This window comes from Narcine bancroftii, chromosome 4, assembly GCF_036971445.1.
Source record: "Narcine bancroftii isolate sNarBan1 chromosome 4, sNarBan1.hap1, whole genome shotgun sequence".
Classification (NCBI taxonomy): Eukaryota; Metazoa; Chordata; class Chondrichthyes; order Torpediniformes; family Narcinidae; genus Narcine; species Narcine bancroftii.
In genome coordinates this window covers 145,501,884-145,572,533 of record NC_091472.1, presented here as the reverse complement: position 1 = coordinate 145,572,533, position 70,650 = coordinate 145,501,884, and positions in this window count along the sequence as shown.

Below are 70,650 nucleotides of genomic sequence, written 5' to 3'. Positions count from 1 at the left end.
GCACATCCGATTCCCCGCCTCTGATACCCCGCCTCTGATTCCCCATCTCTAATTCATCACATCTGATTCCCCACCTCTGCTTCCCCATCTCTGATTCTCTACCTCTGATTTGCAACCTCTGATTCCGAATATCTGATTCACCGCCTCTGTTTCCCCGCTTCTGATTCCCCGCCTCTGATTCCCCATATCTGATTCCCCACCTCTGATTCCCCATCTCTGATTCCCGGTCTCTGATTCCCCACCTCTGTTTCCCGGCCTCTCATTCCCCATCGCTGATTCACCGCCTCTGATTCCCAGTGTCTGATTCCCTGCCTCTGATTCCCCGCCTCTGAATCCCCTCCTCTGATTCCCTGCCACTGATTCCCCGCCCCTGATTCCCCACCTCTGATACCCCATATCTGATTCCCCGCCTCTGTTTCCCTGCCTCTGATTCCCCACCTCTGATTTCCCATATCTGATTCCACGCCTCTGATTCCCCGCCTCTGATTGGCCGCCTCTGATACCCCGCCTCTGATTCCCCATCTCTAATTCATCACATCTGATTCCCCACCTCTGCTTCCCCATCTCTGATTCTCAACCTCTGATTCGCCACCTCTGATTCCCCATATCTGATTCACCGCCTCTGTTTCCCCGCCTCTGATTCCCCGCCTCTGATTCCCCATATTTGATTCCCCGCCTCTGATTCCCCATCTCTGATTCCCGGACTCTGATTCCCCAACTCTGATTCCCCGCCTCTGATTCCCCAGCTCTGATTTCCCGCCTCTGATTCCCCATCTCTGCTTCCCCATCTCTGATTCTCTACCTCTGATTCGCCACCTCTGATTGCCCATATCTGATTCACCGCCTCTGTTTCCCCGCCTCTGATTCCCCGCCCCTTATTCCCCATATTTGATTCCCCGCCTCTGATTCCCCATCTCTGATTCCCGGACTCTGATTCCCCAACTCTGATTCCCGGACTCTGATTCCCCAACTCTGATTTCCCCGCCTCTGATTCCCCAGCTCTGATTTCCCGCCTCTGATTCCCCACCTCTGATACAACATATCTGATTCCCGGCCTCTGTTTCCCCGCCTCTGATTCCCCACCTCTGATTCACCATATCTGATTCCCCGCCTCTGATTCCCCACCACTGATTCCCCTCCTCTGATTCGCCAGTTATGATTGCCCGCCTCTGATTCCCCGTTTCTGATTCCCTGCCTCTGATTCCCCGCCTCTGATTCCCCATCTCTGACTCACCACCTCTGATTCCCCACCTCTGACAACCCATCTCTGATTCCGCACATCCGATTCCCTGCCTATGATTCCCCACCTCTGATTCCCCGCCTCTGATTCCCCATATCTGATTCCCTGCCTCTGTTTCCCCGCCTCTGATTCGCCACCTCTGTTTCCCCATATCTGATTCCCCGCCTCTGATTCCAGGCCTCTGATTCCCTGCTTCTGATTCTGATTCCCTGCCTCTGATTCCCCTTCTCTGATTCACCACCTCTGAATCCCCACCTCTGATTCCCCATCTCTGATTCCGCACATCCGATTCCCTGCCTCTGATTCCCCGCATCTGTTTCCCCGCCTCTGATTCCCCGCCTCTGAATCCCCGCGTCTGATTCCCTGCCACTGATTCCCTGCCCCTGATTCCCCACCTCTGATTCCCCATCTCTGATTCCCCGCCTCTGTTTCCCCACCTCTGATTCCCCGCCTCTGTTTCCCCATATCTGATTCCCCGCCTCTGATTCCCCAACTCTGATTCCCCTCCTCTAATTCGCCAGCTATGATTCCCCGCCTCTGATTCCCTGCATCTGATTCCCTGCCTCTGATTCCCAGCCTCTGATTCCCCTTCTCTGATTTACCACCTCTGAATCCCCACCTCTGATTCCCCATCTCTGATTCCGCACATCCGATTCCCTGCCTCTGATTCCCCGCCTTTTATTCCCGGCCTCTGATTCCCTGCCACTGATTCCCTGCTTCTGATTCTGATTCCCTGCCTCTGATTCCCCATCTCTGATTCCGCACATCTGATTCCCTGCCTCTGATTCCCCACCTCTGATTCCCCATATCTGATTCCCCGCCTCTGTTTCCCCGCCTCTGATTCCCCGCCTCTGTTTCCCCATATCTGATTCCCCGCCTCTGATTCCCCAACTCTGATTCCCCTCCTCTAATTCGCAAGCTATGATTCCCCGCCTCTGATTCACTGCGTCTGATTCCCTGCCTCTGATTCACAGCCTCTGATTCCCCTTCTCTGATTCACCACCTCTGAATCCCCACCTCTGATTCCCCATCTCTGATTCCGCACATCCGATTCCCTGCCTCTGATTCCCCGCCTCTGATACCCCGTCTCTGATACGCAACCTCTAATTCCCCACCTCTAATTCCCCATATCTGATTCCCCGCCTCTGTTTCCCTGCCTCTGATTCCCGGCCTCTGTTTCCCCATATCTGATTCCCCTCCTCTGATTCCCCAACTCTGATTCCCCGCCTCTGATTCCCCAGCTCTGATTCCCCGCCTTTTATTCCCGGCCTCTGATTCCCTGCCACTGATTCCCCGCCCCTGATTCCCCACCTCTGATTCCCCATATCTGATTCCCCGCCTCTGTTTCCCCAGCTCTGATTCCCCACCTCTGATTCCCCAGCTCTGATTCCCTGCCACTGATTCCCCGCCCCTGATTCCCCACCTCTGATTCCCCATATCTGATTCCCCGCCTCTGTTTCCCCAGCTCTGATTCCCTGCCTCTGATTCCCTGCCCTGATTCCCCATCTCTGTTTCACCGCCTTTGATTCGCCACCTCTGATTCCCCATATCTGATTCCCCGCCTCTGTATCCCCGCCTCTGATTCCCTGCCTCTGATTCCCAACCTCTGATTTCACACCTCTGATTCCCTATATCTGATTCCCCGCCTCTATTTCCCCATATCTGATTCCCCGCCTCTGATTCCCCAACTCTGATTCCCCGCCTCTGATTCCCCAGCTCTGATTCCCCGCCTCTGATTCCCGGCGTCCGATTCCCTGCCTCTGATTCCCCGCCTCTGATTCGCCATCTCTGATTCCCCGCCTCTGATTCCCCGTGTCTGATTCCCTGCCTCTGATTCCCCGCCTCAGATTCCACGCCTCTGATTCCCTGCCACTGATTCCCTGCCCCTGATTCCCCACCTCTGATTCCCCATATCTGATTCCCCGCCTCTGTTTCTCCGCCTCTGATTCCCCATATCTGATTCCCTGCCTCTGATTCCACAACTCTGATTCCCCGCCTCTGATTCCCCAGCTCTGAATCCCTGCCTCTGATTCCCCGCCTCTGATTCCCCAGCTCTGAATCCCTGCCTCTGATTCCCCGCCTCTGATTCCCCAGCTCTGAATCCCTGCCTCTGATTCCCCATATCTGATTCCCCGCCTCTGTTTCCCCGCCTCTGATTCCCCGCCTCTGATTCCCCATATCTGATTCCCCGGCTCTGATTGCCCACCTCTGATTCCCCGCCTCTGATTCGCCAGCTCTGATTCCCCGCCTCTGAATCCCCGCATCTGATTCCCTGCCTCTGATTCCCCGCCTCTGATTCCCCATCTCTGATTCACCGCCTTTGATTCGCCACCTCTGATTCCCCATATCTGATTCCCCACCTCTGTTTCCCCGCCTCTGATTCCCCACCTCTGTTTCCCCGCCTCTGATTCCCCGCCTCTGAATCCCCATCTCTGATTCCCGGACTCTGATTCCCCACCTCTGATTCCCGGCCTCTTATTCCCATCATCTGATTCCCGGCCTCTGATTCCCGGCCTCTGATTCTCCGCTTCTGATTCTGATTCCCTGCCTCTGATTCCCCATCTCTGATTCCGCACATCTGATTCCCTGCCTCTGATTCCCCACCTCTGATTCCCCATATCTGATTCCCCGCCTCTGTTTCCCCGCCTCTGATTCCCCGCCTCTGTTTCCCCATATCTAATTCCCGACCTCTGATGCCCCAACTCTGATTCCCCGCCTCTGATTCCCCAGCTCTGATTCCCCGCCTCTGATTCCCCGCATCCGATTCCCCATGTCTGATTCCCCGCCTCTGTTTCCCCGCCTCTGATTCCCCGCCTCTGTTTCCCCATATCTGATTCCCCGCCTCTGATTCCCCAGCTCTGATTCCCTGCCTCTGATTCCCCGCGTTCTATTCGCTGCCTCTGATTCCCCGCCTGTGATTCCCCATCTCTGATTCACCACCTCTGATTCCCCACCTCTGATTCCCCATATCTAATTCCCCGCCTCTGCTTGCCCGCCTCTCATTCCCCGCCTCTGTTTCCCCATATCTGATTCCCCGCCTCTGAATCCCCAACTCTGATTCCCTGCCTCTGATTCACCAGCTCTGATTCCCCGCCTTTGATTCCCCCCGTCTGATTCCCAGCCTCTGAATCCCCGTCTGATTTCTTGCCTCTGATTCCCCGCCTCTGATTCCCCATCTGATTCACTGCCTCTGATTCCCCACATCTGATTCCCCATCTCTGATTCCGCACAACCGATTCACTGCCTCTGACTCCCCGACTCTGATTCCCCACCTCTGATTCCCCAGCTCTGATTCCCCGCCTCTGATTCCCCGCGTCTGATTCCCTGCCTGTGATTCCCCGCCTCTGATTCCCCATCTCTGATTCCCCACCTCTGATTCCCCGTGTCTGATTCCCTTCGTTTGATTCCCCGCCTCTGATTCCCCGCCTCTGATTCCCTGCCACTGATTCCCCGCCCCTGATTCCCCACATCTGATTCCCCATATCTTATTCCCCGCCTCTGTTTCCCCCCCTCTGATTTCCAGCCTCTGATTCCCCATATCTGATTCCCCGCCTCTGATTCCCCATATCTGATTCCCCGCCTCTATTTCCCCATATCTGCTTCGCCGCCTCTGATTCCCCAACTCTGATTCCCCGCCTCTGATTCCCCAGCTCTTATTTCCCGCCTCTGATTCCCGGCATCCGATTCCCTGCCTCTGATTCCCCGCCTCTGATTCCCCGCCTCTGATTCCCCGCCTCTGATTCCCCGTGTCTGATTCCCTGCCTCTGATTCCCCAGCTCTGAATCCCCGCCTCTGATTCCCCGCGTCTGATTCCCTGCCTCTGATTCCCCGCCTCTGAATCCCCATCTGTGATTCACAACCTCTGATGCCCCACCTCTGATTCCCCATATCTGATTCCCCGCCTCTGTTTCCCTGCCTCTGATTCCCGGCCTCTGTTTCCCCATATCTGATTCCCCTCCTCTGATTCCCCAACTCTGAATCCCCGCCTCTGATTCCCCAGCTCTGATTCCCCGCCTTTTATTCCCGGCCTCTGATTCCCTGCCACTGATTCCCCGCCCCTGATTCCCCACCTCTGATTCCCCATATCTGATTCCCCGCCTCTGTTTCCCCAGCTCTGATTCCCCACCTCTGATTCCCCAGCTCTGATACCCTGCCACTGATTCCCCGCCCCTGATTCCCCACCTCTGATTCCCCATATCTGATTCCCCGCCTCTGTTTCCCCAGCTCTGATTCCCTGCCTCTGATTCCCTGCCCTGATTCCCCATCTCTGTTTCACCGCCTTTGATTCGCCACCTCTGATTCCCCATATCTGATTCCCCGCCTCTGTTTCCCCGCCTCTGATTCCCTGCCTCTGATTCCCAACCTCTGATTCCACACCTCTGATTCCCCATATCTGATTCCCCGCCTCCATTTCCCCATATCTGATTCCCCGCCTCTGATTCCCCAACTCTGATTCCCCGCCTCTGATTCCCCAGCTCTGATTCCGCGCCTCTGATTCCCGGCGTCCGATTCCCTGCCTCTGATTCCCCGCCTCTGATTCGCCATCTCTGATTCCCCGCCTCTGATTCCCCGTATCTGATTCCCTGCCTCTGATTCCCCGCCTCAGATTCCCCGCCTCTGATTCCCTGCCACTGATTCCCTGCCCCTGATTCCCCACCTCTGATTCCACATATCTGATTCCCCACCTCTGTTTCTCCGCCTCTGATTCCCCGCCTCTGATTCCCCATATCTGATTCCCTGCCTCTGATTCCACAACTCTGATTCCCCGCCTCTGATTCCCCAGCTCTGAATCCCCGCCTCTGATTCCCCGCGTCTGATTCCCTCCCTCTGATTCACAACCTCTGATTCCCCACATCTGATTCCCCATATCTGATTCCCCGCCTCTGTTTCCCCGCCTCTGATTCCCCGCCTCTGATTCCCCATATCTGATTCCCCGGCTCTGATTGCCCACCTCTGATTCCCCGCCTCTGATTCGCCAGCTCTGATTCACCGCCTTTGATTCGCCACCTCTGATTCCCCATATCTGATTCCCCACCTCTGTTTCCCCGCCTCTGATTCCCCGCCTCTGATTCTCCATATCTCATTCCCCGCCTCTGAATCCCCATCTCTGATTCCCGGACTCTGATTCCCCACCTCTGATTCCCGGCCTCTTATTCCCAGCATCTGATTCCCGGCCTCTGATTCCCGGCCTCTGATTCCCCGCTTCTGATTCTGATTCCCTGCCTCTGATTCCCCATCTCTGATTCCGCACATCTGATTCCCTGCCTCTGATTCCCCACCTCTGATTCCCCATATCTGATTCCCCGCCTCTGTTTCCCCGCCTCTGATTCCCCGCCTCTGTTTCCCCATATCTAATTCCCCACCTCTGATGCCCCAACTCTGATTCCCCGCCTCTGATTCCCCAGCTCTGATTCCCCGCCTCTGATTCCCCGCATCCGATTCCCCATGTCTGATTCCCCGCCTCTGATTCCCCGCCTCTGATTCCCCAGCTCTGATTCCCTGCCTCTGATTTCCCGCATTCTATTCGCTGCCTCTGATTCCCCGCCTGTGATTCCCCATCTCTGATTCACCACCTCTGATTCCCCACCTCTGATTCCCCATATCTAATTCCCCGCCTCTGCTTGCCCGCCTCTCATTCCCCGCCTCTGTTTCCCCATATCTGATTCCCCGCCTCTGAATCCCCAACTCTGATTCCCTGCCTCTGATTCACCAGCTCTGATTCCCCGCCTTTGATTCCCCCCGTCTGATTCCCAGCCTCTGAATCCCCGTCTGATTTCTTGCCTCTGATTCCCCGCCTCTGATTCCCCATCTCTGATTCACTGCCTCTGATTCCCCACATCTGATTCCCCATCTCTGATTCCGCACAACCGATTCCCTGCCTCTGACTCCCCGACTCTGATTCCCCACCTCTGATTCCCCAGCTCTGATTCCCCGCCTCTGATTCCCCGCGTCTGATTCCCTGCCTGTGATTCCCCGCCTCTGATTCCCCATCTCTGATTCCCCACCTCTGATTCCCCGTGTCTGATTCCCTTCCTTTGATTCCCCGCCTCTGATTCCCCGCCTCTGATTCCCTGCCACTGATTCCCCGCCCCTGATTCCCCACATCTGATTCCCCATATCTTATTCCCCGCCTCTGTTTCCCCCCCTCTGATTCCCAGCCTCTGATTCCCCATATCTGATTCCCCGCCTCTGATTCCCCATATCTGATTCCCCGCCTCTATTTCCCCATATCTGCTTCGCCCCCTCTGATTCCCCAACTCTGATTCCCCGCCTCTGATTCCCCAGCTCTGATTTCCCGCCTCTGATTCCCGGCATCCGATTCCCTGCCTCTGATTCCCCGCCTCTGATTCCCCGCCTCTGATTCCCCGCCTCTGATTCCCCGTGTCTGATTCCCTGCCTCTGATTCCCCAGCTCTGAATCCCCGCCTCTGATTCCCCGCGTCTGATTCCCTGCCTCTGATTCCCCGCCTCTGATTCCCCATCTGTGATTCACAACCTCTGATGCCCCACCTCTGATTCCCCATATCTGATTCCCCGCCTCTGTTTCCCCGCCTCTGATTCCCCGCCTCTGATTCCCCATATCTGATTCCCCGCCTCTGATTGCCCACCTCTGATTCCCCGCGTCTGATTCCCTGCCTCTGATTCCCCGCCTCTGATTCCCCATCTCTGATTCACCACCTCTGATTCCCGGCCTCTGATTCCCCATCTCTGATTCCGCACATCCGATTCCCTGCCTATGATTCCCCACCTCTGATTCCCCGCCTCTGATTCCCCATATCTGATTCCCTGCCTCTGTTTCCCCGCCTCTGATTCCCCACCTCTGTTTCCCCATATCTGATTCCCCGCCTCTGATTCCCCAACTCTAATACCCCGCCTCTGATTCCCCAGCTCTGATTCCCCGCCTCTGATTCCCCGCATGTGATTCCCTGCCTCTGATTCCCCGCCTCTGATTCCAGGCCTCTGATTCCCAGCATCTGATTCCGGCCTCTGATTCCCGGCCTCTGATTCCCTGCTTCTGATTCTGATTCCATGCCTCTGATTCCCCATCTCTGATTCCGCACATCTGATTCCTTGCCTCTGATTCCCCACCTCTGATTCCCCATTTCTGATTCCCCGCCTGGGTTTCCCCGCCTCTGATTCCCCGCCTCTGTTTCCCAATATCTAAGTCCCCGCCTCAGATTCCCCAAATCTGATTCCCCACCTCTGATTCCCCAGCTCTGATTCCCCGCCTCTGATTCCCCGCATCTGATTCCCTGCATCTGATTCCAAGCCTCTGATTCCCTGCCTCTGATTCCCAACCTCTGATTCCCCACCTCTGATTCCCCATATCTGATTCCCCGCCTCTGTTTCCCCGCCTCGGATTCCCCGCCTCTGTATCCCCATATCTGATTCCCGGCCTCTGATTCCCCGCCTCTGTTTCCCCATATCTGATTCCCCGCCTCTGATTCCCCAACTCTGATGCTCCTCCTATGCTCCTCTGATGCTCCTGCTCCTGCTCCTGCTCCTGCTCCTGCTCCTGCTCCTGCTCCTGCTCCTGCTCCTGCTCCTGCTCCTGCTCCTGCTCCTGCTCCTGCTCCTGCTCCTGCTCCTGCACCTCTGATGCTCCTCTGATGCACCTCTGATACTCCTCTGATGCTCCTCTGATGCTCCTCTGATGCTCCTCCTATGCTCCTCTGATGCTCCTGCTCCTGCTCCTGCTCCTGCTCCTGCTCCTGCTACTGCTCCTGCTCCTGTTCCTGCTCCTGCTCCTGCTCCTGCACCTCTGATGCTCCTCTGATGCACCTCTGATACTCCTCTGATGCTCCTCAGATGCTCCTCTGATGCTCCTCTGATGCTCCTCTGATGCACCTCTGATGCTCCTCTGATGCTCCTCTGATACTCCTCTGATGCTCCTCAGATGCTCCTCTGATGCTCCTCTGATGCTCCTCTGATGCTCCTCTGATGCTCCCCTGATGCACCTCAGATGCTCCTCTGATGCTCCTCTGATATTCCTCTGATGCTCCTCAGATGCTCCTCTGATGCTCCTCTGATGCTCCTCTGATGCTCCTCTGATGCTCCTCTGATGCTCCTCTGATGCTCATGCTCCTACTCCTGCTCCTCTGATGCTCCTCTGATGCTCCTCTGATCCTCCTCTGATGCTCCTCTGATGCTCCTCTGATGCTCCTCTGATGCTCCTCTGATGCTCCTCTGATGCTCCTCTGAGGCTCCTCTGAGGCTCCTCTGATGCTCCTCTGATGCTCCTCTGATGCTCCTCTGATGCTCCTCTGATGCTCCTCTGATGCTCCTCTGATGCTCCTCTGATGCTCCTCTGATCCTCCTCTGATGCTCCACTGATGCTCCTCTGATGCTCCACTGATGCTCCTCTGATGCTCCTCTGATGCTCCTCTGATGCTTCTCTGATGCTCCTCTGATGCTCCTCTGACGCTCCACTGATGCTCCTCTGATGCTCCTCTGATGCTCCTGCTCCTGCTCCTGCTCCTCTGATGCTCCTCTGATGACCTCTGATGCTCCTGCTCCTGCTCCTGCTCCTGCTCCTGCTCCTGCTCCTCTGATGCTCCTCTGATGCTCCTCTGATGCTCCTCTGATGCTCCTCTGATGGTCCTCTGATGGTCCTCTGATGCTCCTCTGATCCTCCTCTGATCATCCTCTGATGCTCCTCTGATGCTCCTCTGATGCTCCTCTGATGCTCCTCTGATGCTCCTCTGATCCTCCTCTGGTGCTCCTCTGATGCTCCTCTGATGCTCCTCTGATGCTCCTCTGATGCTCCTCTGAGGCTCCTCTGAGGCTCCTCTGAGGCTCCTCTGATGCTCCTCTGATGCTCCTCTGATGCTCCTGTGATGCTCATCTGATGCTCCTCTGATGCTCCTCTGATGCTCCTGTGATGCTCCTCTGATGCTCCTCTGATGCTCCTCTGATGCTGATCTGATTCTCCTCTGATGCTCCTCTGATGCTCCTCTGATGCTCCTCTGATGCTCCTCTGATGCTCCTCTGATGCTCCTCTGATGCTCCTCTGATGCTCCTCTGATGCTCCTCTGATGCTCCTCTGAGGCTCCTCTGATGCTCCTCTGATGCTCCTCTGATGCTCCTCTGATGCTCGTCTGATACTCCTCTGATGCTCCTCTCATGCTCCTGTGATGCTCCTCTGATGCTCCTCTGCTGCTCCTCTGATGCTCATCTGATGCTCCTCTGATTCTCCTCTGATGCTCCTCTGATGCTCCTCTGATGCTCCTCTGATCCACCTCTGATGCTCCTCTGATGCTCCTCTGATGCTCCTCTGATGCTCCTCTGATGCTCCTGTGATGCTCCTCTGATGCCCCTCTGCTGCTCCTCTGATGCTCATCTGATGCTCCTCTGATTCTCCTCTGATGCTCCTCTGATGCTCCTCTGATGCTCTTCTTATGCTCCTCTGATCCTCCTCTGATGCTCATCTGATGCTCCTCTGATGCTCCTCTGATGCTCCTCTGATGCTCCTCTGATGCTCATCTGATGCTCCTCTGATTCTCCTCTGATGCTCCTCTGATGCTCCTCTGATGCTCCTCTGATCCACCTCTGATGCTCCTCTGATGCTCCTCTGATGCTCCTCTGATGCTCCTCTGATGCTCCTGTGATGCTCCTCTGATGCTCCTCTGCTGCTCCTCTGATGCTCATCTGATGCTCCTCTGATTCTCCTCTGATGCTCCTCTGATGCTCCTCTGATGCTCCTCTTATGCTCCTCTGATCCTCCTCTGATGCTCATCTGATGCTCCTCTGATGCTCCTCTGATGCTCCTCTGATGCTCCTCTGATGCTACTCTGATGCTACTCTGATGCTCCTCTGATGCTCCTCTGATGCTCCTCTGATGCTCCTCTGATGCTCCTCTGATGCTCCTCTGATGCTCCTCTGATGCTCCTCTGATGCTCCTCTGATGCTCCTCTGAGGCTCCTCTGATGCTCCTCTGATGCTCCTCTGATGCTCCTCTGATGCTCCTCTGATGCTCCTGTGATGCTCCTCTGATGCTCCTGTGATCCTCCTCTGATGCTCCTCTGATGCTCCTCTGATGCTCCTCTGATCCTCCTCTGATGCTCCTCTGATGCTCCTCTGATGCTCCTCTGATGCTCCTCTGATGCTCCTCTGATGCTCCTCTGAGGCTCCTCTGAGGCTCCTCTGAGGCTCCTCTGATTCTCTTCTGATGCTCCTCTGATGCTCCTCTGATGCTCCTCTGATTCTCCTGTGATGCTCCTGTGATGCTCCTCTGATGCTCCTGTGATGCTCCTCTGCTGTTCCTCTGCTGTTCCTCTGATGCTCCTCTGATGCTCCTCTGATGCTCCTCTGAGGCTCCTCTGATGCTCCTCTGATGCTCCTCTGATCCTCATCTGATGCTCCTCTGATGCTCCTCTGATGCTCCTCTGATGCTCCTCTGATGCTCCTCTGATGCTCCTGTGATGCTCCTCTGATGCTCCTGTGATCCTCCTCTGATGCTCCTCTGATGCTCCTCTGATGCTCCTCTGATGCTCCTCTGATGCTCCTCTGATGCTCCTCTGATGCTCCTGCTCCTGCTCCTGCTCCTGCTCCTGCTCCTGCTCCTGCTCCTGCTCCTGCTCCTGCTCCTGCTCCTGCTCCTGCTCCTGCTCCTGCTCCTGCTCCTGCTCCTGCTCCTGCTCCTGCTCCTGCTCCTGCTCCTGCTCCTGCTCCTGCTCCTGCTCCTGCTCCTGCAGCTCTGATGCTCCTCTGATGCACCTCTGATGCTCCTCTGATGCTCCTCTGATACTCCTCTGATGCTCCTTAGATGCTCCTCTGATGCTCCTCTGATGCTCCTCTGTTGCTCCTCTGATGCCTCTGTGATGCTCCTCTGATGCTCCTCTGATTCTCCTCTGATGCTCCGCTGATGCTCCTCTGATGCTCCTCTGATGCTCCTCTGATGATCCTCTGATCCTCCTCTGATGCTCCACTGATGCTCCTCTGATGCTCCTGTGATGCTCCTGTGATGCTTCTCTGATTCTCCTCTGATGCTCCTCTGATGCTCCTCTGATGCTCCTCTGATGATCCTCTGATGTTCCTCTGATGCTCCTCTGATGTTCCTCTGATGCTCCTCTGATGCTCCTCTGATGCTCCTGCTCCTGCTCCTGCTCCTGCTCCTGCTCCTGCTCCTGCTCCTGCTCCTGCTCCTACTCCTGCTCCTGCTCCTGCTCCTGCTCCTGCTCCTGCTCCTGCCCCTGCTCCTGCTCCTGCTACTGCTCCTGCTCCTGCTCCTGCTCCTGCTCCTGCTCCTGCTCCGGCTCCTGCTCCTGCACCTCTGATGCTCCTGCTCCTGCTCGATGCTCCTCTGATGCACCTCTGATGCTCCTCTGATGCTCCTGCTCCTGCTCCTGCTCCTGCTCCTGCTCCTGCTCCTGCTCCTGCTCCTGCTCCTGCTCCTGCCCCTGCTCCTGCTCCTGCTACTGCTCCTGCTCCTGCTCCTGCTCCTGCTCCTGCTCCGGCTCCTGCTCCTGCACCTCTGATGCTCCTGCTCCTGCTCGATGCTCCTCTGATGCTCCTCTGATGCTCCTCTGATGCTCCTGCTCCTGCTCCTGCTCCTGCTCCTGCTCCTGCTCCTGCTCCTGCTCCTGCTCCTGCTCCTGCTCCTGCTCCTGCTCTTGCTCCTGCTCCTGCCCCTGCTCCTGCTCCTGCTACTGCTCCTGCTCCTGCTCCTGCTCCTGCTCCTGCTCCTGCTCCGGCTCCTGCTCCTGCACCTCTGATGCTCCTGTTCCTGCACGATGCTCCTCTGATGCTCCACTGATGCTCCTCTGAGGCTCCTCTGAGGCTCCTCTGGGGCTCCTCTGATGCTCCTCTGATGCTCCTCTGATGCTCCTCAGATGCTCCTCTGATGCACCTCTGATGCTCATCTGATGCTCCTCTGATGCTCCTCAGATGCTCCTCAGATGCTCCTCTGATGCACCTCTGATGCTCCTCTGATGCTCCTCTGATGCTCCTCTGATGCTCCTCTGTTGCTCCTCTGATGCTCCTCTGATGCTCCTCTGATGCTCCTCTGATGCTCCAATGATGCTCCAATGATGCTCCTCTGATGCTCCTGTGATGCTCCTCTGATGCTCCTTTGATGCTCCTCTGATGCTCCTCTGATGCTCCTCTGATGCTCCTCTGATGCTCCTCTGATGCTCCTCTGATGCTCCTCTGATCCCCCTCTGATCCTCCTCTGATGCTCCTCTGATGCTCCTCTGATGCTCCTCTGAGGCTCCTCTGATGCTCTTCTGATCCTCCTCTGATGCTCCTCTGATGCTCTTCTGATGCTCCTCTGATGCTCCTCTGTTGCTCCTCTGATGATCCTCTGATGCTCCTCTGATTCTCCTCTGATGCTCCTCTGATGCTCCTCTGATGCTCCTCTGATGCTCCTCTGATGCTCCTCTGATGCTCCTCTGAGGCTCCTCTGATGCTCCTCTGATGCTCCTCTGATGCTCCTCTGATGCTCCACTGATGCTCCTCTGAGGCTCCTCTGAGGCTCCTCTGGGGCTCCTCTGATGCTCCTCTGATGCTCCTCTGATGCTCCTCTGATGCTCCTCTGATGCTCCTCTGATGCTCCTCTGATGCTCCTCTGATGCTCCTGCTCCTGTTCCTGCTCCACTGATGCTCCTCTGATACTCCTCTGATGCTCCTGCTCCTGCTCCTGCTCCTGCTCCTGCTCATCTGATGCTCCTCTGATGCTCCTGCTCCTGCTCCTGCTCCTGCTCCTGCTCCTGCTCCTGCTCCTGCTCCTGCTCCTGCTCCTGCTCCTGCTCCTGCTCCTCTGATGCTCCTCTGATGCTCCTTTGATGCTCCTCTGATGCTCCTCTGATGCTCCTCTGATGCTCCTCTGATGCTCCTCTGATGCTCCTCTGATGCTCCTCTGATGCTCCTCTGATGCTCCTCTGATGCTCCTCTGATGCTCCTCTGATGCTCCTCTGAGGCTCCTCTGATGCTCCTCTGATGCTCCTCTGATGCTCCTCTGATGCTCCTCTGATGCTCCTTTGATGCTCCTCTGATGCTCCTCTGATGCTCCTCTGATGCTCCTCTGATGCTCCTCTGATGCTCCTCTGATGCTCCTCTGATCCCCCTCTGATCCTCCTCTGATGCTCCTCTGATGCTCCTCTGATGCTCCTCTGATGCTCCTCTGATGCTCTTCTGATCCTCCTCTGATGCTCCTCTGATGCTCTTCTGATGCTCCTCTGATGCTCCTCTGTTGCTCCTCTGATGATCCTCTGATGCTCCTCTGATGCTCCTCTGATGCTCCTCTGATGCTCCTCTGATGCTCCTCTGATGCTCCTCTGATGCTCCTCTGATGCTCCTCTGAGGCTCCTCTGATGCTCCTCTGATGCTCCTCTGATGCTCCACTGATGCTCCTCTGAGGCTCCTCTGAGGCTCCTCTGGGGCTCCTCTGATGCTCCTCTGATGCTCCTCTGATGCTCCTCTGATGCTCCTCTGATCCTCCTCTGATGCTCCTCTGATGCTCCTCTGATGCTCCTCTGATGCTCCTCTGATGCTCCTCTGATGCTCCTCTGATGCTCCTGCTCCTGCTCCTGCTCCTGCTCCTGCTCCTGCTCCTGCTCCTGCTCCTGCTCCTGCTCCTGCTCCTGCTCCTGCTCCTGCTCCTGCTCCTGCTCCTGCTCCTGCTCCTGCTCCTGCTCCTGCTCCTGCAGCTCTGATGCTCCTCTGATGCACCTCTGATGCTCCTCTGATGCTCCTCTGATACTCCTCTGATGCTCCTTAGATGCTCCTCTGATGCTCCTCTGATGCTCCTCTGTTGCTCCTCTGATGCCTCTGTGATGCTCCTCTGATGCTCCTCTGATTCTCCTCTGATGCTCCGCTGATGCTCCTCTGATGCTCCTCTGATGCTCCTCTGATGATCCTCTGATCCTCCTCTGATGCTCCACTGATGCTCCTCTGATGCTCCTGTGATGCTCCTGTGATGCTTCTCTGATTCTCCTCTGATGCTCCTCTGATGCTCCTCTGATGCTCCTCTGATGCTCCTCTGATGTTCCTCTGATGCTCCTCTGATGCTCCTCTGATGTTCCTCTGATGCTCCTCTGATGCTCCTCTGATGCTCCTGCTCCTGCTCCTGCTCCTGCTCCTGCTCCTGCTCCTGCTCCTGCTCCTGCTCCTGCTCCTACTCCTGCTCCTGCTCCTGCTCCTGCTCCTGCTCCTGCTCCTGCCCCTGCTCCTGCTCCTGCTACTGCTCCTGCTCCTGCTCCTGCTCCTGCTCCTGCTCCTGCTCCGGCTCCTGCTCCTGCACCTCTGATGCTCCTGCTCCTGCTCGATGCTCCTCTGATGCACCTCTGATGCTCCTCTGATGCTCCTGCTCCTGCTCCTGCTCCTGCTCCTGCTCCTGCTCCTGCTCCTGCTCCTGCTCCTGCTCCTGCCCCTGCTCCTGCTCCTGCTACTGCTCCTGCTCCTGCTCCTGCTCCTGCTCCTGCTCCGGCTCCTGCTCCTGCACCTCTGATGCTCCTGCTCCTGCTCGATGCTCCTCTGATGCTCCTCTGATGCTCCTCTGATGCTCCTGCTCCTGCTCCTGCTCCTGCTCCTGCTCCTGCTCCTGCTCCTGCTCCTGCTCCTGCTCCTGCTCCTGCTCCTGCTCCTGCTCTTGCTCCTGCTCCTGCCCCTGCTCCTGCTCCTGCTACTGCTCCTGCTCCTGCTCCTGCTCCTGCTCCTGCTCCTGCTCCGGCTCCTGCTCCTGCACCTCTGATGCTCCTGCTCCTGCACGATGCTCCTCTGATGCACCTCTGATGCTCCTCTGATGCTCCTCTGATGCTCCTCTGATGCTCCTCAGATGCTCCTCTGATGCACCTCTGATGCTCCTCTGATGCTCCTCTGATGCTCCTCTGATGCTCCTCAGATGCTCCTCTGATGCACCTCTGATGCTCCTCTGATGCTCCTCTGATGCTCCTCTGATGCTCCTCTGATGCTCCTCTGATGCTCCTCTGATGCTCCAATGATGCTCCAATGATGCTCCTCTGATGCTCCTGTGATGCTCCTCTGATGCTCCTTTGATGCTCCTCTGATGCTCCTCTGATGCTCCTCTGATGCTCCTCTGATGCTCCTCTGATGCTCCTCTGATGCTCCTCTGATCCCCCTCTGATCCTCCTCTGATGCTCCTCTGATGCTCCTCTGATGCTCCTCTGATGCTCCTCTGATGCTCTTCTGATCCTCCTCTGATGCTCCTCTGATGCTCTTCTGATGCTCCTCTGATGCTCCTCTGTTGCTCCTCTGATGATCCTCTGATGCTCCTCTGATGCTCCTCTGATGCTCCTCTGATGCTCCTCTGATGCTCCTCTGATGCTCCTCTGATGCTCCTCTGATGCTCCTCTGAGGCTCCTCTGATGCTCCTCTGATGCTCCTCTGATGCTCCTCTGATGCTCCACTGATGCTCCTCTGAGGCTCCTCTGAGGCTCCTCTGGGGCTCCTCTGATGCTCCTCTGATGCTCCTCTGATGCTCCTCTGATGCTCCTCTGATGCTCCTCTGATGCTCCTCTGATGCTCCTCTGATGCTCCTCTGATGCTCCTGCTCCTGTTCCTGCTCCACTGATGCTCCTCTGATACTCCTCTGATGCTCCTGCTCCTGCTCCTGCTCCTGCTCCTGCTCATCTGATGCTCCTCTGATGCTCCTGCTCCTGCTCCTGCTCCTGCTCCTGCTCCTGCTCCTGCTCCTGCTCCTGCTCCTGCTCCTGCTCCTGCTCCTGCTCCTCTGATGCTCCTCTGATGCTCCTCTGATGCTCCTCTGATGTTCCTCTGATGCTCCTCTGATGCTCCACTGATGCTCCTCTGATGCTCCTCTGATGCTCCTCTGATGCTCCTCTGATGCTCCTCTTATGCTCCTCTGATGCTCCTCTGTTGCTCCTCTGATGCTCCCCTGATGCTCCTCTGACGCTCCTCTGATGCTCCACTGATGCTCTTCTGATGCTCCTCTGATGCTTCTCTGATGCTCCTCTGATGCTCCTCTGATGCTCCTCTGAGGCTCCTCTGAGGCTCCTCTGAGGCTCCTCTGATGCTCCTCTGATGCTCCTCTGATGCTCCTCTGATGCTCCTCTGATGCTCCTCTGATGCTCCTCTGAGGCTCCTCTGATGCTCCTCTGATGCTCCTCTGATGCTCCTCTGATGCTCCTCTGATGCTCCTCTGAGGTTCCTCTGATGCTCCTCTGATGCTCCTCTGATGCTCCTCTGATGCTCCTCTGATGCTCCTGTGATGCTCCTCTGATGCTCCTGTGATCCTCCTCTGATGCTCCTCTGATGCTCCTCTGATGCTCCTCTGATCCTCCTCTGATGCTCCTCTGATGCTCCTCTGATGCTCCTCTGATGCTCCTCTGATGCTCCTCTGATGCTCCTCTGATGCTCCTCTGAGGCTCCTCTGAGGCTCCTCTGTTTCTCTTCTGATACTCCTCTGATGCTCCTCTGATGCTCCTCTGATGCTCTTGTGATGCTCCTGTGATGCTCCTCTGATGCTCCTGTGATGCTCCTCTGCTGTTCCTCTGCTGTTCCTCTGATGCTCCTCTGATGCTCCTCTGATGCTCCTCTGAGGCTCCTCTGATGCTCCTCTGATGCTCCTCTGATCCTCATCTGATGCTCCTCTGATGCTCCTCTGATGCTCCTCTGATGCTCCTCTGATGCTCCTCTGATGCTCCTCTGATGCTCCTCTGATGCTCCTCTGATGCTCCTCTGATCCTCCTCTGATGCTCCTCTGATGCTCCTCTGATCCTCCTCTGATGCTCCTCTGATGCTCCTCTGATGCTCCTCTGATGCTCCTGCTCCTGCTCCTGCTCCTGCTCCTGCTCCTGCTCCTGCTCCTGCTCCTGCTCCTGCACCTCTGATGCTCCTCTGATGCACCTCTGATGCTCCTCTGATGCTCCTCTGATACTCCTCTGATGCTCCTTAGATGCTCATCTGATGCTCCTCTGATGCTCCTCTGTTGCTCCTCTGATGCCTCTGTGATGCTCCTCTGATGCTCCTCTGATTCTCCTCTGATGCTCCGCTGATGCTCCTGTGATGCTCCTCTGATGCTCCTCTGATGATCCTCTGATCCTCCTCTGATGCTCCACTGATGCTCCTCTGATGCTCCTGTGATGCTCCTGTGATGCTTCTCTGATTCTCCTCTGATGCTCCTCTGATGCTCCTCTGATGCTCCTCTGATGCTCCTCTGATGCTCCTCTGATGCTCCTCTGATGTTCCTCTGATGCTCCTCTGATGCTCCTCTGATGCTCCTGCTCCTGCTCCTGCTCCTGCTCCTGCTCCTGCTCCTGCTCCTGCTCCTGCTCCTGCTCCTGCTCCTGCTCCTGCTCCTGCTCCTGCTCCTGCTCCTGCTCCTGCTCCTGCTCCTGCCCCTGCTCCTGCTCCTGCTACTGCTCCTGCTCCTGCTCCTGCTCCTGCTCCTGCTCCTGCTCCGGCTCCTGCTCCTGCACCTCTGATGCTCCTGCTCCTGCTCGATGCTCCTCTGATGCACCTCTGATGCTCCTCTGATGCTCCTCTGATGCTCCTCTGATGCTCCTCAGATGCTCCTCTGATGCACCTCTGATGCTCCTCTGATGCTCCTCTGATGCTCCTCTGATGCTCCTCTGATGCTCCTCTGATGCTCCTCTGATGCTCCTTTGATGTCCTCTGATGCTCCTCTGATGCTCCTCTGATGCTCCTCTGATGCTCTTCTGATCCTCCTCTGATGCTCCTCTGATGCTCCTCTGATGCTCCTCTGATGCTCCTCTGTTGCTCCTCTGATGATCCTCTGATGCTCCTCTGATGCTCCTCTGATGCTCCTCTGATGCTCCTCTGATGCTCCTCTGATGCTCCTCTGAGGCTCCTCTGAGGCTCCTCTGGGGCTCCTCTGATGCTCCTCTGATGCTCCTCTGAGGCTCCTCTGAGGCTCCTCTGGGGCTCCTCTGATGCTCCTCTGATGCTCCTCTGATGCTCCTCTGATGCTCCTCTGATGCTCCTCTGATGCTCCTCTGATGCTCCTGCTCCTGCTCCTGCTCCACTGATGCTCCTCTGATACTCCTCTGATGCTCCTGCTCCTGCTCCTGCTCCTGCTCCTGCTCATCTGATGCTCCTCTGATGCTCCTGCACCTGCTCCTGCTCCTGCTCCTGCTCCTGCTCCTGCTCCTGCTCCTGCTCCTGCTCCTGCTCCTGCTCCTCTGATGCTCCTCTGATGCTCCTCTGATGCTCCTCTGATGTTCCTCTGATGCTCCTCTGATGCTCCACTGATGCTCCTCTGATGCTCCTCTGGTGCTCCTCTGATGCACCTCTGATGCTCCTCTGATGCTCCTCTGATGCTCCTCTGTTGCTCCTCTGATGCTCCCCTGATGCTCCTCTGATGCTCCTCTGATGCTCCACTGATGCTCTTCTGATGCTCCTCTGATGCTCCTATGATGCTCCTCTGATGCTCCTCTGATGCTCCTCTGAGGCTCCTCTGAGGCTCCTCTGAGGCTCCTCTGATGCTCCTCTGATGCTCCTCTGATGCTCCTCTGATGCTCCTCTGATGCTCCTCTGTTGCTCCTCTGAGGCTCCTCTGATGCTCCTCTGATGCTCCTCTGATGCTCCTCTGATGCTCCTCTGATGCTCCTCTGATGCTCCTCTGATGCTCCTCTGATGCTCCTCTGATCCTCCTCTGATGCTCCTCTGATGCTCCTCTGATGCTCCTCTGATGCTCCTCTGATGCTCCTCTGATGCTCCTCTGATGCTCCTCTGATGCTCCTGTGATCCTCCTCTGATGCTCCTGTGCTGCTCCTCTGATGCTCCTCTGTTGCTCCTCTGATGCTCCTCTGATGCTCCTCTGAGGCTCCTCTGATGCTCCTCTGATGCTCCTCTGATCCTCCTCTGATGCTCCTCTGATGCTTCTCTGATGCTCCTCTGATGCTCCTCTGATGCTCCTCTGATGCTTCTCTGATGCTCCTCTGATGCTCCTCTGATGCTCCTCTGATGCTCCTCTGATGCTCCTCTGATGCTCCTCTGATGCTCCTCTGATGCTCCTCTGATGCTCCTCTGATGCTCCTCTGATGCTCCTCTGATGCTCCTCTGATGCTCCTCTGATGCTCCTCTGATCCTCCTCTGATGCTCCTCCGATGCTCCTCTGATGCTCCTCTGATGCTCCTCTGATGCTCCTCCTATGCTCCTCTGATGCTCCTGCTCCTGCTCCTGCTCCTGCTCCTGCTCCTGCTCCTGCTCCTGCTCCTGCTCCTGCTCCTGCTCCTGCTCCTGCTCCTGCTCCTGCTCCTTCTCCTGCTCCTGCTCCTGCTCCTGCTCCTGCTCCTGCTCCTGCTCCTGTTCCTGCTCCTGCTCCTGCTCCTGCACCTCTAATGCTCCTCTGATGCACCTCTGATGCTCCTCTGATGCTCCTCTGATACTCCTCTGATGCTCCTCAGATGCTCCTCTGATGCTCCTCTGATGCACCTCTGATGCTCCTCTGATGCTCCTCTGATGCTCCTCTGATGCTCCTCTGATGCTCCTCTGATGCTCCAATGATGCTCCAATGATGCTCCTCTGATGCTCCTGTGATGCTCCTCTGATGCTCCTTTGATGCTCCTCTGATGCTCCTCTGATGCTCCTCTGATGCTCCTCTGATGCTCCTCTGATGCTCCTCTGATGCTCCTCTGATCCCCCTCTGATCCTCCTCTGATGCTCCTCTGATGCTCCTCTGATGCTCCTCTGATGCTCCTCTGATGCTCTTCTGATCCTCCTCTGATGCTCCTCTGATGCTCTTCTGATGCTCCTCTGATGCTCCTCTGTTGCTCCTCTGATGATCCTCTGATGCTCCTCTGATGCTCCTCTGATGCTCCTCTGATGCTCCTCTGATGCTCCTCTGATGCTCCTCTGATGCTCCTCTGATGCTCCTCTGAGGCTCCTCTGATGCTCCTCTGATGCTCCTCTGATGCTCCTCTGATGCTCCACTGATGCTCCTCTGAGGCTCCTCTGAGGCTCCTCTGGGGCTCCTCTGATGCTCCTCTGATGCTCCTCTGATGCTCCTCTGATGCTCCTCTGATGCTCCTCTGATGCTCCTCTGATGCTCCTCTGATGCTCCTGCTCCTGTTCCTGCTCCACTGATGCTCCTCTGATACTCCTCTGATGCTCCTGCTCCTGCTCCTGCTCCTGCTCCTGCTCATCTGATGCTCCTCTGATGCTCCTGCTCCTGCTCCTGCTCCTGCTCCTGCTCCTGCTCCTGCTCCTGCTCCTGCTCCTGCTCCTGCTCCTGCTCCTGCTCCTCTGATGCTCCTCTGATGCTCCTCTGATGCTCCTCTGATGTTTGTCTGATGCTCCTCTGATGCTCCACTGATGCTCCTCTGATGCTCCTCTGATGCTCCTCTGATGCTCCTCTGATGCTCCTCTTATGCTCCTCTGATGCTCCTCTGTTGCTCCTCTGATGCTCCCCTGATGCTCCTCTGATGCTCCTCTGATGCTCCACTGATGCTCTTCTGATGCTCCTCTGATGCTTCTCTGATGCTCCTCTGATGCTCCTCTGATGCTCCTCTGAGGCTCCTCTGAGGCTCCTCTGAGGCTCCTCTGATGCTCCTCTGATGCTCCTCTGATGCTCCTCTGATGCTCCTCTGATGCTCCTCTGATGCTCCTCTGAGGCTCCTCTGATGCTCCTCTGATGCTCCTCTGATGCTCCTCTGATGCTCCTCTGATGCTCCTCTGAGGTTCCTCTGATGCTCCTCTGATGCTCCTCTGATGCTCCTCTGATGCTCCTCTGATGCTCCTGTGATGCTCCTCTGATGCTCCTGTGATCCTCCTCTGATGCTCCTCTGATGCTCCTCTGATGCTCCTCTGATCCTCCTCTGATGCTCCTCTGATGCTCCTCTGATGCTCCTCTGATGCTCCTCTGATGCTCCTCTGATGCTCCTCTGAGGCTCCTCTGAGGCTCCTCTGTTTCTCTTCTGATACTCCTCTGATGCTCCTCTGATGCTCCTCTGATGCTCTTGTGATGCTCCTGTGATGCTCCTCTGATGCTCCTGTGATGCTCCTCTGCTGTTCCTCTGCTGTTCCTCTGATGCTCCTCTGATGCTCCTCTGATGCTCCTCTGATGCTCCTCTGATCCTCCTCTGATGCTCCTCTGATGCTCCACTGATGCTCCTCTGATCCTCATCTGATGCTCCTCTGATGCTCCTCTGATGCTCCTCTGATGCTCCTCTGATGCTCCTCTGATGCTCCTCTGATGCTCCTCTGATGCTCCTCTGATCCTCCTCTGATGCTCCTCTGATGCTCCTCTGATCCTCCTCTGATGCTCCTCTGATGCTCCTCTGATGCTCCTCTGATGCTCCTCTGATGCTCCTGCTCCTGCTCCTGCTCCTGCTCCTGCTCCTGCTCCTGCTCCTGCTCCTGCTCCTGCACCTCTGATGCTCCTCTGATGCACCTCTGATGCTCCTCTGATGCTCCTCTGATACTCCTCTGATGCTCCTTAGATGCTCATCTGATGCTCCTCTGATGCTCCTCTGTTGCTCCTCTGATGCCTCTGTGATGCTCCTCTGATGCTCCTCTGATTCTCCTCTGATGCTCCGCTGATGCTCCTCTGATGCTCCTCTGATGCTCCTCTGATGATCCTCTGATCCTCCTCTGATGCTCCACTGATGCTCCTCTGATGCTCCTGTGATGCTCCTGTGATGCTTCTCTGATTCTCCTCTGATGCTCCTCTGATGCTCCTCTGATGCTCCTCTGATGCTCCTCTGATGCTCCTCTGATGTTCCTCTGATGCTCCTCTGATGCTCCTCTGATGCTCCTGCTCCTGCTCCTGCTCCTGCTCCTGCTCCTGCTCCTGCTCCTGCTCCTGCTCCTGCTCCTGCTCCTGCTCCTGCTCCTGCTCCTGCTCCTGCTCCTGCTCCTGCTCCTGCTCCTGCCCCTGCTCCTGCTCCTGCTACTGCTCCTGCTCCTGCTCCTGCTCCTGCTCCTGCTCCTGCTCCTGCTCCTGCTCCTCTGATGCTCCTCTGATGCTCCTCTGATGCTCCTCTGATACTCCTCTGATGCTCCTCTGATGCTCCTCTGATGCTCCTCTGATCCTCCTCTGATGCTCCACTGATGCTCATCTGATGCTCCACTGATGCTCCTCTGATGCTCCTCTGATGCTCCTCTGATGCTCCTCTGATGCTCCTCTGACGCTCCTCTGATGCTCCTCTGATGCTCCTCTGATGCTCCTCTGATGCTCCTGCTCCTGCTCCTGCTCCTCTGATGCTCCTCTGATGACCTCTGATGCTCCTGCTCATGCTCCTGCTCCTGCTCCTGCTCCTGCTCCTCTGATGCTCCTCTGATGCTCCTCTGATCCTCCTCTGATGCTCCTCTGATGCTCCTCTGATGCTCCTCTGATGCTGCTCTGAGGCTCCTCTGATGCTCCTCTGATGCTCCTCTGATGCTCCTCTGATGCTCCTCTGATGCTCCTCTGATGCTCCTGTGATGCTCCTCTGATGCTCCTCTGATGCTCCTCTGATGCTCATGTGATGCTCCTCTGATGCTCCTCTGCTGCTCCTCTGATGCTGATCTGATTCTCCTCTGATGCTCCTCTGATGCTCCTCTGATGCTCCTCTGATGCTCCTCTGATGCTCCTCTGATCCTCCTCTGATGCTACACTGATGCTCCTCTGATGCTCCTCTGATGCTCCTCTGAGGCTCCTCTGATGCTCCTCTGATGCTCCTCTGATGCTCCTCTGATGCTCCTCTGATGCTCCTCTGATACTCCTCTGATGCTCCTCTGATGCTCCTGTGATGCTCCTCTGATGCTCCTCTGCTGCTCCTCTGATGCTCATCTGATGCTCCTCTGATTCTCCTCTGATGCTCCTCTGATGCTCCTCTGATGCTCCTCTGATGCTCCTCCGATCCACCTCTGATGCTCCTCTGATGCTCCTCTGATGCTCATCTGATGCTCCTGTGATGCTCCTCTGATGCTCCTGTGATGCTCCTCTGCTGTTCCTCTGCTGTTCCTCTGATGCTCCTCTGATGCTCCTCTGATGCTCCTCTGATGCTCCTCAGAGGCTCCTCTGATGCTCCTCTGATGCTCCTCTGATGCTCCTCTGATGCTCCTCTGATGCTCCTCTGATGCTCCTCTGATGCTCCTGTGATCCTCCTCTGATGCTCCTCTAATGCTCCTCTGATGCTCCTCTGATCCTCCTCTGATGCTCCTCTGATGCTCCTCTGATGCTCCTCTGATGCTCCTCTGATCCTCCTCTGATGCTCCTCTGATGCTCCACTGATGCTCCTCTGATCCTCCTCTGATGCTCCTCTGATGCTCCTCTGATGCTCCTCTGATGCTCCTCTGATGCTCCTCTGATGCTCCACTGATGCTCCTCTGATGCTCCTCTGATGCTCCTCTGATGCTCCTCTGATGCTCCTCTGATGCTCCTCTGATGCTCCTCTGATGCACCTCTGATGCTCCTCTGATGTTCCTCTGATGCTCCTCTGATGCTCCTCTGATGCTCCTGCTCCTGCTCCTGCTCCTGCTCCTGCTCCTGCTCCTGCTCCTGCTCCTGCTCCTGCTCCTGCTCCTGCTCCTGCTCCTGCTCCTGCTCCTGCTCCTGCTCCTGCTCCTGCCCCTGCTCCTGCTCCTGCTCCTGCTCCTGCTCCTGCTCCTGCTCCTGCTCCGGCTCCTGCTCCGGCTCCTGCTCCGGCTCCTGCTCCTGCACCTCTGATGCTCCTGCTCCTGCTCGATGCTCCTCTGATGCACCTCTGATGCTCCTCAGATGCTCCTCTGATGCACCTCTGATGCTCCTCTGATGCTCCTATGATGCTCCTCTGATGCTCCTCAGATGCTCCTCTGATGCACCTCTGATGCTCCTCTGATGCTCCTCTGATGCTCCTCTGATGCTCCTCTGTTGCTCCTCTGTTGCTCCTCTGATGCTCCTCTGATGCTCCTCTGATGCTCCAATGATGCTCCAATGATGCTCCACTGATGCTCCTGTGATGCTCCTGTGATGCTCCTCTGATGCTCCTCTGATCCTCCTCTGATCCTCCTCTGATGCTCCTCTGATGCTCCTCTGATGCTCCTCTGATTCTCCTCTGATGCTCCTCTGATCCTCCTCTGATGCTCCTCTGATGCTCCTCTGATGCTCCTCTGATGCTCCTCTGAGGCTCCTCTGAGGCTCCTCTGAGACTCCTCTGATGCTCCTCTGAGGCTCCTCTGATGCTCCTCTGATGCTCCTCTGATGCTCCTCTGATGCTCCTCTGATGCTCCTGTGATGCTCCTCTGATGCTCCTCTGCTGCTCCTCTGATGCTCATCTGATTCTCCTCTGATGCTCCTCTGATGCTCCTCTGATGCTCCTCTGATCCTCCTCTGATCCTCCTCTGATGCTCCTCTGATGCTCCTCTGATGCTCCTCTGATGCTCCTCTGATGCTCCTCTGATGCTCCTCTGATGCTCCTCTGATGCTCCTCTGATGCTCCTCTGATGCTCCTCTGATGCTCCTGTGATGCTCCTCTGATGCTCCTCTGATTCTCCTCTGATGCTCCTCTGATGCTCCTCTGATGCTGTCTGATGCTCCTCTGATCCTCCTCTGATGCTCCTCTGATGCTCCTCTGATGCTCCTCTGATGCTCCTCTGATGCTCCTCTGATGCTCCTCTGATGCTCCTCTGATGCTCCTCTGATGCTCCACTGATGCTCCTCTGCTGCTCCTCTGATGCTCATCTGATGCTCCTCTGATGCTCCTCTGATGCTCCTCTGATGCTCCTCTGATGCTCTTCTTATGCTCCTCTGATCCTCCTCTTATGCTCCTCTGATGCTCCTCTGATGCTCCTCTGATGCTCCTCTGATGCTCCTCTGATGCTACTCTGATGCTACTCTGATGCTCCTCTGATGCTCCTCTGATGCTCCTCTGATGCTCCTCTGATGCTCCTCTGATGCTCCTCTGATGCTCCTCTGATCCTCCTCTGATGCTCCTCTGATGCTCCTTTGATGCTCCTCTGATGCTCCTCTGATGCTCCTCAGAGGCTCCTCTGATGCTCCTCTGATGCTCCTCTGATGCTCCTCTGATGCTCCTCTGATGCTCCTCTGATGCTCCTCTGATGCTCCTCTGATGCTCCTGTGATCCTCCTCTGATGCTCCTCTGATGCTCCTCTGATGCTCCTCTGATGCTCCTCTGATGCTCCTCTGATCCTCCTCTGATGCTCCTCTGATGCTCCACTGATGCTCCTCTGATGCTCCTCTGATGCTCCTCTGATGCTCCTGTGATGCTCCTCTGATGCTCCTCTGCTGCTCCTCTGATGCTGATCTGATTCTCCTCTGATGCTCCTCTGATGCTCCTCTGATGCTCCTCTGATGCTCCTCTGATGCTCCTCTGATCCTCCTCTGATGCTACTCTGATGCTCCTCTGATGCTCCTCTGATGCTCCTCTGAGGCTCTTCTGATGCTCCTCTGATGCTCCTCTGATGCTCCTCTGATGCTCCTCTGATGCTCCTCTGATACTCCTCTGATGCTCCTCTGATGCTCCTGTGATGTTCCTCTGATGCTCCTCTGCTGCTCCTCTGATGCTCATCTGATGCTCCTCTGATTCTCCTCTGATGCTCCTCTGATGCTCCTCTGATGCTCCTCTGATGCTCCTCTGATCCACCTCTGATGCTCCTCTGATGCTCCTCTGATGCTCATCTGATGCTCCTGTGATGCTCCTCTGATGCTCCTGTGATGCTCCTCTGCTGTTCCTCTGCTGTTCCTCTGATGCTCCTCTGATGCTCCTCTGATGCTCCTCTGATGCTCCTCAGAGGCTCCTCTGATGCTCCTCTGATGCTCCTCTGATGCTCCTCTGATGCTCCTCTGATGCTCCTCTGATGCTCCTCTGATGCTCCTGTGATCCTCCTCTGATGCTCCTCTAATGCTCCTCTGATGCTCCTCTGATCCTCCTCTGATGCTCCTCTGATGCTCCTCTGATGCTCCTCTGATGCTCCTCTGATCCTCCTCTGATGCTCCTCTGATGCTCCACTGATGCTTCTCTGATCCTCCTCTGATGCTCCTCTGATGCTCCTCTGATGCTCCTCTGATGCTCCTCTGATGCTCCTCTGATGCTCCACTGATGCTCCTCTGATGCTCCTCTGATGCTCCTCTGATGCTCCTCTGATGCTCCTCTGATGCTCCTCTGATGCTCCTCTGATGCTCCTCTGATGCTCCTCTGATGCTCCTCTGATGTTCCTCTGATGCTCCTCTGATGCTCCTCTGATGCTCCTCTGATGCTCCTCTGATGCTCCTCTGATGCTCCTCTGATGCTCCTCTGATGTTCCTCTGATGCTCCTCTGATGCTCCTCTGATGCTCCTGCTCCTGCTCCTGCTCCTGCTCCTGCTCCTGCTCCTGCTCCTGCTCCTGCTCCTGCTCCTGCTCCTGCTCCTGCTCCTGCTCCTGCTCCTGCTCCTGCCCCTGCTCCTGCTCCTGCTCCTGCTCCTGCTCCTGCTCCTGCTCCTGCTCCGGCTCCTGCTCCGGCTCCTGCTCCGGCTCCTGCTCCTGCACCTCTGATGCTCCTGCTCCTGCTCGATGCTCCTCTGATGCACCTCTGATGCTCCTCTGATGCTCCTCTGATGCTCCACTGATGCTCCTCAGATGCTCCTCTGATGCACCTCTGATGCTCCTCTGATGCTCCTATGATGCTCCTCTGATGCTCCTCAGATGCTCCTCTGATGCACATCTGATGCTCCTCTGATGCTCCTCTGATGCTCCTCTGATGCTCCTCTGATGCTCCTCTGTTGCTCCTCTGATGCTCCTCTGATGCTCCTCTGATGCTCCAATGATGCTCCAATGATGCTCCACTGATGCTCCTGTGATGCTCCTGTGATGCTCCTCTGAGGCTCCTCTGATGCTCCTCTGATGCTCCTCTGATGCTCCTCTGATGCTCCTCTGATGCTCCTCTGATCCTCCTCTGATCCTCCTCTGATGCTCCTCTGATGCTCCTCTGATGCTCCTCTGATGCTCCTCTGATGCTCCTCTGATCCTCCTCTGATGCTCCTCTGATGCTCCTCTGATGCTCCTCTGATGCTCCTCTGAGGCTCCTCTGAGGCTCCTCTGAGACTCCTCTGATGCTCCTCTGAGGCTCCTCTGAGGCTCCTCTGATGCTCCTCTGATGCTCCTCTGATGCTCCTCTGATGCTCCTCTGATGCTCCTCTGATGCTCCTCTGATGCTCCTCTGCTGCTCCTCTGATGCTCATCTGATTCTCCTCTGATGCTCCTCTGATGCTCCTCTGATGCTCCTCTGATCCTCCTCTGATCCTCCTCTGATGCTCCTCTGATGCTCCTCTGATGCTCCTCTGATGCTCCTCTGATGCTCCTCTGATGCTCCTCTGATGCTCCTCTGATGCTCCTCTGATGCTCCTCTGATGCTCCTGTGATGCTCCTCTGATGCTCCTCTGATTCTCCTCTGATGCTCCTCTGATGCTCCTCTGATGCTGTCTGATGCTCCTCTGATCCTCCTCTGATGCTCCTCTGATGCTCCTCTGATGCTCCTCTGATGCTCCTCTGATGCTCCTCTGATGCTCCTCTGATGCTCCTCTGATGCTCCTCTGATGCTCCACTGATGCTCCTCTGCTGCTCCTCTGATGCTCATCTGATGCTCCTCTGATGCTCCTCTGATGCTCCTCTGATGCTCCTCTGATGCTCTTCTTATGCTCCTCTGATCCTCCTCTTATGCTCCTCTGATGCTCCTCTGATGCTCCTCTGATGCTCCTCTGATGCTACTCTGATGCTACTCTGATGCTCCTCTGATGCTCCTCTGATGCTCCTCTGATGCTCCTCTGATGCTCCTCTGATCCTCCTCTGATGCTCCTCTGATGCTCCTTTGATGCTCCTCTGATGCTCCTCTGATGCTCCTCAGAGGCTCCTCTGATGCTCCTCTGATGCTCCTCTGATGCTCCTCTGATGCTCCTCTGATGCTCCTCTGATGCTCCTCTGATGCTCCTCTGATGCTCCTGTGATCCTCCTCTGATGCTCCTCTGATGCTCCTCTGATGCTCCTCTGATGCTCCTCTGATGCTCCTCTGATCCTCCTCTGATGCTCCTCTGATGCTCCACTGATGCTCCTCTGATGCTCCTCTGATGCTCCTCTGATGCTCCTGTGATGCTCCTCTGATGCTCCTCTGCTGCTCCTCTGATGCTGATCTGATTCTCCTCTGATGCTCCTCTGATGCTCCTCTGATGCTCCTCTGATGCTCCTCTGATGCTCCTCTGATCCTCCTCTGATGCTACTCTGATGCTCCTCTGATGCTCCTCTGATGCTCCTCTGAGGCTCCTCTGATGCTCCTCTGATGCTCCTCTGATGCTCCTCTGATGCTCCTCTGATGCTCCTCTGATACTCCTCTGATGCTCCTCTGATGCTCCTGTGATGTTCCTCTGATGCTCCTCTGCTGCTCCTCTGATGCTCATCTGATGCTCCTCTGATTCTCCTCTGATGCTCCTCTGATGCTCCTCTGATGCTCCTCTGATGCTCCTCTGATCCACCTCTGATGCTCCTCTGATGCTCCTCTGATGCTCATCTGATGCTCCTGTGATGCTCCTCTGATGCTCCTGTGATGCTCCTCTGCTGTTCCTCTGCTGTTCCTCTGATGCTCCTCTGATGCTCCTCTGATGCTCCTCTGATGCTCCTCAGAGGCTCCTCTGATGCTCCTCTAATGCTCCTCTGATGCTCCTCTGATGCTCCTCTGATGCTCCTCTGATGCTCCTCTGATGCTCCTGTGATCCTCCTCTGATGCTCCTCTAATGCTCCTCTGATGCTCCTCTGATCCTCCTCTGATGCTCCTCTGATGCTCCTCTGATGGTCCTCTGATGCTCCTCTGATGCTCCTCTGATGCTCCTCTGATGCTCCTCTGATCCTCCTCTGATGCTCCTCTGATGCTCCTCTGATGCTCCTCTGATGCTCCTCTGAGGCTCCTCTGAGGCTCCTCTGAGACTCCTCTGATGCTCCTCTGAGGCTCCTCTGATGCTCCTCTGATGCTCCTCTGATGCTCCTCTGATGCTCCACTGATGCTCCTCTGATGCTCCTCTGATGCTCCTCTGATGCTCCTCTGATGCTCCTCTGATGCTCCTCTGATGCTCCTCTGATGCTCCTCTGATGCTCCTCTGATGCTCCTCTGATGCTCCTCTGATGTTCCTCTGATGCTCCTCTGATGCTCCTCTGATGCTCCTCTGATGCTCCTCTGATGCTCCTCTGATGCTCCTCTGATGCTCCTCTGATGTTCCTCTGATGCTCCTCTGATGCTCCTCTGATGCTCCTGCTCCTGCTCCTGCTCCTGCTCCTGCTCCTGCTCCTGCTCCTGCTCCTGCTCCTGCTCCTGCTCCTGCTCCTGCTCCTGCTCCTGCTCCTGCTCCTGCCCCTGCTCCTGCTCCTGCTCCTGCTCCTGCTCCTGCTCCTGCTCCGGCTCCTGCTCCGGCTCCTGCTCCGGCTCCTGCTCCTGCACCTCTGATGCTCCTGCTCCTGCTCGATGCTCCTCTGATGCACCTCTGATGCTCCTCTGATGCTCCTCTGATGCTCCACTGATGCTCCACTGATGCTCCTCAGATGCTCCTCTGATGCACCTCTGATGCACCTCTGATGCTCCTCTGATGCTCCTCTGATGCTCCTCTGATGCTCCTCTGATGCTCCTCTGTTGCTCCTCTGATGCTCCTCTGATGCTCCTCTGATGCTCCAATGATGCTCCAATGATGCTCCACTGATGCTCCTGTGATGCTCCTGTGATGCTCCTCTAAGGCTCCTCTGATGCTCCTCTGATGCTCCTCTGATGCTCCTCTGATGCTCCTCTGATGCTCCTCTGATCCTCCTCTGATCCTCCTCTGATGCTCCTCTGATGCTCCTCTGATGCTCCTCTGATGCTCCTCTGATGCTCCTCTGATCCTCCTCTGATGCTCCTCTGATGCTCCTCTGATGCTCCTCTGATGCTCCTCTGAGGCTCCTCTGAGGCTCCTCTGAGACTCCTCTGATGCTCCTCTGAGGCTCCTCTGATGCTCCTCTGATGCTCCTCTGATGCTCCTCTGATGCTCCTCTGATGCTCCTCTGATGCTCCTCTGATGCTCCTCTGCTGCTCCTCTGATGCTCATCTGATTCTCCTCTGATGCTCCTCTGATGCTCCTCTGATCCTCCTCTGATCCTCCTCTGATGCTCCTCTGATGCTCCTCTGATGCTCCTCTGATGCTCCTCTGATGCTCCTCTGATGCTCCTCTGATGCTCCTCTGAGGCTCCTCTGATGCTCCTCTGATGCTCCTCTGATGCTCCTCTGATGCTCCTGTGATGCTCCTCTGATGCTCCTCTGATTCTCCTCTGATGCTCCTCTGATGCTCCTCTGATGCTGTCTGATGCTCCTCTGATCCTCCTCTGATGCTCCTCTGATGCTCCTCTGATGCTCCTCTGATCCTCCTCTGATGCTCCTCTGATGCTCCTCTGATGCTCCTCTGATGCTCCTCTGATCCTCCTCTGATGCTCCTCTGATGCTCCTCTGATGCTCCTGTGATGCTCCTCTGATGCTCCTCTGATGCTCCTGTGATGCTCCTCTGATGCTCATCTGATGCTCCTCTGCTGTTCCTCTGATGCTCCACTGATGCTCCAATGATGCTCCTCTGATGCTCCTGTGATGCTCCTCTGATGCTCCTCTGATGCTCCTGTGATGCTCCTCTGATGCTCATCTGACGCTCCTCGCTGTTCCTCTGATGCTCCTCTGATGCTCCTCTGATGCTCCTCTGATGCTCCTCTGAGGCTCCTCTGATGCTCCTCTGATGCTCCTCTGATGCTCCTCTGATGCTCCTCTGATCCTCCTCTGATGCTCCTCTGATGTTCCTCTGATGCTCCTCTGATGCTCCTCTGATCCTCCTCTGATGCTCCTCTGATGCTCCTCTGATGCTCCTGTGATGCTCCTCTGATGCTCCTCTGATGCTCCTGTGATGCTCCTCTGATGCTCATCTGATGCTCCTCTGCTGTTCCTCTGATGCTCCACTGATGCTCCAATGATGCTCCTCTGATGCTCCTGTGATGCTCCTCTGATGCTCCTCTGATGCTCCTGTGATGCTCCTCTGATGCTCATCTGACGCTCCTCGCTGTTCCTCTGATGCTCCTCTGATGCTCCTCTGATGCTCCTCTGATGCTCCTCTGAGGCTCCTCTGATGCTCCTCTGATGCTCCTCTGATGCTCCTCTGATGCTCCTCTGATGCTCCTCTGATGCTCCTCTGATGCTCCTGTGATGCTCCTCTGATGCTCCTGTGATCCTCCTCTGATGCTCCTCTGTTGCTCCTCTGATGCTCCTCTGATGCTCCTCTGATGCTCCAATGATGCTCCAATGATGCTCCACTGATGCTCCTGTGATGCTCCTGTGATGCTCCTCTGAGGCTCCTCTGATGCTCCTCTGATGCTCCTCTGATGCTCCTCTGATGCTCCTCTGATCCTCCTCTGATCCTCCTCTGATGCTCCTCTGATGCTCCTCTGATGCTCCTCTGATGCTCCTCTGATGCTCCTCTGATCCTCCTCTGATGCTCCTCTGATGCTCCTCTGATGCTCCTCTGATGCTCCTCTGAGGCTCCTCTGAGGCTCCTCTGAGACTCCTCTGATGCTCCTCTGAGGCTCCTCTGATGCTCCTCTGATGCTCCTCTGATGCTCCTCTGATGCTCCTCTGATGCTCCTCTGATGCTCCTCTGATGGTCCTCTGATGCTCCTCTGATGCTCCTCTGATGCTCCTCTGATGCTCCTCTGATCCTCCTCTGATGCTCCTCTGATGCTCCTCTGATGCTCCTCTGATGCTCCTCTGAGGCTCCTCTGAGGCTCCTCTGAGACTCCTCTGATGCTCCTCTGAGGCTCCTCTGATGCTCCTCTGATGCTCCTCTGATGCTCCTCTGATGCTCCACTGATGCTCCTCTGATGCTCCTCTGATTCTCCTCTGATGCTCCTCTGATGCTCCTCTGATGCTCCTCTGATGCTCCTCTGATGCTCCTCTGATGCTCCTCTGATGTTCCTCTGATGCTCCTCTGATGCTCCTCTGATGCTCCTCTGATGCTCCTCTGATGCTCCTCTGATGCTCCTCTGATGCTCCTCTGATGTTCCTCTGATGCTCCTCTGATGCTCCTCTGATGCTCCTGCTCCTGCTCCTGCTCCTGCTCCTGCTCCTGCTCCTGCTCCTGCTCCTGCTCCTGCTCCTGCTCCTGCTCCTGCTCCTGCCCCTGCTCCTGCTCCTGCTCCTGCTCCTGCTCCTGCTCCTGCTCCTGCTCCGGCTCCTGCTCCGGCTCCTGCTCCGGCTCCTGCTCCTGCACCTCTGATGCTCCTGCTCCTGCTCGATGCTCCTCTGATGCACCTCTGATGCTCCTCTGATGCTCCTCTGATGCTCCACTGATGCTCCACTGATGCTCCTCAGATGCTCCTCTGATGCACCTCTGATGCACCTCTGATGCTCCTCTGATGCTCCTCTGATGCTCCTCTGATGCTCCTCTGATGCTCCTCTGTTGCTCCTCTGATGCTCCTCTGATGCTCCTCTGATGCTCCAATGATGCTCCAATGATGCTCCACTGATGCTCCTGTGATGCTCCTGTGATGCTCCTCTAAGGCTCCTCTGATGCTCCTCTGATGCTCCTCTGATGCTCCTCTGATGCTCCTCTGATGCTCCTCTGATCCTCCTCTGATCCTCCTCTGATGCTCCTCTGATGCTCCTCTGATGCTCCTCTGATGCTCCTCTGATGCTCCTCTGATCCTCCTCTGATGCTCCTCTGATGCTCCTCTGATGCTCCTCTGATGCTCCTCTGAGGCTCCTCTGAGGCTCCTCTGAGACTCCTCTGATGCTCCTCTGAGGCTCCTCTGATGCTCCTCTGATGCTCCTCTGATGCTCCTCTGATGCTCCTCTGATGCTCCTGTGATGCTCCTCTGATGCTCCTCTGCTGCTCCTCTGATGCTCATCTGATTCTCCTCTGATGCTCCTCTGATGCTCCTCTGATGCTCCTCTGATCCTCCTCTGATCCTCCTCTGATGCTCCTCTGATGCTCCTCTGATGCTCCTCTGATGCTCCTCTGATGCTCCTCTGATGCTCCTCTGATGCTCCTCTGAGGCTCCTCTGATGCTCCTCTGATGCTCCTCTGATGCTCCTCTGATGCTCCTGTGATGCTCCTCTGATGCTCCTCTGATTCTCCTCTGATGCTCCTCTGATGCTCCTCTGATGCTGTCTGATGCTCCTCTGATCCTCCTCTGATGCTCCTCTGATGCTCCTCTGATGCTCCTCTGATCCTCCTCTGATGCTCCTCTGATGCTCCTCTGATGCTCCTCTGATGCTCCTCTGATCCTCCTCTGATGCTCCTCTGATGCTCCTCTGATGCTCCTGTGATGCTCCTCTGATGCTCCTCTGATGCTCCTGTGATGCTCCTCTGATGCTCATCTGATGCTCCTCTGCTGTTCCTCTGATGCTCCACTGATGCTCCAATGATGCTCCTCTGATGCTCCTGTGATGCTCCTCTGATGCTCCTCTGATGCTCCTGTGATGCTCCTCTGATGCTCATCTGACGCTCCTCGCTGTTCCTCTGATGCTCCTCTGATGCTCCTCTGATGCTCCTCTGATGCTCCTCTGAGGCTCCTCTGATGCTCCTCTGATGCTCCTCTGATGCTCCTCTGATGCTCCTCTGATCCTCCTCTGATGCTCCTCTGATGTTCCTCTGATGCTCCTCTGATGCTCCTCTGATCCTCCTCTGATGCTCCTCTGATGCTCCTCTGATGCTCCTGTGATGCTCCTCTGATGCTCCTCTGATGCTCCTGTGATGCTCCTCTGATGCTCATCTGATGCTCCTCTGCTGTTCCTCTGATGCTCCACTGATGCTCCAATGATGCTCCTCTGATGCTCCTGTGATGCTCCTCTGATGCTCCTCTGATGCTCCTGTGATGCTCCTCTGATGCTCATCTGACGCTCCTCGCTGTTCCTCTGATGCTCCTCTGATGCTCCTCTGATGCTCCTCTGATGCTCCTCTGAGGCTCCTCTGATGCTCCTCTGATGCTCCTCTGATGCTCCTCTGATGCTCCTCTGATGCTCCTCTGATGCTCCTCTGATGCTCCTGTGATGCTCCTCTGATGCTCCTGTGATCCTCCTCTGATGCTCCTCTGTTGCTCCTCTGATGCTCCTCTGATGCTCCTCTGATGCTCCAATGATGCTCCAATGATGCTCCACTGATGCTCCTGTGATGCTCCTGTGATGCTCCTCTGAGGCTCCTCTGATGCTCCTCTGATGCTCCTCTGATGCTCCTCTGATCCTCCTCTGATCCTCCTCTGATGCTCCTCTGATGCTCCTCTGATGCTCCTCTGATGCTCCTCTGATGCTCCTCTGATCCTCCTCTGATGCTCCTCTGATGCTCCTCTGATGCTCCTCTGAGGCTCCTCTGAGGCTCCTCTGAGACTCCTCTGATGCTCCTCTGAGGCTCCTCTGATGCTCCTCTGATGCTCCTCTGATGCTCCTCTGATGCTCCTCTGATGCTCCTGTGATGCTCCTCTGATGCTCCTCTGCTGCTCCTCTGATGCTCATCTGATTCTACTCTGATGCTCCTCTGATGCTCCTCTGATCCTCCTCTGATCCTCCTCTGATGCTCCTCTGATGCTCCTCTGATGCTCCTCTGATGCTCCTCTGATGCTCCTCTGATGCTCCTCTGATGCTCCTCTGATGCTCCTCTGATGCTCCTCTGATGCTCCTCTGATGCTCCTCTGATGCTCCTGTGATGCTCCTCTGATGCTCCTCTGATTCTCCTCTGATGCTCCTCTGATGCTCCTCTGATGCTGTCTGATGCTCCTCTGATCCTCCTCTGATGCTCCTCTGATGCTCCTCTGATGCTCCTCTGATGCTCCTCTGATGCTCCTCTGATGCTCCTCTGATGCTCCTCTGATGCTCCTCTGATGCTCCACTGATGCTCCTCTGCTGCTCCTCTGATGCTCATCTGATGCTCCTCTGATGCTCCTCTGATGCTCCTCTGATGCTCCTCTGATGCTCTTCTTATGCTCCTCTGATCCTCCTCTGATGCTCCTCTGATGATCCTCTGATGCTCCTCTGATGCTCCTCTGATGCTCCTCTGATGCTACTCTGATGCTACTCTGATGCTCCTCTGATGCTCCTCTGATGCTCCTCTGATGCTCCTCTGATGCTCCTCTGATGCTCCTCTGATGCTCCTCTGATCCTCCTCTGATGCTCCTCTGATGCTCCTTTGATGCTCCTCTGATGCTCCTCTGATGCTCCTCAGAGGCTCCTCTGATGCTCCTCTGATGCTCCTCTGATGCTCCTCTGATGCTCCTCTGATGCTCCTCTGATGCTCCTCTGATGCTCCTGTGATCCTCCTCTGATGCTCCTCTGATGCTCCTCTGATGCTCCTCTGATGCTCCTCTGAGGCTCCTCTGATGCTCCTCTGATGCTCCTCTGATGCTCCTCTGATCCTCCTCTGATGCTCCTCTGATGCTCCACTGATGCTCCTCTGATGCTCCTCTGATGCTCCTCTGATGCTCCTGTGATGCTCCTCTGATGCTCCTCTGCTGCTCCTCTGATGCTGATCTGATTCTCCTCTGATGCTCCTCTGATGCTCCTCTGATGCTCCTCTGATGCTCCTCTGATGCTCCTCTGATCCTCCTCTGATGCTACTCTGATGCTCCTCTGATGCTCCTCTGATGCTCCTCTGAGGCTCCTCTGATGCTCCTCTGATGCTCCTCTGATGCTCCTCTGATGCTCCTCTGATGCTCCTCTGATACTCCTCTGATGCTCCTCTGATGCTCCTGTGATGCTCCTCTGATGCTCCTCTGCTGCTCCTCTGATGCTCATCTGATGCTCCTCTGATTCTCCTTTGATGCTCCTCTGATGCTCCTCTGATGCTCCTCTGATGCTCCTCTGATCCACCTCTGATGCTCCTCTGATGCTCCTCTGATGCTCATCTGATGCTCCTGTGATGCTCCTCTGATGCTCCTGTGATGCTCCTCTGCTGTTCCTCTGCTGTTCCTCTGATGCTCCTCTGATGCTCCTCTGATGCTCCTCTGATGCTCCTCAGAGGCTCCTCTGATGCTCCTCTGATGCTCCTCTGATGCTCCTCTGATGCTCCTCTGATGCTCCTCTGATGCTCCTCTGATGCTCCTGTGATCCTCCTCTGATGCTCCTCTAATGCTCCTCTGATGCTCCTCTGATCCTCCTCTGATGCTCCTCTGATGCTCCTCTGATGCTCCTCTGATGCTCCTCTGATCCTCCTCTGATGCTCCTCTGATGCTCCACTGATGCTCCTCTGATCCTCCTCTGATGCTCCTCTGATGCTCCTCTGATGCTCCTCTGATGCTCCTCTGATGCTCCTCTGATGCTCCTCTGATGCTCCACTGATGCTCCTCTGATGCTCCTCTGATGCTCCTCTGATGCTCCTCTGATGCTCCTCTGATGCTCCTCTGATGCTCCTCTGATGCTCCTCTGATGCTCCTGTGATCCTCCTCTGATGCTCCTCTAATGCTCCTCTGATCCTCCTCTGATGCTCCTCTGATGCTCCACTGATGCTCCTCTGATCCTCCTCTGATGCTACTCTGATGCTCCTCTGATGCTCCTCTGATGCTACTCTGATGCTACTCTGATGCTCCTCTGATGCTCCTCTGATGCTCCTCTGATGCTCCTCTGATGCTCCTCTGATGCTCCTCTGATGCTCCTCTGATCCTCCTCTGATGCTCCTCTGATGCTCCTTTGATGCTCCTCTGATGCTCCTCTGATGCTCCTCAGAGGCTCCTCTGATGCTCCTCTGATGCTCCTCTGATGCTCCTCTGATGCTCCTCTGATGCTCCTCTGATGCTCCTCTGATGCTCCTGTGATCCTCCTCTGATGCTCCTCTGATGCTCCTCTGATGCTCCTCTGATGCTCCTCTGAGGCTCCTCTGATGCTCCTCTGATGCTCCTCTGATGCTCCTCTGATCCTCCTCTGATGCTCCTCTGATGCTCCACTGATGCTCCTCTGATGCTCCTCTGATGCTCCTCTGATGCTCCTGTGATGCTCCTCTGATGCTCCTCTGCTGCTCCTCTGATGCTGATCTGATTCTCCTCTGATGCTCCTCTGATGCTCCTCTGATGCTCCTCTGATGCTCCTCTGATGCTCCTCTGATCCTCCTCTGATGCTACTCTGATGCTCCTCTGATGCTCCTCTGATGCTCCTCTGAGGCTCCTCTGATGCTCCTCTGATGCTCCTCTGATGCTCCTCTGATGCTCCTCTGATGCTCCTCTGATACTCCTCTGATGCTCCTCTGATGCTCCTGTGATGCTCCTCTGATGCTCCTCTGCTGCTCCTCTGATGCTCATCTGATGCTCCTCTGATTCTCCTTTGATGCTCCTCTGATGCTCCTCTGATGCTCCTCTGATGCTCCTCTGATCCACCTCTGATGCTCCTCTGATGCTCCTCTGATGCTCATCTGATGCTCCTGTGATGCTCCTCTGATGCTCCTGTGATGCTCCTCTGCTGTTCCTCTGCTGTTCCTCTGATGCTCCTCTGATGCTCCTCTGATGCTCCTCTGATGCTCCTCAGAGGCTCCTCTGATGCTCCTCTGATGCTCCTCTGATGCTCCTCTGATGCTCCTCTGATGCTCCTCTGATGCTCCTCTGATGCTCCTGTGATCCTCCTCTGATGCTCCTCTAATGCTCCTCTGATGCTCCTCTGATCCTCCTCTGATGCTCCTCTGATGCTCCTCTGATGCTCCTCTGATGCTCCTCTGATCCTCCTCTGATGCTCCTCTGATGCTCCACTGATGCTCCTCTGATCCTCCTCTGATGCTCCTCTGATGCTCCTCTGATGCTCCTCTGATGCTCCTCTGATGCTCCTCTGATGCTCCTCTGATGCTCCACTGATGCTCCTCTGATGCTCCTCTGATGCTCCTCTGATGCTCCTCTGATGCTCCTCTGATGCTCCTCTGATGCTCCTCTGATGCTCCTCTGATGCTCCTGTGATCCTCCTCTGATGCTCCTCTAATGCTCCTCTGATCCTCCTCTGATGCTCCTCTGATGCTCCACTGATGCTCCTCTGATCCTCCTCTGATGCTACTCTGATGCTCCTCTGATGCTCCTCTGATGCTCCTCTGATGCTCCTCTGATTCTCCTCTGATGCTCCACTGATGCTCCTCTGATGCTCCTCTGATGCTCCTCTGATGCTCCTCTGATGCTCCTCTGATGCTCCTCTGATGCTCCTCTGATGCTCCTCTGATGCTCCTACTCCTACTCCTGCTCCTCTGATGCTCCTCTGATGACCTCTGATGCTCCTCTGATGCTCCTCTGATGCTCCTGCTACTGCTCCTGCTCCTGCTCCTGCTCCTGCTCCTGCTCCTGCTCCTGCTCCTGCTCCTGCTCCTGCTCCTGCTCCTGCTCCTGCTCCTGCTCCTGCTCCTGCTCCTGCTCCTGCTCCTGCTCCTGCTCCTGCTCCTGCTCCTGCTCCTGCTCCTGCTCCTGCTCCTGCTCCTGCTCCTGCTCCTGCTCCTGCTCCTGCTCCTGCTCCTCTGATGCTCCTCTGATGCTCCTGCTCCTGCACCTGCTCCTGCTCCTGCTCCTGCTCCTGCTCCTGCTCCTGCTCCTGCTCCTCTGATGCTCCTCTGATGTTCCTCTGATGCTCCTCTGATGCTCCTCTGATGCTCCACTGATGCTCCTCTGATGCTCCTCTGATGCTCCTCTGATGCTCTTCTGATGCTCCTCTGATGCTCCTCTGATGCTCTTCTGATGCTCCTCTGATGCTCCTCTGATGCTCCTCTGAGGCTCCTCTGAGGCTCCTCTGAGGCTCCTCTGAGGCTCCTCTGATGCTCCTCTGATGCTCCTCTGATTCTCCTCTGAGGCTCCTCTGATGCTCCTCTGATGCTCCTCTGATGCTCCTGTGATGCTCCTGTGATGCTCCTCTGATGCTCCTCTGATGCTCCACTGATGCTCCTCTGATGCTCCTCTGATGCTCCTCTGATGCTCCTCTGATGCTCCTCTGATGCTCCTCTGATCCTCCTCTGATGCTCCTCTGATGCCTCTCTGATGCTCCTCTGATGCTCCTCTGATGCTCCTCTGATGCTCCTCTGATGCTACTCTGATGCTCCTCTGATGCTCCTCTGATGCTCCTCTGATGCTCCTCTGATGCTCCTCTGATCCTCCTCTGATGCTCCTCTGATGCTCCTCTGATGCTCGTCTGATGCTCCTCTGATGCTCCTCTGATGCTCCTCTGAGGCTCCTCTGATGCTCCTCTGATGCTCCTCTGATGCTCCTCTGATGCTCCTCTGATGCTCCTCTGAGGCTCCTCTGATGCTCCTCTGATGCTCCTCTGATGCTCCTCTTATGCTCCTCTGATGCTCCTCTGATCCTCCTCTGATCCTCCTCTGATGCTCCTCTGATGCTCCTCTGATGCTCCTCTGATGCTCCTCTGATGCTCCTCTGATCCTCCTCTGATGCTCCTCTGATGGTCCTCTGATGCTCCTCTGATGCTCCTCTGAGGCTCCTCTGAGGCTCCTCTGAGACTCCTCTGATGCTCCTCTGAGGCTCCTCTGATGCTCCTCTGATGCTCCTCTGATGCTCCTCTGATGCTCCTCTGATGCTCCTGTGATGCTCCTCTGATGCTCCTCTGCTGCTCCTCTGATGCTCATCTGATTCTCCTCTGATGCTCCTCTGATGCTCCTCTGATGCTCCTCTGATCCTCCTCTGATCCTCCTCTGATGCTCCTCTGATGCTCCTCTGATGCTCCTCTGATGCTCCTCTGATGCTCCTCTGATGCTCCTCTGATGCTCCTCTGATGCTCCTCTGATGCTCCTCTGATGCTCCTCTGATGCTCCTGTGATGCTCCTCTGATGCTCCTCTGATTCTCCTCTGATGCTCCTCTGATGCTCCTCTGATGCTGTCAGATGCTCCTCTGATCCTCCTCTGATGCTCCTCTGATGCTCCTCTGATGCTCCTCTGATGCTCCTCTGATGCTCCTCTGATGCTCCTCTGATGCTCCTCTGATGCTCCTCTGATGCTCCACTGATGCTCCTCTGCTGCTCCTCTGATGCTCATCTGATGCTCCTCTGATGCTCCTCTGATGCTCCTCTGATGCTCCTCTGATGCTCTTCTTATGCTCCTCTGATCCTCCTCTTATGCTCCTCTGATGCTCCTCTGATGCTCCTCTGATGCTCCTCTGATGCTCCTCTGATGCTACTCTGATGCTACTCTGATGCTCCTCTGATGCTCCTCTGATGCTCCTCTGATGCTCCTCTGATGCTCCTCTGATGCTCCTCTGATACTCCTCTGATGCTCCTCTGATCCTCCTCTGATGCTCCTCTGATGCTCCTTTGATGCTCCTCTGATGCTCCTCTGATGCTCCTCAGAGGCTCCTCTGATGCTCCTCTGATGCTCCTCTGATGCTCCTCTGATGCTCCTCTGATGCTCCTCTGATGCTCCTCTGATGCTCCTCTGATGCTCCTGTGATCCTCCTCTGATGCTCCTCTGATGCTCCTCTGATGCTCCTCTGATGCTCCTCTGATGCTCCTCTGATCCTCCTCTGATGCTCCTCTGATGCTCCACTGATGCTCCTCTGATGCTCCTCTGATGCTCCTCTGATGCTCCTGTGATGCTCCTCTGATGCTCCTCTGCTGCTCCTCTGATGCTGATCTGATTCTCCTCTGATGCTCCTCTGATGCTCCTCTGATGCTCCTCTGATGCTCCTCTGATGCTCCTCTGATCCTCCTCTGATGCTACTCTGATGCTCCTCTGATGCTCCTCTGATGCTCCTCTGAGGCTCCTCTGATGCTCCTCTGATGCTCCTCTGATGCTCCTCTGATGCTCCTCTGATACTCCTCTGATGCTCCTCTGATGCTCCTGTGATGCTCCTCTGATGCTCCTCTGCTGCTCCTCTGATGCTCATCTGATGCTCCTCTGATTCTCCTCTGATGCTCCTCTGATGCTCCTCTGATTCTCCTCTGATGCTCCTCTGATCCACCTCTGATGCTCCTCTGATGCTCCTCTGATGCTCATCTGATGCTCCTGTGATGCTCCTCTGATGCTCCTGTGATGCTCCTCTGCTGTTCCTCTGCTGTTCCTCTGATGCTCCTCTGATGCTCCTCTGATGCTCCTCTGATGCTCCTCAGAGGCTCCTCTGATGCTCCTCTGATGCTCCTCTGATGCTCCTCTGATGCTCCTCTGATGCTCCTCTGATGCTCCTCTGATGCTCCTGTGATCCTCCTCTGATGCTCCTCTAATGCTCCTCTGATGCTCCTCTGATCCTCCTCTGATGCTCCTCTGATGCTCCTCTGATGCTCCTCTGATGCTCCTCTGATCCTCCTCTGATGCTCCTCTGATGCTCCACTGATGCTCCTCTGATCCTCCTCTGATGCTCCTCTGATGCTCCTCTGATGCTCCTCTGATGCTCCTCTGATGCTCCTCTGATGCTCCTCTGATGCTCCACTGATGCTCCTCTGATGCTCCTCTGATGCTCCTCTGATGCTCCTCTGATGCTCCTCTGATGCTCCTCTGATGCTCCTCTGATGCTCCTCTGATGCTCCTCTGATGTTCCTCTGATGCTCCTCTGATGCTCCTCTGATGCTCCTCTGATGCTCCTCTGATGCTCCTCTGATGCTCCTCTGATGTTCCTCTGATGCTCCTCTGATGCTCCTCTGATGCTCCTGCTCCTGCTCCTGCTCCTGCTCCTGCTCCTGCTCCTGCTCCTGCTCCTGCTCCTGCTCCTGCTCTTGCTCCTGCTCCTGCTCCTGCTCCTGCTCCTGCCCCTGCTCCTGCTCCTGCTCCTGCTCCTGCTCCTGCTCCTGCTCCTGCTCCGGCTCCTGCTCCGGCTCCTGCTCCGGCTCCTGCTCCTGCACCTCTGATGCTCCTGCTCCTGCTCGATGCTCCTCTGATGCACCTCTGATGCTCCTCTGATGCTCCTCTGATGCTCCACTGATGCTCCTCAGATGCTCCTCTGATGCACCTCTGATGCTCCTCTGATGCTCCTATGATGCTCCTCTGATGCTCCTCAGATGCTCCTCTGATGCACCTCTGATGCTCCTCTGATGCTCCTCTGATGCTCCTCTGATGCTCCTCTGATGCTCCTCTGATGCTCCTCTGTTGCTCCTCTGATGCTCCTCTGATGCTCCTCTGATGCTCCAATGATGCTCCAATGATGCTCCACTGATGCTCCTGTGATGCTCCTGTGATGCTCCTCTGAGCTCCTCTGATGCTCCTCTGATGCTCATCTGATGCTCCTCTGATGCTCCTCTGATGCTCCTCTGATCCTCCTCTGATCCTCCTCTGATGCTCCTCTGATGCTCCTCTGATGCTCCTCTGATGCTCCTCTGATGCTCCTCTGATCCTCCTCTGATGCTCCTCTGATGCTCCTCTGATGCTCCTCTGATGCTCCTCTGAGGCTCCTCTGAGGCTCCTCTGAGACTCCTCTGATGCTCCTCTGAGGCTCCTCTGATGCTCCTCTGATGCTCCTCTGATGCTCCTCTGATGCTCCTCTGATGCTCCTGTGATGCTCCTCTGATGCTCCTCTGCTGCTCCTCTGATGCTCATCTGATTCTCCTCTGATGCTCCTCTGATGCTCCTCTGATGCTCCTCTGATCCTCCTCTGATCCTCCTCTGATGCTCCTCTGATGCTCCTCTGATGCTCCTCTGATGCTCCTCTGATGCTCCTCTGATGCTCCTCTGATGCTCCTCTGAGGCTCCTCTGATGCTCCTCTGATGCTCCTCTGATGCTCCTCTGATGCTCCTGTGATGCTCCTCTGATGCTCCTCTGATTCTCCTCTGATGCTCCTCTGATGCTGTCTGATGCTCCTCTGATCCTCCTCTGATGCTCCTCTGATGCTCCTCTGATGCTCCTCTGATCCTCCTCTGATGCTCCTCTGATGCTCCTCTGATGCTCCTCTGATCCTCCTCTGATGCTCCTCTGATGCTCCTCTGATGCTCCTGTGATGCTCCTCTGATGCTCCTCTGATGCTCCTGTGATGCTCCTCTGATGCTCATCTGATGCTCCTCTGCTGTTCCTCTGATGCTCCACTGATGCTCCAATGATGCTCCTCTGATGCTCCTGTGATGCTCCTCTGATGCTCCTCTGATGCTCCTGTGATGCTCCTCTGATGCTCATCTGACGCTCCTCGCTGTTCCTCTGATGCTCCTCTGATGCTCCTCTGATGCTCCTCTGATGCTCCTCTGAGGCTCCTCTGATGCTCCTCTGATGCTCCTCTGATGCTCCTCTGATGCTCCTCTGATCCTCCTCTGATGCTCCTCTGATGTTCCTCTGATGCTCCTCTGATGCTCCTCTGATCCTCCTCTGATGCTCCTCTGATGCTCCTCTGATGCTCCTGTGATGCTCCTCTGATGCTCCTCTGATGCTCCTGTGATGCTCCTCTGATGCTCATCTGATGCTCCTCTGCTGTTCCTCTGATGCTCCACTGATGCTCCAATGATGCTCCTCTGATGCTCCTGTGATGCTCCTCTGATGCTCCTCTGATGCTCCTGTGATGCTCCTCTGATGCTCATCTGACGCTCCTCGCTGTTCCTCTGATGCTCCTCTGATGCTCCTCTGATGCTCCTCTGATGCTCCTCTGAGGCTCCTCTGATGCTCCTCTGATGCTCCTCTGATGCTCCTCTGATGCTCCTCTGATGCTCCTCTGATGCTCCTCTGATGCTCCTGTGATGCTCCTCTGATGCTCCTGTGATCCTCCTCTGATGCTCCTCTGTTGCTCCTCTGATGCTCCTCTGATGCTCCTCTGATGCTCCAATGATGCTCCAATGATGCTCCACTGATGCTCCTGTGATGCTCCTGTGATGCTCCTCTGAGGCTCCTCTGATGCTCCTCTGATGCTCCTCTGATGCTCCTCTGATGCTCCTCTGATGCTCCTCTGATCCTCCTCTGATCCTCCTCTGATGCTCCTCTGATGCTCCTCTGATGCTCCTCTGATGCTCCTCTGATGCTCCTCTGATCCTCCTCTGATGCTCCTCTGATGCTCCTCTGATGCTCCTCTTATGCTCCTCTGAGGCTCCTCTGAGGCTCCTCTGAGACTCCTCTGATGCTCCTCTGAGGCTCCTCTGATGCTCCTCTGATGCTCCTCTGATGCTCCTCTGATGCTCCTCTGATGCTCCTGTGATGCTCCTCTGATGCTCCTCTGCTGCTCCTCTGATGCTCATCTGATTCTACTCTGATGCTCCTCTGATGCTCCTCTGATGCTCCTCTGATGCTCCTCTGATCCTCCTCTGATGCTCCTCTGATGCTCCTCTGATGCTCCTCTGATGCTCCTCTGATGCTCCTCTGATGCTCCTCTGATGCTCCTCTGATGCTCCTCTGATGCTCCTCTGATGCTCCTCTGATGCTCCTCTGATGCTCCTGTGATGCTCCTCTGATGCTCCTCTGATTCTCCTCTGATGCTCCTCTGATGCTCCTCTGATGCTGTCTGATGCTCCTCTGATCCTCCTCTGATGCTCCTCTGATGCTCCTCTGATGCTCCTGTGATGCTCCTCTGATGCTCCTCTGATGCTCCTCTGATGCTCCTCTGATGCTCCTCTGATGCTCCACTGATGCTCCTCTGCTGCTCCTCTGATGCTCATCTGATGCTCCTCTGATGCTCCTCTGATGCTCCTCTGATGCTCCTCTGATGCTCTTCTTATGCTCCTCTGATCCTCCTCTGATGCTCCTCTGATGCTCCTCTGATGCTCTTCTGATGCTCCTCTGATGCTCCTCTGATGCTACTCTGATGCTACTCTGATGCTCCTCTGATGCTCCTCTGATGCTCCTCTGATGCTCCTCTGATGCTCCTCTGATGCTCCTCTGATGCTCCTCTGATCCTCCTCTGATGCTCCTCTGATGCTCCTCTGATGCTCCTCTGATGCTCCTCTGATCCTCCTCTGATGCTCCTCTGATGCTCCTCTGATGCTCCTGTGATGCTCCTCTGATGCTCCTCTGATGCTCCTGTGATGCTCCTCTGATGCTCATCTGATGCTCCTCTGCTGTTCCTCTGATGCTCCACTGATGCTCCAATGATGCTCCTCTGATGCTCCTGTGATGCTCCTCTGATGCTCCTCTGATGCTCCTGTGATGCTCCTCTGATGCTCATCTGACGCTCCTCGCTGTTCCTCTGATGCTCCTCTGATGCTCCTCTGATGCTCCTCTGAGGCTCCTCTGATTCTCCTCTGATGCTCCTCTGATGCTCCTCTGATGCTCCTCTGATCCTCCTCTGATGCTCCTCTGATGTTCCTCTGATGCTCCTCTGATGCTCCTCTGATCCTCCTCTGATGCTCCTCTGATGCTCCTCTGATGCTCCTGTGATGCTCCTCTGATGCTCCTCTGATGCTCCTGTGATGCTCCTCTGATGCTCATCTGATGCTCCTCTGCTGTTCCTCTGATGCTCCACTGATGCTCTAATGATGCTCCTCTGATGCTCCTGTCATGCTCCTCTGATGCTCCTCTGATGCTCCTGTGATGCTCCTCTGATGCTCATCTGACGCTCCTCGCTGTTCCTCTGATGCTCCTCTGATGCTCCTCTGATGCTCCTCTGATGCTCCTCTGAGGCTCCTCTGATGCTCCTCTGATGCTCCTCTGATGCTCCTCTGATGCTCCTCTGATGCTCCTCTGATGCTCCTCTGATGCTCCTGTGATGCTCCTCTGATGCTCCTGTGATCCTCCTCTGATGCTCCTCTGTTGCTCCTCTGATGCTCCTCTGATGCTCCTCTGATGGTCAAATGATGCTCCAATGATGCTCCACTGATGCTCCTGTGATGCTCCTGTGATGCTCCTCTGAGGCTCCTCTGATGCTCCTCTGATGCTCCTCTGATGCTCCTCTGATGCTCCTCTGATGCTCCTCTGATCCTCCTCTGATCCTCCTCTGATGCTCCTCTGATGCTCCTCTGATGCTCCTCTGATGCTCCTCTGATGCTCCTCTGATCCTCCTCTGATGCTCCTCTGATGCTCCTCTGATGCTCCTCTTATGCTCCTCTGAGGCTCCTCTGAGGCTCCTCTGAGACTCCTCTGATGCTCCTCTGAGGCTCCTCTGATGCTCCTCTGATGCTCCTCTGATGCTCCTCTGATGCTCCTCTGATGCTCCTGTGATGCTCCTCTGATGCTCCTCTGCTGCTCCTCTGATGCTCATCTGATTCTACTCTGATGCTCCTCTGATGCTCCTCTGATGCTCCTCTGATCCTCCTCTGATCCTCCTCTGATGCTCCTCTGATGCTCCTCTGATGCTCCTCTGATGCTCCTCTGATGCTCCTCTGATGCTCCTCTGATGCTCCTCTGATGCTCCTCTGATGCTCCTCTGATGCTCCTCTGATGCTCCTCTGATGCTCCTGTGATGCTCCTCTGATGCTCCTCTGATTCTCCTCTGATGCTCCTCTGATGCTCCTCTGATGCTGTCTGATGCTCCTCTGATCCTCCTCTGATGCTCCTCTGATGCTCCTCTGATGCTCCTCTGATGCTCCTCTGATGCTCCTCTGATGCTCCTCTGATGCTCCTCTGATGCTCCTCTGATGCTCCACTGATGCTCCTCTGCTGCTCCTCTGATGCTCATCTGATGCTCCTCTGATGCTCCTCTGATGCTCCTCTGATGCTCCTCTGATGCTCTTCTTATGCTCCTCTGATCCTCCTCTGATGCTCCTCTGATGCTCCTCTGATGCTCCTCTGATGCTCCTCTGATGCTCCTCTGATGCTACTCTGATGCTACTCTGATGCTCCTCTGATGCTCCTCTGATGCTCCTCTGATGCTCCTCTGATGCTCCTCTGATGCTCCTCTGATGCTCCTCTGATGCTGCTCTGATCCTCCTCTGATGCTCCTCTGATGCTCCTTTGATGCTCCTCTGATGCTCCTCTGATGCTCCTCAGAGGCTCCTCTGATGCTCCTCTGATGCTCCTCCGATGCTCCTCTGATGCTCCTCTGATGCTCCTCTGATGCTCCTCTGATGCTCCTGTGATCCTCCTCTGATGCTCCTCTGATGCTCCTCTGATGCTCCTCTGATGCTCCTCTGAGGCTCCTCTGATGCTCCTCTGATGCTCCTCTGATGCTCCTCTGATCCTCCTCTGATGCTCCTCTGATGCTCCACTGATGCTCCTCTGATGCTCCTCTGATGCTCCTCTGATGCTCCTGTGATGCTCCTCTGATGCTCCTCTGCTGCTCCTCTGATGCTGATCTGATTCTCCTCTGATGCTCCTCTGATGCTCCTCTGATGCTCCTCTGATGCTCCTCTGATGCTCCTCTGATCCTCCTCTGAAGCTACTCTGATGCTCCTCTGATGCTCCTCTGATGCTCCTCTGAGGCTCCTCTGATGCTCCTCTGATGCTCCTCTGATGCTCCTCTGATGCTCCTCTGATACTCCTCTGATGCTCCTCTGATGCTCCTGTGATGCTCCTCTGATGCTCCTCTGCTGCTCCTCTGATGCTCATCTGATGCTCCTCTGATTCTCCTCTGATGCTCCTCTGATGCTCCTCTGATGCTCCTCTGATGCTCCTCTGATCCACCTCTGATGCTCCTCTGATGCTCCTCTGATGCTCATCTGATGCTCCTGTGATGCTCCTCTGATGCTCCTGTGATGCTCCTCTGCTGTTCCTCTGCTGTTCCTCTGATGCTCCTCTGATGCTCCTCTGATGCTCCTCTGATGCTCCTCAGAGGCTCCTCTGATGCTCCTCTGATGCTCCTCTGATGCTCCTCTGATGCTCCTCTGATGCTCCTCTGATGCTCCTCTGATGCTCCTGTGATCCTCCTCTGATGCTCCTCTAATGCTCTTCTGATGCTCCTCTGATCCTCCTCTGATGCTCCTCTGATGCTCCTCTGATGCTCCTCTGATGCTCCTCTGATCCTCCTCTGATGCTCCTCTGATGCTCCACTGATGATCCTCTGATCCTCCTCTGATGCTCCTCTGATGCTCCTCTGATGCTCCTCTGATGCTCCTCTGATGCTCCTCTGATGCTCCTCTGATGCTCCACTGATGCTCCTCTGATGCTCCTCTGATGCTCCTCTGATGCTCCTCTGATGCTCCTCTGATGCTCCTCTGATGCTCCTCTGATGCTCCTCTGATGCTCCTCTGATGCTCCTGTGATCCTCCTCTGATGCTCCTCTAATGCTCCTCTGATCCTCCTCTGATGCTCCTCTGATGCTCCACTGATGCTCCTCTGATCCTCCTCTGATGCTCCTCTGATGCTCCTCTGATGCTCCTCTGATGCTCCTCTGATGCTCCTCTGATGCTCCTCTGATGCTCCACTGATGCTCCTCTGATGCTCCTCTGATGCTCCTCTGATGCTCCTCTGATGCTCCTCTGATGCTCCTCTGATGCTCCTCTGATGCTCCTCTGATGCTCCTACTCCTACTCCTGCTCATCTGATGCTCCTCTGATGACCTCTGATGCTCCTCTGATGCTCCTCTGATCCTCCTGCTCCTGCTCCTGCTCCTGCTCCTGCTCCTGCTCCTGCTCCTGCTCCTGCTCCTGCTCCTGCTCCTGCTCCTGCTCCTGCTCCTGCTCCTGCTCCTGCTCCTGCTCCTGCTCCTGCTCCTGCTCCTGCTCCTGCTCCTCTGATGCTCCTCTGATGCTCCTGCTCCTGCACCTGCTCCTGCTCCTGCTCCTGCTCCTGCTCCTGCTCCTGCTCCTCTGATGCTCCTCTGATGCTCCTCTGATGTTCCTCTGATGCTCCTCTGATGCTCCTCTGATGCTCCACTGATGCTCCTCTGATGCTCCACTGATGCTCCTCTGATGCTCTTCTGATGCTCCTCTGATGCTCCTCTGATGCTCTTCTGATGCTCCTCTGATGCTCCTCTGATGCTCCTCTGAGGCTCCTCTGAGGCTCCTCTGAGGCTCCTCTGAGGCTCCTCTGATGCTCCTCTGATGCTCCTCTGATTCTCCTCTGAGGCTCCTCTGATGCTCCTCTGATGCTCCTCTGATGCTCCTGTGATGCTCCTGTGATGCTCCTCTGATGCTCCTCTGATGCTCCACTGATGCTCCTCTGATGCTCCTCTGATGCTCCTCTGATGCTCCTCTGATGCTCCTCTGATGCTCCTCTGATCCTCCTCTGATGCCTCTCTGATGCTCCTCTGATGCTCCTCTGATGCTCCTCTGATGCTCCTCTGATGCTACTCTGATGCTCCTCTGATGCTCCTCTGATGCTCCTCTGATGCTCCTCTGATGCTCCTCTGATCCTCCTCTGATGCTCCTCTGATGCTCCTCTGATGCTCTTCTGATGCTCCTCTGATGCTCCTCTGATGCTCCTCTGAGGCTCCTCTGATGCTCCTCTGATGCTCCTCTGATGCTCCTCTGATGCTCCTCTGATGATCCTGTGATGCTCCTCTGATGCTCCTGTGATCCTCCTCTGATGCTCCTCTGCTGCTCCTCTGATGCTCCTCTGATGCTCCTCTGATGCTCCTCTGATGCTCCTCTGAGGCTCCTCTGATGCTCCTCTGATGCTCCTCTGATCCTCCTCTGATGCTCCTCTGATGCTCCTCTGATGCTCCTCTGATGCTCCTCTGATGCTCCTCTGATGCTCCTCTGATCCTCCTCTGATGCTCCTCTGATGCTCCTCTGATGCTCCTCTGATGCTCCTCTGATCCTCCTCTGATGCTCCTCTGATGCTCCTCTGATGCTCCTGTGATGCTCCTCTGATGCTCCTCTGATGCTCCTGTGATGCTCCTCTGATGCTCATCTGATGCTCCTCTGCTGTTCCTCTGATGCTCCACTGATGCTCCAATGATGCTCCTCTGATGCTCCTGTGATGCTCCTCTGATGCTCCTCTGATGCCCCTGTGATGCTCCTCTGATGCTCATCTGACGCTCCTCGCTGTTCCTCTGATGCTCCTCTGATGCTCCTCTGATGCTCCTCTGATGCTCCTCTGAGGCTCCTCTGATGCTCCTCTGATGCTCCTCTGATGCTCCTCTGATGCTCCTCTGATGCTCCTCTGATGCTCCTCTGATGCTCCTCTGATGCTCCTGTGATGCTCCTCTGATGCTCCTGTGATCCTCCTCTGATGATCCTCTGCTGCTCCTCTGATGCTCCTCTGAGGCTCCTCTGATGCACCTCTGATGCTCCTCTGATCCTCCTCTGATGCTCGTCTGATGCTCCTCTGATGCTCCTCTGATGCTCCTCTGATGCTCCTCTGAGGCTCCTCTGATGCTCCTCTGATGCTCCTCTGATCCTCCTCTGATGCTCCTCTGATGCTCCTCTGATGCTCCTCTGATGCTCCTCTGATGCTCCTCTGAAGCTCCTCTGATGCTCCTCTGAAGCTCCTCTGATGCTCCTCTGATGCTCCTCTGATGCTCCTCTGATGCTCCTCTGATGCTCCTCTGATCCTCCTCTGATGCTCCTCTGATGCTCCTCTGATGCTCCTCTGATGCTCCTCTGATGCTCCTCTGATGCTCCTCCTATGATCCTCTGATGCTCCTGCTCCTGCTCCTGCTCCTGCTCCTGCTCATGCTCCTGCTCCTGCTCCTGCTCCTGCTCCTGCTCATCTGATGCTCCTCTGATGCTCCTGCTCCTGCTCCTGCTCCTGCTCCTGCTCCTGCTCATGCTCCTGCTCCTGCTCCTGCTCCTGCTCCTGCTCCTCTGATGCTCCTCTGATGCTCCTCTGATGCTCCTCTGATGTTCCTCTGATGCTCCTCTGATGCTCCACTGAGGCTCCTCTGATGCTCCTCTGATGCTCCTCTGATGCTCCTCTAATGCTCCTCTGATGCTCCTCTGTTGCTCCTCTGATGCTCCCCTGATGCTCCTCTGATGCTCCTCTGATGCTCCACTGATGCTCTTCTGATGCTCCTCTGATGCTCCTCTGATGCTCCTCTGATGCTCCTCTGATGCTCCTCTGATGCTCCTGTGATCCTCCTCTGATGCTCCTGTGCTGCTCCTCTGATGCTCCTCTGATGCTCCTCTGATGCTCCTCTGAGGCTCCTCTGATGCTCCTCTGATGCTCCTCTGATGCTCCTGCTCCTGCTCCTGCTCCTGCTCCTGCTCCTGCTCCTGCTCCTGCTCCTGCTCCTGCTCCTGCTCCTGCTCCTGCTCCTGCTCCTTCTCCTGCTCCTGCTCCTGCTCCTGCTCCTGCTCCTGCTCCTGCTCCTGCTCCTGCTCCTGCTCCTGCTCCTGTTCCTGCTCCTGCTCCTGCTCCTGCACCTCTGATGCTCCTCTGATGCACCTCTGATGCTCCTCTGATGCTCCTCTGATACTCCTCTGATGCTCCTCAGATGCTCCTCTGATGCTCCTCAGATGCTCCTCTGATGCTCCTCTGATGCTCCTCCGATGCTCCTCTGATACTCCTCTGATGCTCCTCAGATGCTCCTCCGATGCTCCTCTGATGCTCCTCTGATGCTCCTCTGATGCTCCTCTGATGCACCTCTGATGCTCCTCTGATGCTCCTCTGATGCTCCTCTGATGCACCTCTGATGCTCCTCTGATGCACCTCTGATGCTCCTCTGATGCTCCTCTGATGCTCCTCTGATCCTCCTCTGATGCTCTTCTGATGCTCCTCTGATGCTCCTCAGATGCTCCTCTGATGCTCCTCTGATACTCCTCTGATGCTCCTCAGATGCTCCTCTGATGCTCCTCTGATGCTCCTCTGATGCTCCTCTGATGCTCCTCTGATGCTCCTCTGATCCTCCTCTGATGCTCCTCTGATGCTCCTCTGATGCTCCTCTGATGCTCCTCTGATGCTCCTCTGATGCTCCTGCTCCTGCTCCTGCTCCTGCTCCTGCTCCTGCTCCTGCTCCTGCTCCTGCTCCTCTGATGCTCCTCTGATGCTCCTCTGATGCTCCTCTGATGCTCCTCTGATGCTCCTCTGACGCTCCTCTGATGCTCCTCTGATGCTCCTCTGATGCTCCTGCTCCTGCTCCTGCTCCTCTGATGCTCCTCTGATGCTCCTCTGATACTCCTCTGATGCTCCTCAGATGCTCCTCCGATGCTCCTCTGATGCTCCTCTGATTCTCCTCTGATGCTCCTCTGATGCACCTCTGATGCTCCTCTGATGCACCTCTGATGCTCCTCTGATGCTCCTCTGATACTCCTCTGATGCTCCTCAGATGCTCCTCTGATGCTCCTCTGATACTCCTCTGATGCTCCTCAGATGCTCCTCTGATGCTCCTCTGATGCTCCTCTGATGCTCCTCTGATGCTCCTCTGATGCTCCTCTGATCCTCCTCTGATGCTCCTCTGATCCTCCTCTGATGCTCCTCTGATGCTCCTCTGATGCTCCTCTGATGCTCCTCTGATCCTCCTCTGATGCTCCTCTGATGCTCCTCTGATGCTCCTCTGATGCTCCTCTGATGCTCCTCTGATGCTCCTCTGATCCTCCTCTGATCCTCCTCTGATGCTCCACTGATGCTCCTCTGATGCTCCTCTGATGCTCCTCTGATGCTCCTCTGATGCTCCTGCTCCTGCTCCTGCTCCTGCTCCTGCTCCTGCTCCTGCTCCTGCTCCTGCTCCTCTGATGCTCCTCTGATGCTCCTCTGATGCTCCTCTGATGCTCCTCTGATGCTCCTCTGATGCTCGTCTGATGCTCCTCTTATGCTCCTCTGATCCTCCTCTGATGCTCCACTGATGCTCCTCTGATGCTCCACTGATGCTCCTCTGATGCTCCTCTGATGCTCCTCTGATGCTCCTCTGATGCTCCTCTGATGCTCCTCTGACGCTCCTCTGATGCTCCTCTGATGCTCCTCTGATGCTCCTGCTCCTGCTCCTGCTCCTCTGATGCTCCTCTGATGACCTCTGATGCTCCTGCTCCTGCTCCTGCTCCTGCTCCTGCTCCTGCTCCTCTGATGCTCCTCTGATGCTCCTCTGATCCTCCTCTGATGCTCCTCTGATGCTCCTCTGATGCTCCTCTGATGATCCTCTGATGCTCCTCTGAGGCTCCTCTGATGCTCCTCTGATGCTCCTCTGATGCTCCTCTGATGCTCCTCTGATGGTCCTGTGATGCTCCTCTGATGCTCCTCTGATGCTCCTCTGATGCTCCTCTGATGCTCCTCTGATGCTCCTCTGATCCTCCTCTGATCCTCCTCTGATGCTCCTCTGATGCTCCTCTGATGCTCCTCTGATGCTCCTCTGATGCTCCTCTGATCCTCCTCTGATACTCCTCTGATGCTCCTCTGATTCTCCTCTGATGCTCCTCTGAGGCTCCTCTGAGGCTCCTCTGAGGCTCCTCTGAGGCTCCTCTGAGGCTCCTCTGATGCTCCTCTGATGCTCCTCTGATGCTCCTCTGATGCTCCTCTGATGCTCCTGTGATGCTCCTCTGATGCTCCTCTGCTGCTCCTCTGATGCTCATCTGATTCTCCTCTGATGCTCCTCTGATGCTCCTCTGATGCTCCTCTGATCCTCCTCTGATCCTCCTCTGATGCTCCTCTGATGCTCCTCTGATGCTCCTGTGATGCTCCTCTGATGCTCCTCTGATGCTCCTCTGATGCTCCTCTGAGGCTCCTCTGATGCTCCTCTGATGCTCCTCTGATGCTCCTCTGATGCTCCTCTGATGCTCCTGTGATGCTCCTCTGATGCTCCTCTGCTGCTCCTCTGATGCTCATCTGATGCTCCTCTGATTCTCCTCTGATGCTCCTCTGATGCTCCTCTGATGCTGTCTGATGCTCCTCTGATGCTCCTCTGATGCTCCTCTGATTCTCCTCTGATGCTCCTCTGATGCTCCTCTGATGCTCCTCTGATGCTCCACTGATGCTCCTCTGCTGCTCCTCTGATGCTCATCTGATGCTCCTCTGATGCTCCTCTGATGCTCCTCTGATGCTCCTCTGATGCTCTTCTTATGCTCCTCTGATCCTCCTCTGATGCTCCTCTGATGCTCCTCTGATGCTCCTCTGATGCTCCTCTGATGCTCCTCTGATGCTACACTGATGCTACTCTGATGCTCCTCTGATGCTCCTCTGATGCTCCTCTGATGCTCCTCTGATGCTCCTCTGATGCTCCTCTGATCCTCCTCTGATGCTCCTCTGATGCTCCTTTGATGCTCCTCTGATGCTCCTCTGATGCTCCTCAGAGGCTCCTCTGATGCTCCTCTGATGCTCCTCTGATGCTCCTCTGATGCTCCTCTGATGCTCCTCTGATGCTCCTCTGATGCTCCTCTGATGCTCCTGTGATCCTCCTCTGATGCTCCTCTGATGCTCCTCTGATCCTCCTCTGATGCTCCTCTGATGCTCCTCTGATGCTCCTCTGATGCTCCTCTGATCCTCCTCTGATGCTCCTCTGATGCTCCTCTGATGCTCCTCTGATGCTCCTCTGATGCTCCTCTGATGCTCCTCTGATGCTCCACTGATGCTCCTCTGATGCTCCACTGATGCTCCTCTGATGCTCCTCTGATGCTCCTCTGATGCTCCTCTGATGCTCATCTGATGCTCCTCTGATGCTCCTCTGATGCTCCTCTGATGCTCCTACTCCTACTCCTGCTCCTCTGATGCTCCTCTGATGACCTCTGATGCTCCTCTGATGCTCCTCTGATGCTCCTGCTCCTGCTCCTGCTCCTGCTCCTGCTCCTGCTCCTGCTCCTGCTCCTGCTCCTGCTCCTGCTCCTGCTCCTGCTCCTGCTCCTGCTCCTGCTCCTGCTCCTGCTCCTGCTCCTGCTCCTGCTCCTGCTCCTGCTCCTGCTCCTGCTCCTGCTCCTGCTCCTGCTCCTCTGATGCTCCTCTGATGCTCCTGCTCCTGCACCTGCTCCTGCTCCTGCTCCTGCTCCTGCTGCTGCTCCTGCTCCTGCTCCTCTGATGCTCCTCTGATGTTCCTCTGATGCTCCTCTGATGCTCCTCTGATGCTCCACTGATGCTCCTCTGATGCTCCTCTGATGCTCCTCTGATGCTCCTCTGATGCTCCTCTGATGCTCTTCTGATGCTCCTCTGATGCTCCTCTGATGCTCCTCTGATGCTCCAATGATGCACCTCTGATGCTCCTGTGATGCTCCTGTGATGCTCCTGTGATGCTCCTCTGATGCTCCTCTGATGCTCCTCTGATGCTCCTCTGATGCTGCTCTGATGCTTCTCTGATCCTCCTCTGATCCTCCTCTGATGCTCCTCTGATGCTCCTCTGATGCTCCTCTGATGCTCCTCTGATGCTCCTCTGATGCTCCTCTGATGCTCCTCTGATGCTCCTCTGAGGCTCCTCTGAGGCTCCTCTGAGGCTCCTCTGAGGCTCCTCTGATGCTCCTCTGATGCTCCTCTGATTCTCCTCTGAGGCTCCTCTGATGCTCCTCTGAAGCTCCTCTGATGCTCCTGTGATGCTCCTCTGATGCTCCTCTGATCCTCCTCTGATGCTCCACTGATGCTCCTCTGATGCTCCTCTGATGCTCCTCTGATGCTCCTCTGATGCTCCTCTGATGCTCCTCTGATCCTCCTCTGATGCTCCTCTGATGCTCCTCTGATGCCTCTCTGATGCTCCTCTGATGCTCCTCTGATGCTCCACTGATGCTCCTCTGATCCTCCTCTGATCCTCCTCTGATGTTCCTCTGATGCTCCTCTGATGCTCCTCTGATGCTCCTCTGATGCTCCTCTGATCCTCCTGTGATGCTCCTCTGATGCTCCTCTGATGCTTCTCTGATGCTCCTCTGAGGCTCCTCTGATGCTCCTCTGATGCTCCTCTGATGCTCCTCTGATGCTCCTCTGATGCTCCTCTGATGCTCCTGTGATGCTCCTCTGCTGCTCCTCTGATGCTCATCTGATTCTCCTCTGATGCTCCTCTGATGCTCCTCTGATGCTCCTCTGATCCTCCTCTGATCCTCCTCTGATGCTCCTCTGATGCTCCTCTGATGCTCCTCTGATGCTCCTCTGATGCTCCTCTGATGCTCCTCTGAGGCTCCTCTGATGCTCCTCTGATGCTCCTCTGATGCTCCTCTGATGCTCCTCTGATGCTCCTGTGATGCTCCTGTGATGCTCCTCTGCTGCTCCTCTGATGCTCATCTGATGCTCCTCTGATTCTCCTCTGATGCTCCTCTGATGCTCCTCTGATGCTGTCTGATGCTCCTCTGATGCTCCTCTGATGCTCCTCTGATGCTCCTCTGATGCTCCTCTGATGCTCCTCTGATGCTCCACTGATGCTCCTCTGCTGCTCCTCTGATGCTCATCTGATGCTCCTCTGATGCTCCTCTGATGCTCCTCTGATGCTCCTCTGATGCTCTTCTTATGCTCCTCTGATCCTCCTCTGATCCTCCTCTAATGCTCCTCTGATGCTCCTCTGATGCTCCTCTGATGCTCCTCTGATGCTCCTCTGATGTAACACTGATGCTACTCTGATGCTCCTCTGATGCTCCTCTGATGCTCCTCTGATGCTCCTCTGATGCTCCTCTGATGCTCCTCTGATCTCCTCTGATCCTCCTCTGATGCTCCTCTGATGCTCCTTTGATGCTCCTCTGATGCTCCTCTGATGCTCCTCAGAGGCTCCTCTGATGCTCCTCTGATGCTCCTCTGATGCTCATCTGATGCTCCTCTGATGCTCCTCTGATGCTCCTGTGATCCTCCTCTGATGCTCCTCTAATGCTCCTCTGATGCTCCTCTGATCCTCCTCTGATGCTCCTCTGATGCTCCTCTGATGCTCCTCTGATCCTCCTCTGATGCTCCTCTGATGCTCCACTGATGCTCCTCTGATCCTCCTCTGATGCTCCTCTGATGCTCCTCTGATGCTCCTCTGATGCTCCTCTGATGCTCCTCTGATGCTCCTCTGATGCTCCTCTGATGCTCCACTGATGCTCCTCTGATGCTCCACTGATGCTCCTCTGATGCTCCTCTGATGCTCCTCTGATGCTCCTCTGATGCTCCTCTGATGCTCCTCTGATGCTCCTCTGATGCTCCTCTGATGCTCCTACTCCTACTCCTGCTCCTCTGATGCTCCTCTGATGACCTCAGATGCTCCTCTGATGCTCCTCTGATGCTCCTGCTCCTGCTCCTGCTCCTGCTCCTGCTCCTGCTCCTGCTCCTGCTCCTGCTCCTGCTCCTGCTCCTGCTCCTGCTCCTGCTCCTGCTCCTGCTCCTGCTCCTGCTCCTGCTCCTGCTCCTGCTCCTGCTAATGCTCCTGCTCCTGCTCCTGCTCCTGCTCCTGCTCCTCTGATGCTCCTCTGATGCTCCTGCTCCTGCACCTGCTCCTGCTCCTGCTCCTGCTCCTGCTCCTGCTCCTGCTCCTGCTCCTCTGATGCTCCTCTGATGTTCCTCTGATGCTCCTCTGATGCTCCTCTGATGCTCCACTGATGCTCCTCTGATGCTCCTCTGATGCTCCTCTGATGCTCCTCTGATGCTCTTCTGATGCTCCTCTGATGCTCTTCTGATGCTCCTCTGATGCTCCTCTGATGCTCCTCTGATGCTCCAATGATGCACCTCTGATGCTCCTGTGATGCTCCTGTGATGCTCCTGTGATGCTCCTCTGATGCTCCTCTGATGCTCCTCTGATGCTCCTCTGATGCTGCTCTGATGCTCCTCTGATCCTCCTCTGATCCTCCTCTGATGCTCCTCTGATGCTCCTCTGATGCTCCTCTGATGCTCCTCTGATGCTCCTCTGATGCTCCTCTGATGCTCCTCTGATGCTCCTCTGACGCTCCTCAGATGCTCCTCTGATGCTCCTCTGATGCTCCTGCTCCTGCTCCTGCTCCTCTGATGCTCCTCTGATGCTCCTCTGATACTCCTCTGATGCTCCTCAGATGCTCCTCCGATGCTCCTCTGATGCTCCTCTGATTCTCCTCTGATGCTCCTCTGATGCACCTCTGATGCTCCTCTGATGCACCTCTGATGCTCCTCTGATGCTCCTCTGATACTCCTCTGATGCTCCTCAGATGCTCCTCTGATGCTCCTCTGATACTCCTCTGATGCTCCTCAGATGCTCCTCTGATGCTCCTCTGATGCTCCTCTGATGCTCCTCTGATGCTCCTCTGATGCTCCTCTGATCCTCCTCTGATGCTCCTCTGATCCTCCTCTGATGCTCCTCTGATGCTCCTCTGATGCTCCTCTGATGCTCCTCTGATCCTCCTCTGATGCTCCTCTGATGCTCCTCTGATGCTCCTCTGATGCTCCTCTGATGCTCCTCTGATGCTCCTCTGATCCTCCTCTGATCCTCCTCTGATGCTCCACTGATGCTCCTCTGATGCTCCTCTGATGCTCCTCTGATGCTCCTCTGATGCTCCTGCTCCTGCTCCTGCTCCTGCTCCTGCTCCTGCTCCTGCTCCTGCTCCTGCTCCTCTGATGCTCCTCTGATGCTCCTCTGATGCTCCTCTGATGCTCCTCTGATGCTCCTCTGATGCTCGTCTGATGCTCCTCTTATGCTCCTCTGATCCTCCTCTGATGCTCCACTGATGCTCCTCTGATGCTCCACTGATGCTCCTCTGATGCTCCTCTGATGCTCCTCTGATGCTCCTCTGATGCTCCTCTGATGCTCCTCTGACGCTCCTCTGATGCTCCTCTGATGCTCCTCTGATGCTCCTGCTCCTGCTCCTGCTCCTCTGATGCTCCTCTGATGACCTCTGATGCTCCTGCTCCTGCTCCTGCTCCTGCTCCTGCTCCTGCTCCTCTGATGCTCCTCTGATGCTCCTCTGATCCTCCTCTGATGCTCCTCTGATGCTCCTCTGATGCTCCTCTGATGATCCTCTGATGCTCCTCTGAGGCTCCTCTGATGCTCCTCTGATGCTCCTCTGATGCTCCTCTGATGCTCCTCTGATGGTCCTGTGATGCTCCTCTGATGCTCCTCTGATGCTCCTCTGATGCTCCTCTGATGCTCCTCTGATGCTCCTCTGATCCTCCTCTGATCCTCCTCTGATGCTCCTCTGATGCTCCTCTGATGCTCCTCTGATGCTCCTCTGATGCTCCTCTGATCCTCCTCTGATACTCCTCTGATGCTCCTCTGATTCTCCTCTGATGCTCCTCTGAGGCTCCTCTGAGGCTCCTCTGAGGCTCCTCTGAGGCTCCTCTGAGGCTCCTCTGATGCTCCTCTGATGCTCCTCTGATGCTCCTCTGATGCTCCTCTGATGCTCCTGTGATGCTCCTCTGATGCTCCTCTGCTGCTCCTCTGATGCTCATCTGATTCTCCTCTGATGCTCCTCTGATGCTCCTCTGATGCTCCTCTGATCCTCCTCTGATCCTCCTCTGATGCTCCTCTGATGCTCCTCTGATGCTCCTGTGATGCTCCTCTGATGCTCCTCTGATGCTCCTCTGATGCTCCTCTGAGGCTCCTCTGATGCTCCTCTGATGCTCCTCTGATGCTCCTCTGATGCTCCTCTGATGCTCCTGTGATGCTCCTCTGATGCTCCTCTGCTGCTCCTCTGATGCTCATCTGATGCTCCTCTGATTCTCCTCTGATGCTCCTCTGATGCTCCTCTGATGCTGTCTGATGCTCCTCTGATGCTCCTCTGATGCTCCTCTGATTCTCCTCTGATGCTCCTCTGATGCTCCTCTGATGCTCCTCTGATGCTCCACTGATGCTCCTCTGCTGCTCCTCTGATGCTCATCTGATGCTCCTCTGATGCTCCTCTGATGCTCCTCTGATGCTCCTCTGATGCTCTTCTTATGCTCCTCTGATCCTCCTCTGATGCTCCTCTGATGCTCCTCTGATGCTCCTCTGATGCTCCTCTGATGCTCCTCTGATGCTACACTGATGCTACTCTGATGCTCCTCTGATGCTCCTCTGATGCTCCTCTGATGCTCCTCTGATGCTCCTCTGATGCTCCTCTGATCCTCCTCTGATGCTCCTCTGATGCTCCTTTGATGCTCCTCTGATGCTCCTCTGATGCTCCTCAGAGGCTCCTCTGATGCTCCTCTGATGCTCCTCTGATGCTCCTCTGATGCTCCTCTGATGCTCCTCTGATGCTCCTCTGATGCTCCTCTGATGCTCCTGTGATCCTCCTCTGATGCTCCTCTGATGCTCCTCTGATCCTCCTCTGATGCTCCTCTGATGCTCCTCTGATGCTCCTCTGATGCTCCTCTGATCCTCCTCTGATGCTCCTCTGATGCTCCTCTGATGCTCCTCTGATGCTCCTCTGATGCTCCTCTGATGCTCCTCTGATGCTCCACTGATGCTCCTCTGATGCTCCACTGATGCTCCTCTGATGCTCCTCTGATGCTCCTCTGATGCTCCTCTGATGCTCATCTGATGCTCCTCTGATGCTCCTCTGATGCTCCTCTGATGCTCCTACTCCTACTCCTGCTCCTCTGATGCTCCTCTGATGACCTCTGATGCTCCTCTGATGCTCCTCTGATGCTCCTGCTCCTGCTCCTGCTCCTGCTCCTGCTCCTGCTCCTGCTCCTGCTCCTGCTCCTGCTCCTGCTCCTGCTCCTGCTCCTGCTCCTGCTCCTGCTCCTGCTCCTGCTCCTGCTCCTGCTCCTGCTCCTGCTCCTGCTCCTGCTCCTGCTCCTGCTCCTGCTCCTGCTCCTCTGATGCTCCTCTGATGCTCCTGCTCCTGCACCTGCTCCTGCTCCTGCTCCTGCTCCTGCTGCTGCTCCTGCTCCTGCTCCTCTGATGCTCCTCTGATGTTCCTCTGATGCTCCTCTGATGCTCCTCTGATGCTCCACTGATGCTCCTCTGATGCTCCTCTGATGCTCCTCTGATGCTCCTCTGATGCTCCTCTGATGCTCTTCTGATGCTCCTCTGATGCTCCTCTGATGCTCCTCTGATGCTCCAATGATGCACCTCTGATGCTCCTGTGATGCTCCTGTGATGCTCCTGTGATGCTCCTCTGATGCTCCTCTGATGCTCCTCTGATGCTCCTCTGATGCTGCTCTGATGCTTCTCTGATCCTCCTCTGATCCTCCTCTGATGCTCCTCTGATGCTCCTCTGATGCTCCTCTGATGCTCCTCTGATGCTCCTCTGATGCTCCTCTGATGCTCCTCTGATGCTCCTCTGAGGCTCCTCTGAGGCTCCTCTGAGGCTCCTCTGAGGCTCCTCTGATGCTCCTCTGATGCTCCTCTGATTCTCCTCTGAGGCTCCTCTGATGCTCCTCTGAAGCTCCTCTGATGCTCCTGTGATGCTCCTCTGATGCTCCTCTGATCCTCCTCTGATGCTCCACTGATGCTCCTCTGATGCTCCTCTGATGCTCCTCTGATGCTCCTCTGATGCTCCTCTGATGCTCCTCTGATCCTCCTCTGATGCTCCTCTGATGCTCCTCTGATGCCTCTCTGATGCTCCTCTGATGCTCCTCTGATGCTCCACTGATGCTCCTCTGATCCTCCTCTGATCCTCCTCTGATGTTCCTCTGATGCTCCTCTGATGCTCCTCTGATGCTCCTCTGATGCTCCTCTGATCCTCCTGTGATGCTCCTCTGATGCTCCTCTGATGCTTCTCTGATGCTCCTCTGAGGCTCCTCTGATGCTCCTCTGATGCTCCTCTGATGCTCCTCTGATGCTCCTCTGATGCTCCTCTGATGCTCCTGTGATGCTCCTCTGCTGCTCCTCTGATGCTCATCTGATTCTCCTCTGATGCTCCTCTGATGCTCCTCTGATGCTCCTCTGATCCTCCTCTGATCCTCCTCTGATGCTCCTCTGATGCTCCTCTGATGCTCCTCTGATGCTCCTCTGATGCTCCTCTGATGCTCCTCTGAGGCTCCTCTGATGCTCCTCTGATGCTCCTCTGATGCTCCTCTGATGCTCCTCTGATGCTCCTGTGATGCTCCTGTGATGCTCCTCTGCTGCTCCTCTGATGCTCATCTGATGCTCCTCTGATTCTCCTCTGATGCTCCTCTGATGCTCCTCTGATGCTGTCTGATGCTCCTCTGATGCTCCTCTGATGCTCCTCTGATGCTCCTCTGATGCTCCTCTGATGCTCCTCTGATGCTCCACTGATGCTCCTCTGCTGCTCCTCTGATGCTCATCTGATGCTCCTCTGATGCTCCTCTGATGCTCCTCTGATGCTCCTCTGATGCTCTTCTTATGCTCCTCTGATCCTCCTCTGATCCTCCTCTAATGCTCCTCTGATGCTCCTCTGATGCTCCTCTGATGCTCCTCTGATGCTCCTCTGATGTAACACTGATGCTACTCTGATGCTCCTCTGATGCTCCTCTGATGCTCCTCTGATGCTCCTCTGATGCTCCTCTGATGCTCCTCTGATCTCCTCTGATCCTCCTCTGATGCTCCTCTGATGCTCCTTTGATGCTCCTCTGATGCTCCTCTGATGCTCCTCAGAGGCTCCTCTGATGCTCCTCTGATGCTCCTCTGATGCTCATCTGATGCTCCTCTGATGCTCCTCTGATGCTCCTGTGATCCTCCTCTGATGCTCCTCTAATGCTCCTCTGATGCTCCTCTGATCCTCCTCTGATGCTCCTCTGATGCTCCTCTGATGCTCCTCTGATCCTCCTCTGATGCTCCTCTGATGCTCCACTGATGCTCCTCTGATCCTCCTCTGATGCTCCTCTGATGCTCCTCTGATGCTCCTCTGATGCTCCTCTGATGCTCCTCTGATGCTCCTCTGATGCTCCTCTGATGCTCCACTGATGCTCCTCTGATGCTCCACTGATGCTCCTCTGATGCTCCTCTGATGCTCCTCTGATGCTCCTCTGATGCTCCTCTGATGCTCCTCTGATGCTCCTCTGATGCTCCTCTGATGCTCCTACTCCTACTCCTGCTCCTCTGATGCTCCTCTGATGACCTCAGATGCTCCTCTGATGCTCCTCTGATGCTCCTGCTCCTGCTCCTGCTCCTGCTCCTGCTCCTGCTCCTGCTCCTGCTCCTGCTCCTGCTCCTGCTCCTGCTCCTGCTCCTGCTCCTGCTCCTGCTCCTGCTCCTGCTCCTGCTCCTGCTCCTGCTCCTGCTAATGCTCCTGCTCCTGCTCCTGCTCCTGCTCCTGCTCCTCTGATGCTCCTCTGATGCTCCTGCTCCTGCACCTGCTCCTGCTCCTGCTCCTGCTCCTGCTCCTGCTCCTGCTCCTGCTCCTCTGATGCTCCTCTGATGTTCCTCTGATGCTCCTCTGATGCTCCTCTGATGCTCCACTGATGCTCCTCTGATGCTCCTCTGATGCTCCTCTGATGCTCCTCTGATGCTCTTCTGATGCTCCTCTGATGCTCTTCTGATGCTCCTCTGATGCTCCTCTGATGCTCCTCTGATGCTCCAATGATGCACCTCTGATGCTCCTGTGATGCTCCTGTGATGCTCCTGTGATGCTCCTCTGATGCTCCTCTGATGCTCCTCTGATGCTCCTCTGATGCTGCTCTGATGCTCCTCTGATCCTCCTCTGATCCTCCTCTGATGCTCCTCTGATGCTCCTCTGATGCTCCTCTGATGCTCCTCTGATGCTCCTCTGATGCTCCTCTGATGCTCCTCTGAGGCTCCTCTGAGGCTCCTCTGAGGCTCCTCTGAGGCTCCTCTGATGCTCCTCTGATGCTCCTCTGATTCTCCTCTGAGGCTCCTCTGATGCTCCTCTGATGCTCCTCTGATGCTCCTGTGATGCTCCTCTGATGCTCCTCTGATCCTCCTCTGATGCTCCACTGATGCTCCACTGATGCTCCTCTGATGCTCCTCTGATGCTCCTCTGATGCTCCTCTGATGCTCCTCTGATCCTCCTCTGATGCTCCTCTGATGCCTTTCTGATGCTCCTCTGATGCTCCTCTGATGCTCCTCTGATGCTCCTCTGATGCTACTCTGATGCTCCTCTGATGCTCCTCTGATGCTCCTCTCATGCTCCTCTGATGCTCCTCATATCCTCCTCTGATGCTCCTCTGATGCTCCTCTGATGCTCTTCTGATGCTCCTCTGATGCTCCTCTGATGCTCCTCTGAGGCTCCTCTGATGCTCCTCTGATGCTCCTCTGATGCTCCTCTGATGCTCCTCTGATTATCCTGTGATGCTCCTCTGATGCTCCTGTGATCCTCCTCTGATGCTCCTCTGCTGCTCCTCTGATGCTCCTCTGATGCTCCTCTGATGCTCCTCTGATGCTCCTCTGAGGCTCCTCTGATGCTCCTCTGATGCTCCTCTGATCCTCCTCTGATGCTCCTCTGATGCTCCTCTGATGCTCCTCTGATTCTCCTCTGATGCTCCTCTGATGCTCCTCTGATGCTCCTCTGATGCTCCTCTGATCCTCCTCTGATGCTCCTCTGATGCTCCTCTGATGCTCCTCTGATGCTCCTCTGATCCTCCTCTGATGCTCCTCTGATGCTCCTCTGATGCTCCTGTGATGCTCCTCTGATGCTCCTCTGATGCTCCTGTGATGCTCCTCTGATGCTCATCTGATGCTCCTCTGCTGTTCCTCTGATGCTCCACTGATGCTCCAATGATGCTCCTCTGATGCTCCTGTGATGCTCCTCTGATGCTCCTCTGATGCTCCTGTGATGCTCCTCTGATGCTCATCTGATGCTCCTCGCTGTTCCTCTGATGCTCCTCTGATGCTCCTCTGATGCTCCTCTGATGCTCCTCTGAGGCTCCTCTGATGCTCCTCTGATGCTCCTCTGATGCTCCTCTGATGCTCCTCTGATGCTCCTCTGATGCTCCTCTGATGCTCCTCTGATGCTCCTGTGATGCTCCTCTGATGCTCCTGTGATCCTCCTCTGATGCTCCTCTGCTGCTCCTCTGATGCTCCTCTGAGGCTCCTCTGATGCACCTCTGATGCTCCTCTGATCCTCCTCTGATGCTCGTCTGATGCTCCTCTGATGCTCCTCTGATGCTCCTCTGATGCTCCTCTGATGCTCCTCTGATGCTCCTCTGAGGCTCCTCTGATGCTCCTCTGATGCTCCTCTGATCCTCCTCTGATGCTCCTCTGATGCTCCTCTGATGCTCCTCTGATGCTCCTCTGATGCTCCTCTGAAGCTCCTCTGATGCTCCTCTGAAGCTCCTCTGATGCTCCTCTGATGCTCCTCTGATGCTCCTCTGATGCTCCTCTGATGCTCCTCTGATCCTCCTCTGATGCTCCTCTGATGCTCCTCTGATGCTCCTCTGATGCTCCTCTGATGCTCCTCTGATGCTCCTCCTATGATCCTCTGATGCTCCTGCTCCTGCTCCTGCTCCTGCTCCTGCTCATGCTCCTGCTCCTGCTCCTGCTCCTGCTCCTGCTCATCTGATGCTCCTCTGATGCTCCTGCTCCTGCTCCTGCTCCTGCTCCTGCTCCTGCTCCTGCTCCTGCTCCTGCTCCTGCTCCTGCTCCTGCACCTCTGATGCTCCTCTGATGCTCCTCTGATGCTCCTCTGATGTTCCTCTGATGCTCCTCTGATGCTCCACTGATTCTCCTCTGATGCTCCTCTGATGCTCCTCTGATGCTCCTCTAATGCTCCTCTGATGCTCCTCTGTTGCTCCTCTGATGCTCCCCTGATGCTCCTCTGATGCTCCTCTGATGCTCCACTGATGCTCTTCTGATGCTCCTCTGATGCTCCTCTGATGCTCCTCTGATGCTCCTCTGATGCTCCTCTGATGCTCCTGTGATCCTCCTCTGATGCTCCTGTGCTGCTCCTCTGATGCTCCTCTGATGCTCCTCTGATGCTCCTCTGAGGCTCCTCTGATGCTCCTCTGATGCTCCTCTGATGCTCCTGCTCCTGCTCCTGCTCCTGCTCCTGCTCCTGCTCCTGCTCCTGCTCCTGCTCCTGCTCCTGCTCCTGCTCCTGCTCCTGCTCCTGCTCCTGCTCCTGCTCCTGCTCCTGCTCCTGCTCCTGCTCCTGCTTCTGCTCCTGCTCCTGCTCCTGCTCCTGTTCCTGCTCCTGCTCCTGCACCTCTGATGCTCCTCTGATGCATCTCTGATGCTCCTCTGATGCTCCTCTGATACTCCTCTGATGCTCCTCAGATGCTCCTCTGATGCTCCTCTGATGCTCCTCCGATGCTCCTCTGATGCTCCTCTGATGCTCCTCAGATGCTCCTCCGATGCTCCTCTGATGCTCCTCTGATGCTCCTCTGATGCTCCTCTGATGCACCTCTGATGCTCCTCTGATGCTCCTCTGATGCTCCTCTGATACTCCTCTGATGCTCCTCAGATGCTCCTCTGATGCTCCTCTGATACTCCTCTGATGCTCCTCAGATGCTCCTATGATGCTCCTCTGATGCTCCTCTGATGCTCCTCTGATGCTCCTCTGATCCTCCTCTGATGCTCTTCTGATGCTCCTCTGATGCTCCTCTGATGCTCCTCTGATGCTCCTCTGATGCTCCTCTGATCCTCCTCTGATGCTCCTCTGATGCTCCTCTGATGCTCCTCTGATGCTCCTCTGATGCTCCTCTGATGCTCCTCTGATGCTCCTCTGATGCTCCTCTGATCCTCCTCTGATCCTCCTCTGATGCTCCACTGATGCTCCTCTGATGCTCCTCTGATGCTCCTCTGATGCTCCTGCTCCTGCTCCTGCTCCTGCTCCTGCTCCTGCTCCTGCTCCTGCTCCTGCTCCTGCTCCTCTGATGCTCCTCTGATGCTCATCGTATGCTCCTCTGATGCTCCTCTGATGCTCCTCTGATGCTCCTCTGATGCTCCTCTGATGCTCCTCTGATCCTCCTCTGATGCTCCACTGATGCTCCTCTGATGCTCCACTGATGCTCCTCTGATGCTCCTCTGATGCTCCTCTGATGCTCCTCTGATGCTCCTCTGATGCTCCTCTGACGCTCCTCTGATGCTCCTCTGATGCTCCTCTGATGCTCCTGCTCCTGCTCCTGCTCCTCTGATGCTCCTCTGATGCTCCTCTGATACTCCTCTGATGCTCCTCAGATGCTCCTCCGATGCTCCTCTGATGCTCCTCTGATGCTCCTCTGATGCTCCTCTGATGCACCTCTGATGCTCCTCTGATGCACCTCTGATGCTCCTCTGATGCTCCTCTGATACTCCTCTGATGCTCCTCAGATGCACCTCTGATGCTCCTCTGATACTCCTCTGATGCTCCTCAGATGCTCCTCTGATGCTCCTCTGATGCTCCTCTGATGCTCCTCTGATACTCCTCTGATGCTCCTCAGATGCTCCTCTGATGCTCCTCTGATACTCCTCTGATACTCCTCAGATGCTCCTCTGATGCTCCTCTGATGCTCCTCTGATGCTCCTCTGATGCTCCTCTGATGCTCCTCTGATCCTCCTCTGATGCTCCTCTGATGCTCCTCTGATGCTCCTCTGATGCTCCTCTGATGCTCCTCTGATGCTCCTCTGATGCTCCTCTGATCCTCCTCTGATCCTCCTCTGATGCTCCACTGATGCTCCTCTGATGCTCCTCTGATGCTCCTCTGATGCTCCTCTGATGCTCCTGCTCCTGCTCCTGCTCCTGCTCCTGCTCCTGCTCCTGCTCCTGCTCCTGCTCCTGCTCCTGCTCCTGCTCCTCTGATGCTCCTCTGATGCTCCTCTGATGCTCCTCTGATGCTCCTCTGATGCTCCTCTGAAGCTCCTCTGATGCTCCTCTTATGCTCCTCTGATCCTCCTCTGATGCTCCACTGATGCTCCTCTGATGCTCCACTGATGCTCCTCTGATGCTCCTCTGATGCTCCTCTGATGCTCCTCTGATGCTCCTCTGATGCTCCTCTGACGCTCCTCTGATGCTCCTCTGATGCTCCTCTGATGCTCCTGCTCCTGCTCCTGCTCCTCTGATGCTCCTCTGATGACCTCTGATGCTCCTGCTCCTGCTCCTGCTCCTGCTCCTGCTCCTGCTCCTCTGATGCTCCTCTGATGCTCCTCTGATCCTCCTCTGATGCTCCTCTGATGCTCCTCTGATGCTCCTCTGATGCTCCTCTGAGGCTCCTCTGATGCTCCTCTGATGCTCCTCTGATGCTCCTCTGATGCTCCTCTGATGCTCCTCTGATGCTCCTGTGATGCTCCTCTGATGCTCCACTGATGCTCCTCTGATGCTCCTGTGATGCTCCTCTGATGCTCCTCTGCTGCTCCTCTGATGCTGATCTGATTCTCCTCTGATGCTCCTCTGATGCTCCTCTGATGCTCCTCTGATGCTCCTCTGGTGCTCCTCTGATCCTCCTCTGATGCTCCTCTGATGCTCCTCTGATGCTCCTCTGATGCTCCTCTGAGGCTCCTCTGATGCTCCTCTGATGCTCCTCTGATGCTCCTCTGATGCTCCTCTGATGCTCCTCTGATACTCCTCTGATGCTCCTCTGATGCTCCTGTGATGCTCCTCTGATGCTCCTCTGCTGCTCCTCTGATGCTCATCTGATGCTCCTCTGATTCTCCTCTGATGCTCCTCTGATGCTCCTCTGATGCTCCTCTGATGCTCCTCTGATCCACCTCTGATGCTCCTCTGATGCTCCTCTGATGCTCCTCTGATGCTCCTGTGATGCTCCTCTGATGCTCCTCTGCTGCTCCTCTGATGCTCAACTGATGCTCCTCTGATTCTCCTCTGATGCTCCTCTGATGCTCCTCTGATGCTCCTCTTATGCTCCTCTCATCCTCCTCTGATGCTCCTCTGATGCTCCTCTGATGCTCCTCTGATGCTCCTCTGATGCTCCTCTGATGCTAATCTGATGCTCCTCTGATGCTCCTCTGATGCTCCTCTGATGCTCCTCTGATGCTCCTCTGATGCTCCTCTGATGCTCCTCTGATGCTCCTCTGATCCTCCTCTGATGCTCCTCTGATGCTCCTCTGATGCTCCTCTGATGCTCCTCTGATGATCCTGTGATGCTCCTCTGATGCTCCTGTGATCCTCCTCTGATGCTCCTCTGCTGCTCCTCTGATGCTCCTCTGATGCTCCTCTGATGCTCCTCTGATGCTCCTCTGAGGCTCCTCTGATGCTCCTCTGATGCTCCTCTGATCCTCCTCTGATGCTCCTCTGATGCTCCTCTGATGCTCCTCTGATGCTCCTCTGATGCTCCTCTGATGCTCCTCTGATGCTCCTCTGATGCTCCTCTGATGCTCCTCTGATGCTCCTCTGATGCTCCTCTGATGCTCCAATGATGCTCCTCTGATGCTCCTGTGATGCTCCTCTGATGCTCCTCTGATGCTCCTGTGATGCTCCTCTGATGCTCATCTGATGCTCCTCTGCTGTTCCTCTGATGCTCCACTGATGCTCCAATGATGCTCCTCTGATGCTCCTGTGATGCTCCTCTGATGCTCCTCTGATGCTCCTGTGATGCTCCTCTGATGCTCATCTGATGCTCCTCGCTGTTCCTCTGATGCTCCTCTGATGCTCCTCTGATGCTCCTCTGATGCTCCTCTGAGGCTCCTCTGATGCTCCTCTGATGCTCCTCTGATGCTCCTCTGATGCTCCTCTGATGCTCCTCTGATGCTCCTCTGATGCTCCTCTGATGCTCCTCTGATGCTCCTGTGATCCTCCTCTGATGCTCCTCTGCTGCTCCTCTGATGCTCCTCTGATGCTCCTCTGATGCTCCTGCTCCTGCTCCTGCTCCTGCTCCTGCTCCTGCTCCTGCTCCTGCTCCTGCTCCTGCTCCTGCTCCTGCTCCTGCTCCTGCTCCTGCTCCTGCTCCTGTTCCTGCTCCTGCTGCTGTGCCTGCTCCTGCACCTCTGATGCTCCTCTGATGCACCTCTGATGCTCTCCTGATGCTCCTCTGATACTCCTCTGATGCTCCTTAGATGCTCCTCTGATGCTCCTCTGATGCTCCTCTGATGCTCCTCTGATGCCTCTGTGATGCTCCTCTGATGCTCCTCTGATTCTCCTCTGATGCTCCGCTGATGCTCCTCTGATGCTCCTCTGATGCTCCTCTGATGATCCTCTGATCCTCCTCTGATGCTCCACTGATGCTCCTCTGATGCTCCTGTGATGCTCCTGTAATGCTCCTCTGATTCTCCTCTGATGCTCCTCTGATGCTCCTCTGATGCTCCTCTGATGCTCCTCTGAT